The sequence below is a fragment of the Miniopterus natalensis genome, chromosome 22, assembly GCF_054644295.1.
Source record: "Miniopterus natalensis isolate mMinNat1 chromosome 22, mMinNat1.hap1, whole genome shotgun sequence".
In the NCBI taxonomy this organism is placed as follows: Eukaryota; Metazoa; Chordata; class Mammalia; order Chiroptera; family Miniopteridae; genus Miniopterus; species Miniopterus natalensis.
The window spans coordinates 8620472-8691502 of NC_142102.1; the positions used below are offsets into that span (position 1 = coordinate 8620472).

General features: G+C 49.0%; 1 protein-coding gene and 1 pseudogene across 1 annotated transcript; both read left to right on the forward strand.

Annotated features, from left to right (window-relative positions):
* Window positions 1-480: 480 nt before the first annotated feature.
* ABHD17C (abhydrolase domain containing 17C, depalmitoylase) lies at window positions 481-29984 on the forward strand. Its single transcript, XM_016217958.2, has 3 exons — window positions 481-1076; window positions 24341-24520; window positions 28516-29984. The coding sequence occupies exons 1-3, from the start codon at window positions 481-483 to the stop codon at window positions 28733-28735; spliced, it is 996 nt and encodes a 331-aa protein (XP_016073444.2). The 3' UTR covers window positions 28736-29984.
* Window positions 29985-56426: 26442 nt separating this feature from the next.
* On the forward strand, window positions 56427-56564 carry LOC148090717 (U2 spliceosomal RNA; annotated as a pseudogene).
* The last annotated feature ends 14467 nt before the right edge of the window (window positions 56565-71031 follow it).

Genomic DNA, 71031 nt, shown 5'->3' on the forward strand with positions numbered 1-71031 from the left:
ACCCTGCCCGCAGCACGGAGCTTGGCTTTGGGGACGGGAGCCCCGGGGGCAGGCAGCGAGGGGAACTGTCCGAGCCGGGGGCAGCCGGGCCGCTGAGGCGGGCGCCGCGGGACCCACGCGAGGCCCCGGCCGCGGCCCCCGGGCGGGGAGGGCGCTCGCCCCGGAAGTGGCGGCGGGCGGGGGCCGCGGGGCCGGGGCGCCGCAGCCATGGCCGCCGGCTTTGTGCGCCGCGCGCGGGCCCCGGCCGCCCGCGCCTCCCCGGAGCCGCTCGGCCGCCGCTGACCGCCCCGCCCCGCCCCGCCCCGCCCCGCCCCGCCCCGCCCCGCCCCGCCCCGCCCCGCGCCGCCCCGCCCCGCCCCGCGCCGCCCGCCCGCCCGCCCGCCCGCCGGCCCCGCCTCCGCGCGCTCCCGGGCGCCGCGCGCGCTCGCCGCCTCGCTGCCTGCCTGCCTGCCCGGCCGGCGGCGGGCCCAGGCCGCCCCGATGCCCGAGCCCGGCCCCAGGATGAACGGCTTCTCGCTGGGCGAGCTGTGCTGGCTCTTCTGCTGCCCGCCCTGCCCGAGCCGCATCGCCGCCAAGCTGGCCTTCCTGCCGCCCGAGCCCACCTACACGGTGCTGGCGCCCGAGCAGCGCGGCCCGGGCCCCGGCGCGCCCGCCCCGGCCGCCTCGGCCCCCGCCGCGCCGGCGCCCGCGGCCACCCCTGCGCAGGCGGCGCCGGCGGGCGAGGAGGGCGCGGGCCCGGGCGCGTGCAGCCTGCACCTGAGCGAGCGCGCCGACTGGCAGTACTCGCAGCGCGAGCTGGACGCCGTCGAGGTCTTCTTCTCGCGCACGGCCCGCGACAACCGCCTGGGCTGCATGTTCGTGCGCTGCGCGCCCTCCAGCCGCTACACGCTGCTCTTCTCGCACGGCAACGCCGTGGACCTGGGCCAGATGTGCAGCTTCTACATCGGCCTGGGCTCCCGCATCAACTGCAACATCTTCTCCTACGACTACTCGGGCTACGGCGTCAGCTCGGGCAGGCCCTCGGAGAAGAACCTCTACGCCGACATCGACGCCGCCTGGCAGGCGCTGCGCACCCGGTGAGCGCCCGGGCGGCCCGGCCTGCCCCGGGGAGCGGGGGCCTCCTGGGCCGTGGGGTCACCCCCTTCTCGGTCCTGGCCTTCTCCAGCCCCCCGCCCCTCCACAGCCCCACCAGCCCCGAGGGCTTTGCCAGCCGGGGCACAGCTGGGCGCCCCGGCCCGGGCTGGGTCCCTGAGCCTCTGGCCACCCCGAGGGGCAGCGTGGGGTGCCGAAGTACCGCCAGAGAGAGAACTACTTGGTTCGAGTTTAGTTTGTGTGGAGCTGGCAGCCGCAGACTGAAGGTCCCTCGGGCCCCGGTGACCTTGGGCAAGGAACAGGGCGCCCGGGGGACCTCTGTTTCCCTGTCGGATCAGGGGTGAGACGGGGTGACCTCCCGAAGACTGTTCGGTTGTAGGGCGCTCTGCGGGGCGCTCTGCGTGGAGCCGCAGGGCCTGGCGGTGTGAAGTTGGCGCCCTGGGGGGCAGGGTCGCTGTGGGCTGTGCCCGAAGGGTGGCCGCCGTGGCGCCCGCCACAGAGCCTCTGCGGCAGCCCGGGGTGAGCGTGGATTTGACAGCGCCTGGGAATTCTCTTTATCTGGAGTTAGCAATGGCAGAAGGACCGGAAAGTACCCATTGAGGAGGACCATTTTTGGGCCAGCTGCAAATTGAGGGCCATAGTGTTGGGCAAACAGGAAACCTGAGTTTTAGTCTCAACTTAGACAAAATGGGCAAGTCCTACCACCTTGCACCCCATTTTTTGTATCTGTGACTTGCCCACACCCACCTCAGAGCAGTGATGGTGGGAACCCCTGAGACCGTGTCTCTGGGGACATCTTACCTCTTCAGGGGAAAGGGTCCCGGGAGTAAGTCCACGGGCGTTACCTTAGCTGTGGACCCCTACACAGTTTTTCTCTAAAATGTGTCTCCATTCTTGAGCATAAGTAAGCTCCTAAGTCACCCTTTGTTTTTCTGGGAAAATGGCCTGTCCAGCCAGGAAGTACTTGAGATTTAATGCATGCTGGTTTTTTGTGTTCCCCTGAAGCCTTGATCTCCCTGGGATCACAGCTCTTCGAGGCAGTGAGTATGTCCTATGCAGATGCGCTGAGTCAGAACCCACAAGTCAGTAAAAGCCACCTGTTCTGGGAAAGGGTGTCAAAGGTGTTTTACACACACAGCCTGTGGAGTGCCAGAATTTGCTGTTGGTGACGGCATTCGAAGTAAGGGTTGGCATTAGATGTTTTTCAAGCGACACAGTGAAGTTCTGCCTTGAGTAGGTTTTATGATAAAATGTCCATAGAACCCTGTCCCTGTCTGTGCCTGTCTGTATTGAAATGAGCGCCTCTCCGGTACGAGTCCCACCCTTTGGCCTCAATATGCAGGTGTGTCTGCGTTACAACATCTGTGAGGCGCAGCTACTTCCTGGAGACTTGGGTCATGCTTAGTTTAGCCAAGGGCATGGTTTTGGATATTGTTTCATTATGACTTATCTGATGATGTATCCAAGCTGTGCCCATAATTTATTTATTTTATGCCGGAACACCTGTCTACACTGACATACACATCTGTCAAATGGGAGGATCTTAGAAGTTAAAGAAACCTTACACATCCTCTTGTCCCTGTGCTTTTCAAACTTTTTTTTTTTTATTGCATTCATTGGTTGATTTTTGTATTTGCCCTGATGGGAGATAGAACCCACAACCTTGGCATATCCAACGCTCTGACCAACTGAGCTACCCAGCCAGGGCTTCAGACTTTTTTGATTGTGACCCCACAGTAAGAAACACATTTTTAAATCCTGATCAAGCCACACACGCACACCAGTGTCTCTAGATCTGAAGTACATGTTTCACAAACAGTTTTTTTTCCTATAGGCAGTGCACACAGAATATGTTCTGTTTTATTTCATATTTTTAAAAAAATATAAAGAAAACAAATGCTGTTTGGGAACTGCTAACTTTATTGACCAGCTCATTTCTGGACACTGCTCTCGTCTCCTCTCGTCTGACAGAGGCCTGGGAAGATGGTCTCAGGGCCCATCAGCTGCCCTTCTCTTGGCTGTGAGTTTGGTACTTTTTCCACTTCACCACATAGTCCTAGTTATCAGATTTGTGTGTCTTGGTTATCCTGACAACGTACGATTCTGGAGTCACTCAGTCCCTTCAGCGCCTTCCATCGGCTTGTCCCCTCCCCTGTTTTCTGTAGGTCTGCTCTAACTTGGCCTGGAACGTGCCCCTTCTCTTCCATTTCACGCTCCATTGAGACCATTGTCACTCCGAGGAGCCTCCCACCACATGGACCCATTCATCTGTGGCTGGGTCACCCCCTTGTCCACTCCCAACCCCCATGTCTTTGGGGATCTTGCTCTTTTCTGACCTCCTGGTTAACCCACTGCTCATTGGAGGCCTGTCTGTCTGTCAATGTACTTGGAAGGGCCTTAGGTGTGTGTGTGCTGTGTGTCCTCAAGCACCCGCCCCTTACTTCCTCCCTCCCCATACTTCCTATGGCCTTTTGCACCTGCCCTTTTCCGAGGCCGAAACACTCCATCCTACCTGGGGCCAGGTGGGATTTGGAGACCCAGCCAGACCCGAGCAGCTTTAGACTCTGTAGAAGTGAGACCTGATTTGTGATTCCAGAGGGAGTGGGTCAAACTGGTTTGAAAGTATAAACCCAAACAAGCAAATAACCCAGAGAGTGAGGCAGAGAGTATCTCCACTGAAACATTTTAATTTAGAGCAACAAGAGAGATGGGGCATTTGTGATTCCGCTGCCCATTGATAAATAAGAGACTCCTCGTCTAGGTGCAAAAGGCAAATTGTGAAAGACTTTACGTTTCATCCACTCATTCATTCATTCAACCAGCAAGCCATTAACCATTAAATACACATGTATCGATTCTGTGCTTGTCCCAGACACTGTGGTAGGTCCCCCTTGAGTGTCCTGGGTAATCCCAAACTGTTTCTTTTTGTTGTGAAAGGATGGGTTAGGTTTTAGAGGCATTTTGAATAGGTAGCCATGCATTATTACCATGTCACAACTTTTGTGTGATTTCGTAGGATCTGGAGTAGGAAAATCTGCAAATCACGGGAAGGGGGTGGTGGATACCCCCAGGTAGTAGGAGCCTTGAAAGGCACCGTCTGTCTCCTGTGAGTGGTGTTTATAGTTATGACTCTCCCGATGGATTTCTCCCGGGACTAGCAAACAGTGGCTTCCCGGGGTGTGCTGGAGTTAATGACCTAACATCTCTGCGCTCAGTGCTCTCAGAGGGACTAGCTGTGCCATTAAGGGAAGAATACTTGGGGTTCCTACCTGACTTTGACTGAGTAGGGATGACAAAAACAGAATGTGTTATGAATAGTGTTTGACGTAAGGTGAAAACACACTGATCCTTCCAGAAAGAAAATAGAACATCAGCGTGCAGTGCGCGACACCCAGTACAAGAATATCCCATTAGGAAGAATTTAACTTTCTAAGAACAGATGCATGGAAACTGAGGTAGGCGAGGTGTGGGGAAGGGGGGGAGGTTGCTCAGGGTTTTTCCTTTGGTGTCCCTTCTCCCTTCCTCCAGATGTTCTTACTGCCACACCTGGTTCTTCTGGCCCCGTCACTGCCATCAAGCATGTTTCTCTAGCAGGTGCTGAGCTCTTGCCTCCATCCCACCAAAACTTACTTTCCCACAGTTCTGTGTTGAGGGGCCTCACTTTCCAGTCGCAAAAGATCTAACAAGGTGTTTTGTGTTTCTTTGTTCATGAGCAATCACTCCTTGGTGTGTTTTCCCTTCCAAACTTACTTGCTTTTATTTAGGATAATCTTGAAGGCTCAGTCTTACAACTCTCCTGGTGGCAGGGCATATTTGTGGAAGGGGCCTTTTTTCCTTCTTTCCTGAAGGAATCATTTAAATTATACCATCCCCAGGTCACTGAAAGCAGATCCCTGATGTCACTTCCTACCTTCTACTCTGCTTTTGCCCCCACCCCCCCTCCAAATTCTCTACTCTGTTCCGTTTTGATAATCCCACCTAAGACCCCAGAATCCAGCTTTAGCAATTGCAGTGCTCATTTTGGTCACAGATTTATCTTGTCTATTGGATTTTGCTGAAGCTTAATCTTAAAGCTATAAATCTGCTTCACTCCAGGAAGCCTTGTGCACAGGAATCTAAATCTCAACGTGGATACTCTCAGATCATTATTTGGCCATCAGAGTGACTATTTCCCCCTCCCCGTCATGATCACTTTAAATAACATGCTTCTAATTTGTCTGAAAAACTTAATTTACAAAAGTTAAATAAACCAAACCTTTGGAAATAGGAGGTGAGTTCTAGCCCCCGACCATTACCTCACCATGAACAGCTGTCATGTCCTGTGAAAGACCATCATGTCACCGTGAATGGGGGGCACAGCCCACCATTGTTTTTAAATGAGGGGACCCAACCACATCACTTCTGAGATGCCTTCTGAGAGGCTGTGTTTCATGATTTTCAGGGAAAGCACCTCATGTTTTCAAATCTGCCTTTCGTGACTACACCGGGGACCTTGGTGGACTTAGTGTCTACAGAGTGGATCTCAACCCTGGCTGTGTTTAGCATTCCTAGGTAGATTTTGTAAAAGTAAGTGTGTGTGTGCGCGCGCACGTGTGTCCAAATACAAACATATGTATATAGTCACGTGTGTCTTTATGCATATATGTGTAAATAGAGATGTGTATGTGTCTGTAGGTGTACAGTGTGTGGCCGGGATGACACACCCTGTCCGCCGGCACTTGTGGGACTCGGTGAGCCATGCTCCTGCTTCTCCTCTGGTTGTGGAGGGTCACGTGGACTGGTCCCCACTCTCCACCCTGCCCCTGTGTGTGGCAGAGTTCAGTCTGACCACAGAGTGTCGGCGCTGAAGAATGAATGGACCATAGTGACTCCCTTAAACCAGGTCAGTAGAGCACCGAGGTGACTGCCTGTTTGTGGCCACGCGTGTGGGCTCCCAGTCTAGGTCTGGGAATGAGACGCTGGAGAAAAGGGGTCTCCTCTCCTTTTGCCTCTCTTGCCCTCGCATGGAAGGTGGTCTGTGGTGTGGACCTACTTCTGAACAGCCCCTGGGGCAGAGAGAATGCAGGAGACAGAGAGAAGGTGCCCACGGGCTTCCCTGTGACTCGAGTTGGAGCTCCCCAGCTTGGAATGACTTCACAGTTTATTTCTTCTTTTAGGTGATTTACAGCTGTAACCATTTTCTGGCTTGTATGTCAAAGTAACACCAGTGAGATGGTCACAGGGGGAACCTGGAGGGGTGTCTTGTCTTTCGGTCTCCGCTTTCTCTGCTACTTTTATGGTTAAGGGCAGAGATTGTGGAGTCAAACAGACCTGAGCTTAGGTCCTGCCTGGACCTAAGTCACGAGTCAGCTGCTTGACCTCAGGCACGTTTCCTAACCTTGTTGAAACTCCGGTTAAAGTAATTATGATAACGACAGTAATAATAATAATTAATAATAACTACCACTGCCTGGTGATTCGTGCTCTAGCACAGTGCCTTCCACTTAGAGCACAGTGGGCTGCGATCATTGTTCAGCATTATCAGTACAATTATTAGAGCTGTAGTAACCACATGCTCTGATCATGCCGAAGACCAGATGCTTCCATCAGAAGGCATGTTAAAGAAATTGCTTCCTTCCTTCCCCCGCTCTCCATAGATGTAAATAATGGCAGGGCCAGCCCAGCTCGGTGGGTGTGGACGCGGTGGATGTTTGTTTCACTTGCAGCTGAGGGGAAAGAGGTTCTTTGAATGGGCTCTGCACGTCCCGTTTTAGCTTTGGGGCCTGGTATGTGCATTAGTATTTTAAATCGGGTAGCACTTCATCGACCAAGGTGTTTATATCCCCAGAGGAGATCTTAAAAGGAGAGGAAACCTTGCCTGTAATCCAACACCTTGCAATTACTTTGCAGACCGTCTCTCCTTTGCTCCGTCCGCAGTCAGCGGTGTTTCCAGGCTTGGTCCTCAGGAGCTGGTCTGTCTCCTGGCTGGAACCAGACACGTCATCTCTGGGCACAGGGGCAGGGAGGGGAAGGACGTGCAGGCGAAACCCTGTCTCTCTCCACCACTCAGGACATTCTGGTTGCTCTTTACCGATTGGATGACCTTCCATAGATACGGGCATCCTTCCCTTTTCCTGAAGTTCCTGAATCGCATTTGTTCTGTTTTGTTTTAGTTTATTACTTTGAGAGAGAGAGAGAGAGAGAGAGACCAATTTCGTGGTCCCGCGTATGCATTTCATTGGTTGCTTCTTGTATGTGCCCTGATCAGGGATCAGACCCACAGCCATGGGGGTATCGGGACAACGCTCTAACCAACTGAGCTACCCGGCCAGGGCTCCACTTCCCTTTAAAATATAAATGCCCCGCGCTGCCAGCCTGGCACCTCCCGGTCCTGTCGCGCCCTCGCGGCTCCAGTAATGCCGCTCATTGAGAATTTCCACGGTATTGATTGACTTGAGAGTGTTAACGGACCAGGCTCCCCGGGAAACTGGAAACCTCTGTTCCCAGGAAGTGTGGGCCATTCACGGCCAGCGCGGGCGAATCGTTCCCTGCTGCCTGCCCGCGACAGCGCCGTCACCAAGAGGAGCCCTGCCCGGGATGACTTGGTAACAGAAAGGAAACGGAGCGCAGAGAACCTCCAGCGCGCGTTCCCACTCGCCCCTTGGTTTCTGGTTTTATTAAATGGTTAAAGTGAAACCGGGGAGAGGCGTCGGGCGGAAAGTGACGAGCAGGCCTCTATTCAGACCGTGCCCGCGACGAGCGAGGCTGCAGACGTTAACTGTAACTGTGGGGGCTCACCTCTGATATTGTGGCAGGGGGTCCAGTGAGATCCAGCTTCTCCCCAAAGCTCTTTTTAGTGATCGTCATGGGCAGAACCAGACCAAGGGCAGTGTAATTATATTGATGGTAAAGATCTGCGATACCAGATTTTTCTACGCTGGTTTGACTCTATTCAATTTATCCCCATTGTCATTAATAGCTCGAGGATATTTGCAAGTGTGTGCTTGTAGTTGCTGAGTTGTTTAACGATCACTGTTGTTCTTATATCTTGAAACGTTCATACCATTTACACTTTAATATATATATGCTCTGGCTGGGTCGCTCAGTTGGTTAGAGCCGCACCTGATACGCCACTGTTGCGGGTTCGATCTCCAGCGAGGGCACATTCTAGAACCCACGAATGAATGCACCAAGTGGGATGACAAATCAGTGTTTTCCTCTCTCTCTAAAATCAATAAATAAAAGAATAAATATATATATTAGGAAAGGACTGTTCGCATGCTAATAATTTCTAACCACATTTTGTATTATATAATTAAGCTGGATAAAATAATTTTTAAATGAACCTGAAGTCACTTTTAACTGGACTTATTAGTTTTTCCCTCTAAAAACCTCAAGAAAACCTTGGAAAGATAGACTAAGAATACAGTAAGCTAAAGTATAATTGCAAAGGACGGATTAGGAGAGTTTGGGCTGTCATCCCACTGTCTGGGCTTTTCCCCCCATCTCTGAAGGCCCCAAGAGCTCCTGGCCCTGGGGTTCCCGCCCCCCCCCCCCCCCAGCCCTGCCACACCGCGGATTGAACGCCCAGCTCTTCATCGTCTGACCATGAGCCAGCCTCCGTTTACCTGCGTCCATGCTGCCAGTCCCCCCACAGCTGGTCAGCCACACGTTTCTGTTATTTTTCATTTGCAAGTATTCCTTGGGTGGGAAGATCAGAGGCTCCCGGCAGCGACTGGCCTCCCTGGGAGGGTTGGGGAAGGACGGCCCGGCCCATTTGCCCTGTGGCCTCTCTGAGGCACCCCAGGCACCCTGCAGGGAGGCCGCCCCCTCCCTCCTGTCCTGCTTTGCCCCTGAGGCCCCTTATCACTGCATCCTTCCTGACCCCCACTAGACTCTTCTTGAAACCAGTAGGCCCCTTGGCCTAGACCCACACTTCCTGACATGTAAAATCTAATTACTTCTGCAGGATTAAGTATGGGGAAGATTACGGCTTTAACCTGCACGGTTTCTGCTGTCTGTTATTTCCTATCTGAACTGGAGATTGTAGAGTTTCTTGGGGACTCTGGTCGGCATCTGTACCTTCCGAGGTCCATTCTTCTATTATCCGTGACCTATCCTCTCGCCCTCACACTTACTCCAGAACTGCAACGTTGACTCATTAGCGCCCCAAACAGTTGGGGTCTGAGCCTCTGAGGACTTGGTTCTTCCAACAGCAGCTTCTTTTCTGGAGAGTGCTACTTGACATGAAAGACCGCTCGCTGCCTGTGTGTTTGTGAAAGGTGGAGGGGGGAAGCCTTGTTATTTATTATTCTTAATGTTTATTTTTTTGCTTTAAATGTTGTCAACCTGTGAAACCTTCAGACCTGTAGAGAATTGTTGTGAGTTTATTTAAGCCAAACTGTCAACAATTGTTGGGAAGCAAAATCTCAATGTGTTGAGATAATGCTCCAGAGAAGGGCAGTTTTACACCTTATTTTATACTTTGCGGTCAGCAGAGGAGATGCACATGGGTTACATGAAATCCATCGGTGATAGATTGGGGAGGTGGGTGGGAGAAAGCAAGGCGGGGAAACCTCTGGAATTTGATGAAAAGTAAAATGATGGCATATATCTTTTGTATAGGTGGGTACTGGATGGTTAACAGCCAACAATTAACATGATAACAGTAACAATGAAAGGATTTGTGGTCTCTGCCCCGGGCATTGTTTGTGCCCTGAGGGGTCTGGAAAAAAAGGGGAGTTACCCAAAGGAATGTTATCCTAGTTGCAAAAGACTATAGACCGGCCTCCTTAAGCTAAAGATTGACTTTTGTCAGGGAAGATTCTAGCCTAGGACGTGACTACCTGCCATGAAACTGCTTTTAGTTAAAAAGTTACAATTTCAGACCATCCTTTGTGGTTACTTTAGGTCTCTGAGTTTGCAAGGTGGCCACGCAGGCCTTCCCTCAGCTTGTCAGGTTAGCACGTGGCCCCTTTTCCTCCACAAGGTGCATAATATTTTATACACTGTTTGAAAACACTAACATATGTAGATCTGTACCCAGCTACGCACACAGCAGAAGTGCATGCTATCATTTTTATGCAAAAGGATGCGTGATTACAAATTTAGACTCGTCCTGCAGGTTTACGTTGTTACCTAACATTTTTTGGATTTTTTTTTCCCCCTTAGAATTATAGGATCTGAGCATGAGGTGGAATTAAAAATTTTAGACATTTCAATCCTCCCAACAAATCCAGCCACTGATGGACATTGGGTGCTGGGCTAGATGCTTGGTATAGTCTCTCATTGTTTCCAGATCTTCTGTGCTCCAAAAAAAAAAAAAAAAATCTCCAATTTGCATTTGAAAGATGACTTTGAATACCCTTGGAGAGACTTCCCAGCCCCCTCCCCCTATGGAATTCTGTACTTTTGTCTAAGGGTTTTCTGAAGAAAAATGCCTAGTGAACCGTTGGAAATCAACTGAGAGGGAGAAAATAAATTTTCTAGGGAGGTGGCTGCTCAGATTCCTTTCAGCACTTGGGTTGGGCGGTTCTTCGGATTTTGCCCTTTGTGCTGTGGATTCTGATAAGATGCAGATGGCTAAGGACTGACTAGTCAACAGAGCCCTTGATAACCTCAAGTGGGCGCCTGGGGCAGAGGCGAAGAGCTACCTGGGTTTGAATCGTGCCTGTGCTGTTTCTCTGAGCCTCAGTTTCCCCTGCATAAGAAGGGAAAATGATAGTAGTGTTTGCTATGAGTAATAAAGTGAGTAAATGTTCACAAAGTGCCTATATCTGCATTTGAAAAAATGAATTTTGGCTCTGGCCAGGTAGCTCAGTGGGTTAGAGCATCGGCCTGATACACCAAGGTTGTGGGTTCGATCTCCGGTCTAGTCACGTACAAGAATCAACTAAGGATGCATAAATGAGTGGAACAACTAATCAATGTTTCTCTCTCCCTGCTTCCCTCCCTCCCTCTCCCTTTCTCTCTCTCACTTCCCCTCTCTCTAAAATCAATAAATAAATGAAAATAAGGGGAAAAAAAGAATTTAAAAAGCCACTGAAAAGACAGAGGGAAAGAAATGAAAAAGTGAATAGTAAGTAGCCTTTAAAGGTTTGAAAACTAGCAGCCCACTGCGGCCCTGAAGGCTTTTGCAGTCACCAAAGCACTTCGAGGCACACTCGCTCTTTGACCCTAAGACTAGTTCTGAGAAAGTTAGGACCACACTGTTATTTCTGCTGGGGATCCTTTAGCAGAAGGAAACTAGGGGAGAGAGTGGTTTGCACCAGCTCTGTGGCTGTTAGGGAGGGGGGAGGAAGCTTCAGTGTATTTCTTTAGACTTTTAAATTTGCTCAGGGCTGCCTCTCTCAGTTTGTTGCCATTTGTAGTTTGCTTTCTAATGATTTTGTCTAAAACCTTTGTGTGCAGGGGGTCCAGCCACTTCCCTTTCCCTAGCTGACTTTTCTTCTAGCGCTCCTGAGTTTTATTTCTCACTCCCGAAACTGGTTTTTAAAGAACCATGATGACCTATTTTAATTTCTGTGGGACAGTGTTTTACTCCCGTGCATTTAAAATTGGGCCAGTTTCTCCTCCTGAATTGCGGAGTTCTCTTTTTAGATGGGGAGTGAAAATCTTTAAAAATCCACCCTACATGTCCCTGGAGCCTCAGCCACGGCGGCGGGGGGGGGGGGGGGGGGGGGTGCTGCTGACCCTCAGGAGCTTGAGTTATCTTTGCCAGGGGCTCCCTGGAGTCATGCCCACTCCAAGGACATAGGATGTTATCACAGCCAACTGCTCACGAGCCTGGTACTTAGCAGTTCTCAGTGAGGGTTTATCGACCTAATCCCAGGCTGGGCTCTTGACATGCTTCTGCCCTGACGACCATGGGACTGCAAGTAGATATGTCCTATGACCTTGGTGGAAACCTCTCTGCTTCGTGGGTTCTTACCACACTCTAGGTCCCTTACAGCCTCTTGGAGTTGAGATGGTGTCTAACCCTAAGATGAGAGGCTCGTGGTAGAAGTGATGTCATACGTTTCTTGGCAGAATGGATCCCTGGTGTCAGGAACATCATCTGAAATCCCCCCCTCTTTGCCTTCCCCACTAAAGTTTACTCTTCTTGAATTACAGCCAGATACATTATTTATAAAATTTTTAATTGATTTTAGATAGACAGGAAGGGAGAGGGCAGGAGAGAGAGAGAGAGAGAGAGAAACATCGATGTGAGAGAGAAATATGGATCGGTTGTCTCCTGTATGTGCCCCAACTGGGGATTGAACCTGCAACCCGGCTTGTGCCCTAACAGGGATTCAAACCCTTGACCCTTCAGTGCACAAGACCGTGCTCAACCAACTGAGCCACACTGGCCAGAGCTATATAGCCAGACGTATTAAGGGGTACCTGTGGGACCACTTACCACTGCCATCAGAATTTTGTCTCATTTACACCTTTTGATCAGTTTTAAGACCCTCCCTTCAAGCTTGCCCCTTGTTTCCCCCGTGAACTGTTGCCAAATCACGTCTCTCGCTTGTCATGTAATTTGTTTTTAAACCATCTTTGAAGATTATAAATTTCTTCTTGGAATTTTAGGCCCTGTGCTTGGCCCATCGATATCTCCTTGCCACTGACCTTACTAATGTTCAGTCTTGATTTCTAGACCAGATTCTTCAGTGTAATTCCTGCCAATTAGCGTCTGGCACCTTGGAGGACTTCGCTTCAGCCAGAGATGTGGTTGACTTGTGACGGGCGGCGCACAGGGGAGGGTGGGGAGGGCAACTTCACAAATCGGCCCAAATAATCCTTTGTTTATCTTCTTTTTTAAAATTTTGTTTATTGACAGAGAGAGAGAGAGAGAGGTAGATTTGCTGTTCCACTTATTTATGCATTTCTTTGGTTGATTCTCGTATGTGCCCTGCCCAGGGATCGAACCCGCAACCTTGGTGTATCAGTGCGGCGCTCTAACCCACTGAGCTCGCCGGCCAGGGCCCGTTTACCTTCTCATGTGGTTATGACTGGGGAAATACAGGGAGGACGCACCCTCCTAATTATTCTTTAAGAAAAAGTCCCATTGGGGTGTTCATCTAGAATCAGTCTCAGTGAACGCAGTAAGGTGTGTCACTAGGCACCAGGTGTGTCAAGGAAAAACTTAGTAGGGAGAGGTCCCCTGGCCGGTGTGGCTCAGTTGGTTGGACACTGTCCACTGCACCAGAAGGTTCCGGGTTCAATTCCTGGTCAGGGAACATGCCTGGGTTTCAGGCTGGATCCCTGGTAGGGGGCATGCAGGAGACGGCTGATCGATGCGTCACCACTGCATCCATGTCTTTCTCTTCCTCCCTCCCTCTTTTTCTCTAGAAATCAATTTAAAAAAAAAAAAAATCTTTTAAAAAATGATGTGAGCCCAGCCGGGCGTGGCTCAGTGGTTGAGCTTCGACCTAGGATCCAGGAGATCAGGGTTCAATCCCCGGTCAGGGCACAGGCCGGGTTGCGGGCTTGATCAATGACTCGCTCATCATTGATGTTTCTGTCTCTCTCCCTGTCCGTTCCTCTCTCTGAAATCAATACAGGTATATTTAAAAAATAATAATAAAAAAATAAAAATAAAAAATGACAGGAGAGGCGACTCCCGTGTTCATGGCAGCATTTAACATTTCTGCTCAAGTTATACCTGCGCGGGGCAGCAAGTCAGAAGCGACCATGAGGAGCCGCAGCCCCCCCCCTCCTCGCCCCCAGCCCCCGGGAGCAACTTCACACCCTATCTGCTGACTTTCTGCTAAGAAACAGGAGGGGTTTTCTTGGCCGTCCAGCCCCGCTGCCTTCCTTTTGCTATTTTGGGTGCTTGATGGTTATTTTTGGGTCTCCATCGGCAGCGTTTGTGATTTTTTAAGTAATATTCTCGCTTAATCCTGCTGCCTCCACGTTAGCATCTGAACGCTGTTCGCCTCCCTCCCTCTCGCCTCCCACGTGGCCAGCCCCGCATTTACTGCCGCGGGAAGAGGGTCTGTTCCCGCAGCTCTCTCTGCGTGGTGGCTTCTCTCACACCGACCTCCTGGGTTCTCTGTGTCCCTCCCAGTCATGGCCCATCTCTTTGTCTGGTTTGTCTGACGTCCTGGGAAGTCTCTCCGACTTTATTTTCTCCCGTCTGAGTTAAGTTTCTGTTTTGGTCATCAGTTGATCAGTTTTCATCTCTGAGTTCATTCTTACCCTTTGACTTCCCCCTTTGATAGCATCCTGGACTTCAAGGACCCTTCCGAGCCCGATAGACATTTTGAGGTAGTTTAACCTGTCACTGAGCAGTCACAGTATCGGAATGGAGTTGAAGGTTTGACCGCCTGGGACTCTTGGGTCCCATTCACGCCAGAGGCGGGCGAGTGGCCCGAGCATGAGAGGCGGGAGGCCAGGGTCTGGTTCTAGACTCAAAACCACAGTGACCTGGTGTGTATTATTTTATTTTATATTTTATTTTATTTATTTTATATTTTATTTTATTATTTTATTTAATTTTATTATTTTATTTTATTATTATTTAAACACCAAAACTTACAACAGCTTGTGATGAAATATTTCTGAAGTACTTTATGTACTTGTTTTCTACCCACAGCAGCGTGCTCTGTCATGTGATACCTTCAAGCTCTAGGGGTCTGTGGGGTCCCTGGACACCCCTACCCTAAGCTCTCTGGACAGTTTTGCTTTTCCTTTTCATGTTCTTCATATGTAAAAATATATATATTTTTGTTTTGGGTGGGTTTGGGGGGGGGCGGAGATTGGAGAGATATTTCTTTACTGAGCCAATTTTCATTAGCCATCCCATTATTGGTCTTTTGAATCCTGTACCAAGTAGCATTTCCCTGTTAGCTTGGTTATGTAACCAGTTGTTATGCTTTTGGAGAATGACCAGAGTCAACGGTCAGGGGTAAGACACAAAGGGGATGTGCCCCACCAGCCTGGGGCGGCTCCGCAGCTCAGCGCACTTTAGAGATTTGGGGTAGTAAGCCAGGGAGGGCATGGCGTCGCATCTGGTTCCTGGAGGAATCTGAGCTGAGAAATTCAAGCCATCCGGCTGTTGGGCAGGTGTGCCACGGGTGAGGAATGCCCTCCTTGCCCGTCCTTCCTGGAAGGTTCAAATAGCCCACATTCCTTCGAGCCACTCTTGGTACTCTAACGACGTCCTAACATAGCATTCTTTAAATATTAGAACACAATCCCATTCTAAAAAGAGAGACAGTTTTCCTGAGATAGCTGGGAACGTACTGGGCGAGAGAAGGAAGGGAGGGAAGGGAAGAGCACATGAGAACCGAGGTCCAACATGTTTTTCTGGGGTCTCCACGCAGCGGGTCTGAGTGTGCCCAAGGTCCCTGGAGCCAGTGACTGATCTGGTGACGTGTGTGCTTATTTCTGCTGCACCATCTATTGTTGGGCATCCAGTGAGGCCTGGTGCTGCGTCATTTAAAGATGTGAGTGTGGCCCTGGCCGGGGGGCTCAGCTAGTTAGAGCATTATCCTGATACACAAAGTTTGTGGGTTCGATCCATGGTCAGAACACATACAGGAATTGACCTGTGGCCTTGGCCGGGTAGCTTGGTTGATTAGAGCATCGTCCAGATACGCCAACGTTGCAGGTTTGATCCCTGGTCAGGGCACATACCAGAAGCAACGATGAATGCATAAATAAGTGGAACAACAAATCGATCTTTCTCTCTCTCTCCCCCCCTCTCCCTCAAATCAATTGATAAAGATGTGAGTGTGGAGTTAGGAAAAGGGCTGGTGACATCCTTAAGTACATTGGGAAAGGGGTGGGTCGCCAGGCCTCACACACTCCTGACTTCACCTGGTCACCAAGGAACAGCATGGCTGCTGCCACCGGCCCATGGCTATTGGTGGACACGCGGAGAGGAGGGGCTTAGGTTTGGAGGTAGCATCTGACCCGGGTTCAGAGCCTCTGCCACGTACCTGCTCTGTGGCCTTGGGTGACTCACCTAGCTGCCGGGATCTTTAGTTCAAAGGGACTGATGATGGCACCTTGCAGGTGGTTGTTAGGATTAGAGAGAAGGTGTATGGAGGCATTGTCATGGTCACAGGTTGTCCCGCTGTGTGCCAAGCACCTTCTAATGGTGGATAAGAGCAGCCTGGTCACTGTGAGACCCTCCAGTGGTTCCTGGTGTATACAGGGAGCCCTCTAGAGTGGGAGCTTTTATCACAGCAGATGTGCCCTCAACCTCGCCAAGAGGGAACACCTCTGGTCTGGCCTGATGGAGTGTGATTTGTCACCTGGCAGGGCTGAGCCTATAGGGGAAAGGGCCAGTGACTAGACTAGATGAGGGGGGTGCTAGAGGAGCAGACCCAGGCCTAATTCATTCCCCTCACTTGACAGGTCAGAAATCCAAAGGCAGATAAGTCCCCTGGGTGCTTATGCCCCCACCCCCACGGGTTCAGTGCCTCCAGGCATCTTTACGGCTCATTAGGGCTGGAGTAGTGACTTGTGGGCCCAGGCTTCTTGGCCTCCCTTTCTTAGTACATTCAAGTTACAGCCAGTGAAACCAGGTAAACAGCTAAACTCTAGGGCCTCCCTTCTGAATAAAACAGAATTTTCAAGAAGGTAAAATGATATCTCTTCCCAATAATCAAATCTTTATCTAAAAGCACAGATTCTCCACAAGTTTGTATGAGACACCAGCATCGGCCCCGTGAAACAAAAAAGACTATAAGATCAGGCCTTGTGATTTTAGAATAATAGCTGCCTAGACTGTCAGACCATTAGAATATAAGCTCCCATGAGGGCAAAACCAAAATTATCCTTGGGATTCTTGTACGCTCGGTTCCTGACACTGTAGGTGTAGCAGATATTGGGTGACTGAGGAATAAAGTTTCCCAATGGCCCCACAGAGAGAACCAGTCAGTGTGTGTGTGTGTGTGACCAGCAGGCAAAAAAAAAATCAGCTGACATATTTAGTGTGTAATGCTGAATTCGAATATTTACTCTACAAAAACGTATAACCTTGCTCATAAATTTTGCTTGCTTGATTTTAGAGAGAGGAAGAGAGAGAGAGAGAAACATCTATTTTTGTTGTTTTACTTAGTTTTGCATCGCTGGTTGCTTCTCATATGTGCCCTGACCAGGGATTGAACCTGTAATCTTGGCGTGTCGGGGCGATGCTCTAACCGACTGAGCTACCAGGCCAGGGCCTCACGGTGTTTTAAACCCGAGGAATTCTAATAGGCTGTAGAAGAGGAGCTTCGCTGAAAATGCATACGGGCAGAGCTAAAGTGTTGAAAGCATCCGTTAGTACTTTATAGAAGATTTTATATCACTCTGATTTCTTTCAAGTTTCCAGTGGAAAAAACACACGCAATTCTTGGCTGTTTGAAACCATGTAGTAAAAACTCTCGTTTTGCAGATTGCCTTGACTCAATGTGAACTTGCACGCCATGGTATCTTGTCGACAGGGAGCCAGATGGATTGGAACTCATAATCTGGGAACGTCCGGGGCTGAGGGAAAAGACTGGAAAGTCAGCATGGTAAAGTGCCCATTGGCGTCTTGGAAGGAATTTAGGGAGACTGGGGCTGTTTGGGGTCCGGTGGGCTTAGAAAGCTGATTTGGAGCTGAGTGGCCACCGGAATGGTGATGATAGCGGGGACAGGAGAGAATCCAGGTGAGCGCCTCAGAGCAGACGTATGGAGTCAGAGATAAGCCTCGCTTGGAAGAGGGGAACACATTTCTTTTTTTTCTTTTTTTTAATCTTTATTGATTTCAGAGAGAGGAAGGGAGAGGGAGAGAGAAATAGAAACATCAATGATGAGAGAGTCATTGATCGGCTGCAGCCTGCAACCCGGGCATGTGCCCTGACTGGGAATCGAACCCCGATCGCCTGGATCCTAGGTCGACACTCAACCACTGAGCCACGCCCGGCCGGGCGGGAACACATTTCTTAAGCTCAGAAAGGAAGACAGATCCCGCAGCAGGTTCCCGGGCACTGCCCAAGCTAGGGTGCCCCTCACTGTGCCTGACCCTACCTCTCTTCTTTCAAGCCCTTCCTGTGTTTAATTTAGCATTTAATCCCGGGGTCTGCACGTGGGCCCTGAAGTCCCCTGTCCCCATAGCTCATGGAATCTACTTCTGGTGGCCTGGCCTGCTCTGCCCTCTGGGATTCCCATTGGATGGATGGGGAGGCAGGTTGCCACCACCAGCCCCCTTTCCGTGTGTGATCCGTGCCTCTAGATGCTGCTGTGGTCGGGAGCTTCTGCAATGACAAAGTTTCATTTCAGACCAAAAACCCGGGTCTGCCTCTGTCCCTGTTTGACACCTCATTGGCAGGTGAAGTCCCTCAGTTCCAGAAATGATTTTAGTAGGAGACACACAGTATTTTCCATCCTGCCAAAGTAAAGCCACAACCACAACAGGAAAAATGTGAGACACACAGAGGTCGAGAGTGCGGATTGACACGTGGACTTGAGGGGTAAAAAGAGCTTGGGGGTGTCTTGAATTATCTGCAAAAGACACAGAATCTGTTGAAGCCGCTCCGTCCCTGGTGACTGTATTAGCCTCCAAGGGCTGGGTTGTAAGGATACCTCACAGGATACAGTGAAGTGCTCGGAGTGGAAGGTGGCCGGCCGGGTACTTGTGAATTATTGATGCCATGTACACGATGTTCTCAGTGGCCATATAAAGGCTTCCTATTTACGATACATAAGGACATGGCCTTTGCTTTGTATGTTTATAAGCTGCATAGTATCCTAATTAAAATATAACGTTGAAGTTACCTCCGGGCCTTTCTTTTAGACCAACACGGGAAAGGAAATGAAAGCCCCGAGTGGGTAAGACCTCTGAGTCAGGCGGTCGCCGCCTGCTCTTGGGAGGCCGCGGGCCCCAGCCCCACCCCGCCCCCCTACGTCTGTGACAGACGGAGGTGATATTTTAGAATGCAGACGACCTCTCTAACAACTGCCCTTGAGTGCTCAAATATAGAAATTGGAATTCTGTTCTGGTTGCATTCAGATCGCCAGGCACCGTTCAGAGAACTAGGTCTGGGTTTATGCCGCGCACGGGGGTCCCTTTGCGAGGTTCCGGAGGGGACCCTTTGACACCCAGAAGAGAGGGGGGACCGATGGCAGGTTGTCATGTCCTAAGGAGCCGTCTCCTTTGTTTTGTTTAAAAATATATAAAAAATCCGGGTGAGGTGGAGAGATAATGGAAGGGATAGCAGGTCTTGATGACAGGGAGGTCAGAGTGATGTTTAAGTAAAATACAGTCGTCACCGCTTCTCAGAGCCAGGCCGAGAGCAGAATATGCGACCAGATTGGTGAAAGAACACAGTATTCTCCGTGTGCCCGTCTTTAACTTTTTTTTCTTTATGGTCCTGGTAAATTGTAATGGCTTTGGATTTGAGAGAGTTTACAATTTAAAAAAACCCAAACACACCCACACTTTACTGTTTACTATTGTTTTGGTTACCTCTTGCGATGTTTATTGTTAGAGCCAAATCTCCTCTTGAATTCCAGAGAGCTGGAATTTTTCCTCGTACCCACTAATAAGGAAACCGTTCAAGTCAGGCCTAAGGGGCCCGTTCCCTTTTGCCCTTCCCTTTATTGTGATAAGATGTGCATCAGGTCAGTGTTAGCATTTGTAGGTGGTCGGCTCTGTAGTAGGAGGACCTCCCTGGGTTGTGCAGCCACCACCACCATCTGTCCCCGGAACTGTGTCATCCCAACGTGAACTCTGCTCCCGAGAAACGGGATGCCCGCTTTGAAAGCATGGTTTACGTCAAAGATCTCAGGTTGGCGCTGCGGGCGTACCGATTCCAAACTGCTTTGCCTTTGAGTTAAAGGGGGGTGATAACTATCATCCCTGGGCAGCTGCACGCCAGCCTTGTTAGGTAGGCGCCCCATTTTATGCCTGAGAGCCAGGTTGGCAGCACGCCCCACGCTCCCCTGAGACAGAGGCGGGATTTGACAGCTCTGTCTGGTCTGAGCTGCGCTGCGCCCCAGCTCGGGGTGATTCAGGTGACTCGTAACTCTCCCCCCCCAGGTTCATTCACATCCGGGAGCTGTAATATACTCAGAGCAGCTGTCTTGGTAATTGCTAGTCTGAGTTAAGTCCGTAACCTCACTCTGCGCTTTGCTTTCTTTATCTGTAAAGCAAAGTCATCCATCTGTGCGATCTCTAAGGGCCTCTCCATCCCGGTCCTGTGTGGTTCGAGACATTTCCATAATTGAGGCCATGAACTTTCTTATGCTCTTAAGAAGGGTGAAAGGGAAGTAGGGGGTTCTGGAAGCAGAAGGAAGACTGGGGAACACTAGGAAAAGGGGCACAGGCAGGTGCCCGCAAGGAGGGACAAAGCCCTTCCTCGCTGGGTCTGCCCAAGGGGAGTGTTTACTTAAAAGACTTCATCCTGAGTTTCGAAACCCGCCTTTAAGTGGATAAGCAGTGAGCGGCAGGCAGTGCCGAGCCCGAGCTGACGAGTGGGCCAGCCTCCTGGTTTCAGATTTGGGTGTCATCTTGTGTCCAGTGGCCACATCAGATCCCACTGGTGCCACATCTGGAAATGGAAACAGGAAAGCAGCCTAGACGGTGGAGAAGGGACTGTCTGCGGGCTTCACTCGTTACCTCATTTAATTCTCACCGCAGGCCCAGGGGGCAACACTTACTCCCCTTTACGGCCGAGGAACAGAGGTCAGATAAGGGTGCAAGGCAGAGCAGGGACTCAGGCCTTGCATGGTCTGGTTCCAAAGCTTCCTCCTACTCACCTACTTGGCAAATCTCCACCCTCTGTCCGTGTCTCAGACTTCCACACAGTCCGGGCCGCATACTCCGAGTTGCTCCACAAACACTAGTTTTAGCCCGTCTTCAAGAGAGAGCAGTGTACGCTCCACCCAGGTCAGGACTCCAGCAGACCAGGCCTGGGCGTGCGGCCTCCCCTCGGTGCATCAGGACTCAGGCCCACCCCTCTCTCGGCTTTGCTTTCCTCTGTGTAGTAATTCTTAAGGAGACTCGTTCTGTATGTTGATGAGAAATGCTCTCGGTCCCCAGTGTGTGTGGCCATCCTGGAGTTCCCCTTGGGCCTCTCAGAGGGTCAGTGCAGGAACTAAAGCAATTTGTGGTGTGACAGTCACAGATTACAGCCCTTTGCAAGTGAGTGTCGGGCAGGACCACCTAGGGCCTTGTGTGCTGCGGCTGTCGACTGTCTTCTGTTGCAAGAACGCACCATAGAAGGAGATGAGATAATTAGAAATTGGATTCTCAAGTTTCTAGTTCTAAGAAATAACAGCCTTCGCAGTCAAGTGGATAATTAAATTAGATTTTAAAAGTTTTCCCCCATCACAGAGAGTTTATGAGATCCGTATGTTGTTTCTTGGGTGTTAAACAGGGAGATCCGTTAAGGCTGTACTTTGTTGTGTATTTAATTTTATTTATTTAGACACATTGGTTTGTTGCTCCATTTATTCATGCATTCGTTGGTTATTTCTTATGTGTGCTCTGACTGCGGATCAGACCCAGAGCCTTGGCGTGTCGGGATGACTCTCTAACCAGCTGAGATACCCGGCCAGGGCTGAAAGATGACTTTTTAAAAATTAAAATTAAGTCATGCCCTTGTTTATTTATTATGATGATGATGATCATTATTTTAATCCTAACCCTAGGATTTTCCGTTGCTTTTCAGAGAAAGTGGAAGGGGGGGGGGGGGGGGGCAGAAACATTGATGTGAGAGACACTGATTGGTTGCCTCCTGCCTGTGCCCCGACGGACCAGGGATCGAGCCTGCAGCCAGGTATGTGCCCTTGGCCTTAATCGAACCCGGGACCCTTCAGTCCACAGGCCGGTGCTCTAACCACTAAGCAACCCGGCTAGGGCCAGACCTTGTTTATTTTTGCTCTGAGGCGGAGAAAAGATGTTGTAGGCGGAGAGAAAAGTCTGGAAGGACATGAGGAATTACCTTGTTTCAAAGGTGGGTTTGGACCTACCTTCCCTGCGCCACCATTTGGAAGGAAATTTCAAGCGCCTGGGGGGAGGGAAACATGCATGAGGGGGGATGCGGCTTTACAGAAACTGGATAACGTGTGTCTCGATATGTTTTGAAAGGCTGCGGTGACCAGGCCTCCACGTCACCACACCAGGCCTCCTGGCCAGTGCCATTTTCCGAGAACGTCCGTGGTGTTCTCTGGGCTATGCTGTTGGCATAGGAGTCTGTTTAAGAGAAGGACACTGTATCTTTCTGTTTACTGGTTTAAATTTTGATCTGCCCATCTCCCCGGCCATTTGGTCCGCCCCGAGCCTCTGCGTTCCTCCGCAGTCCGGGAGCTCCCGGGCTGGGCCCTTCCCGGCTGCAGCCGCCTTCCAGCTGCGCTCTCTGCGGGTAGGAGGAGCGCCTGTTCTTTCTAGTTTACACAGCGCACAATTCCTGTAACTGACCCTGAGGGCTTTGACTTTCCTGTGCCTTCCTAGGGTGTTCCACAGACACCTGAAAGTCTTCCCCAGCTGAGCTAGCTTAGCTTCCAACAGGACAAACAAAACCCCCACCGCCCTTTATCTCCTTCCCAGCTTCCCTCCTCCTGCCACTCTCCCCAGCGTACGCATCTGATCTGAGCAACTTCAAACACTTCTTATCTAACCATCTTCTTCCTTCCCGTGGCCACAACTTGTCTCCAGTCTGCATCCTCTGGGGATCTGTGGGCAATCCCCAAGGTCCTTCGCTCCCCAGCCTGGCGGGGCTCCCGGTCTGTCCTGGGTGCCTTCCCTCCCCTGGAGCTTGCCTTCCCTCTCCCCGTGTCTCCAGGTCTCCCCTCCTTTGCAGTGGCTTCAAGCTCTCTGCGTGTCCGGACATCCCTGTTCCCATTTTGATCCTTCCCTTCGCTGTAAACTTACCGACCATAATGTTTGCTTTCCCTCCCCTGACCGGGAATCGAACTCGCAACCTTTTGGTGGATGCGATGAATCTCAACCAACTGAGCCACCCGGCCAAGGCCCAAAGGTGTATTTCTCAAAAGCAAAAATGAGCCCATTTCAGGCGATGGATGCTTTTTTTTAATCTTCTTCCTAATTAAACTGTAAGGTACACGTCGGTTAAGCTTTGGCCGCAGAACGGGAAAGATTGGTTTGGCTTTAACGTGCCTGCAGGCAGCTGGGCTCCAGGAGGTGTTTGTGTTCTTTGCCCGTCAGTCCTGTTTACCCACCTGCTGTGTGTCCTCTGACTCCCAGGCTTGGCTCTGAAGTTTGTTAGGGTTTCTCAACCCCCTCGGACCTCACCCTTCAGTTCACATTGACGTGACCTTGTATATTTATCTCTGTCCTATGGCTAAAGGTATCTCCACTAGGAATTGTAGCTCTGAAATATTTAAACTATTGACTTCAAAGTCGGTGGCCCTGTGCCAAGCATGCTTCTTCTGGAGGTAAATGGCAATGCTCCTGGCAGGACGGAGTCACGGCCCGTTCACTTAAACAGGATGCCCTGCGTCCGAGAGGCCCCGCCTGTCCCTGTTTGTAATCGGGACAGAAAGCCTTACGTTGAAGTGAAAACAAAACAGGTTTTTACCTCCTCAGTGACGGGATCATTCCCACAGGACACTGCCTCCCCGGGACATGTCCGCTATGCTGAGTGGGACCCGAGACCTAAATTCTATTATTTTTATTTTGAAAGTACATTTATTAAAGCTGAGGACAGTGAAACAAGGAAGGACCGCCTTCGAAGGGCTCTTAATAACAGCATTACGATTTGCCAACCATGTTATTTTTCATCCTACCCTGAGGACATGATTTTTATTGATTTTAGGGAGGGAGGGAGGGAGGGAGAAACATTGATGTGAGAAAGAAACATCAGTTGGTTGCCTCTCATACGCACCCTGACCAGGGATCGAACCTGCAGCCCAGGCATGTGCCCTGACCGGGAATTAACCGGGAACCTTTCGGTGCTCAGGACGATGCTCCAACCAGCTGAGCCACTGCGGCCGGACCACTGCTGTTTTTATATCAGAACTACACGTAGGATTATCAGAGAAGCTATCGTAAGGATAAAATAGAGAACGAGATGACTGTAAAAAACTGAAACAGAATGTATAATGCATGTATTTCGTTAATTGCCCAGAAAAAAAAAGTCACGTTCGCTATTTTTGTAACATGTTGTAGAAGACAGCATCTTGGTCACTTGTGCTGAGATACATGGTGACATCTGCTTTTGTGACGTTCACACGCACTTCAGGCTGAAGCGTACAAGTGAGATGCTGTGAGCCTCCTGAGCGTAAGCGTCTGTGGTTTTCGTCTCTTTTGTCCATCAGCTAATGGCCCGCAACCTGTTTCCTCCAGGTACGGCGTGAGTCCCGAGAACATTATTCTGTATGGGCAGAGCATCGGGACCGTCCCCACGGTGGACCTGGCCTCCAGGTACGAGTGCGCCGCCGTGATCCTGCACTCGCCCCTGATGTCCGGTCTGCGTGTGGCGTTTCCCGATACCCGGAAAACGTACTGCTTCGATGCGTTCCCCAGGTGAGCTCTCGCCCGCACCCGGGTTCAGGTGGATGCCACCATTAGCTGGGGGCCACTGATAACTATTTACCGAATGCAGCCGACCTTCACACCCGTGCTGGTGCCTTCAGGGACGTGGAGGTGAGTATGACACACACGCCAGCGGAGACTTTGTCCTCTGGGCGTGACTCATCTGTAAAAATCCACCCGATGACGTTTGAGGACCTTGCGGGGACTGAGGTCCAGGCTTAATTGCTTCAGCTGTACGTGCAGGACACAGAGCTCCCAGTTGTCGGGAAGGAACTTGTAGGTCAGTGCTCGTGCATTCGTGTTAACGTGTTGTTGAGCCCCAGACAGCCCCATGCAAAGTGTGCGGCAAGGCAACTAGCGGTGGGCCACACACTCAGATAAACACTGCAGGCATCCACAATTTGCTTTTTTTTTTTTTTTTTTTTTTTAATCTTCACCTGAAGAACATTTCCATTGATTTTTAGAGAAGGGAAGAGAAGCCCTGCCGGGCGTGGCTCAGCGGTTGAGTGTCGACCTAGGATCCAGGCGATCGGGGTTCGATTCCCGGTCAGGGCACATGCCCGGGTTGCGGGCTTGATTAGTGACTCTCTCATCATTGAGGTTTCTGTCTCTCCCTCTCCTTTCCTCTCTCTGAAATCAATAAAGATACATTTTTAAAAAAAAAAAAAAAGAGAAGGGAAGAGAAGAGAGAGAGAAAAACATCCATGTGACACAGAAACATTGATTGGTTGCCTCCCATGTGGCTCCCCAACCTGGGATGGAACCAGCAACATAGCTATGTGCCCTGACCGGGAATCGAACCGGCGACCTTTCAGTGCTCAACCAGCTGAGCCACACTGGCCAGGACATCCACAATTTTGAAACATCTCTTCACTGTTTCAGTACAGCTAAAGGGGAAGGGGAAGTGAGCTACTCCCACACAATAAGGTGCTTGGGAAACTGCCACAGGGACAGGATGGGAATGAGCTTCCTGGGAGCTTTTTGCTTCATCCCCTCTCCCAATTTTGCTGGAAGACCCCAAGCCTGCGAACAGCCTGCCACCCCCTCGGGAGCATGGGACCGAGAGCCCGGGTTCTCTGGTTCCCACTAACGGAGGAAGAACAGTGGATAACTGCCCTACACATGCAGAGCAGCAAGCACAGTGGTTTCCTGAATACCTTTGTCTGAAAACGCTACTTCTTGTTGTTTTAAAAATCTAAGTTGAGGACGTATTTTTAATAAACACTGTTTGCCCCCTAACCTGTCCCCCGGTACTTTGCTGAAGTGGGTTGAGGTGGTTACAGCAGGACTGGCTGGCTCACCGGAGCCTCTCCTAGGAAAGCCTCAGCTGAAATAATATCCAGTCTCAGGATTTTGATTGACCCGTGGAATTGTCGTCATTCTGCTGTTGCGGGGTGGGGGGTGGAGGAAGTTTGGCTACATCAGCGTCCTTTACACAGACTGTCTTGTTTCACAAGAAGAAACCTCCTGTTAACACCTTGGTTGAACTTCAGTTCTGAGCAGTTTGTACCAGGATTCAGTGAAATTCGGTGTCCTGGGAACGTTGAGCGAGCTGGTGTGGCCAGGAATGCTAAGTGGGCTGATGGTGTCTCAACGGTGGCCTGATTTGTGCTGAATTGGGAGTGAGAGGCCAGTTGGTTGAAAGGGAGATACTTAGCGTGCTTGTGGGAAACCATGCGAGGAGTTACCCTGGCAACAGAATGAACGGCTTTTTTAAATGGCTCCTAAATGAGCATATATCTCAAAATACAGCCATGACAACTCATTGCAGCTTGTTAATTAATAGTAAACTAGCAACCGGCCTTTACAGGGTAGGGTGTGTGCTACACTCCAGGCAGCCGGCTAAACATGATCTCAGTCTTCAAAACAGCCTCCAAGAGTCTGGTTACAAGACTCTTTTCACAGATTGGGAAACTGAGGCTCAGAGAGTGAAGTGTTTTTGCTTAATTAAGGTTGGTGAGTGGAGACAGCCAGAAAAGGCTATTCCAGCTGTTCAAACCCATGAAGTATTAATGTGATCGATTCCAAACCATGAACGGTCACCCTGCCTCTCCTCATTGATTTCACTCGGGAAGCGTTTTCTAACCATGTCCATTGCTGCCAAATGCACTTTATACTTGTCTCTGTGTCCTTTAAAGGAGGGTCCCTTCCCGTTTCCTTCTTTTAAACAATTTATTATTGATTTAAGATAGAGAGAGAAACATCTATTTGTTGTTCCACTTAGTTATGCATCATTGGTTGATTCCTGTATGTGCCCTGACCGGGGAACAAACCCCCAACCTTCGCATATCGGGACAGCGCTCTAACCAAATGAGCTACCCGGCCAGGTCCCTTCCCATTTCCTTTTACTAATAAAAAAAAATAAAGAAGTCCTGATCGTTCCTTGGTTTGCAATTTATTTTGTTTTACTCTCTTTACGTTTAGAATCAGACAGTGGCATTTAATTTCAGATACACCTCTGGGCTGCAGAGATTGTTCCAAATTGCTCAGCATGGGGCACAGCCCCTTCCTTGCGCCAGGAAACATCTTTTAAAGAGAATGAAATCGGACTCTCTCATTCTTAGAAGAAGAAGCCCCTTTAACATTAAGCGCAGGGGGAAAGTAAGGTTTATAAACAAGGTTCTTATTCTGTGAGGTTGATTGCTGCCACCGTGGCTCTGATCTTGGCCATGACATGGCCCTGGGCGAGGTTTTGCCATCTTCCTGGACGTCTGGGACAGTTGTTTATAGATCGGAAGAATGTGGAGGAATGTATGAGTGACGTCAGAGCTCCTCGTTATCTCCGCAGCCTTGTGGTTGTTGTTTAACTATCTCTCTGAGTTTCAGGTCCCTCCCTTGTTATACAGAGATGATCTTTCCTCTCTCACGTCCCACTGAAGATGACATGAGGTTTTGTATGCAAAGGACAAAAACCTCCTGGCTGTGGTCAGTGTTTAACCAATGGGAGCTATTTCTTTTAACAGAAAGATCCCTGCAGAGGGTACCCGTTCGCACCCCTTTGTAGCTTTGATCAAAGACAGAAAGAGAAGTCAACTATAAGAGGAACTCTGGCAGGCAGACGGGCTGGGGAGAGGGTACTGCCTTCTCTGGATTTGCTCCCGGATTAAATGACCTCCCTGGGAGCGGTCTCCTACACACCCAGCCCAGCGAGGCTTAAAGTCTTCTGAATTCCTCCTGGGGAAATGCTTTCAGGGCCTGTAGCACGTTCTTTTGAAGATCCTCAAATATTCATCCTTTGGAGGGTAGATTTGATTTTTGTAAACAGCCAGAAATCATTTGGAATCAGGTCTGGGTATTACATTAAGTTTTCGAGCTACGTCGTACAGTTTTTATCAAAAATGAGACATTAGGTTTTATGAAATGCGGTTTGTGAGGATCTTGTTAATCAATTCTGAAGGATAGCTCTCAAAGAAGAGTTCTTAGGACCTGAGGGGCCAGGGATTAAGAGCTCAGCTTTCAAAACAGACACATGTTCAGATATGCCAGTTCTAGCCTGTTTATTATTTTTAAAATCCTCTCAAAAATGCGACTATATCAGAAATATTAGTTACTGGATTGTTAGTCCAACAGCCTTTAGGAGTTCTGTTTTGAATAAATTGCTTTAACAGAAACGCAATGGGTAAATACAGTGTGCTATTCTCAATTATGCCCTGGAACAGAAAAAGACATCAGTGGTAAAACTAATGAAATCCAAATAAATAAGACCCAAGTTTAGTTAATGGTAGTGTACCAATAATGCTTGTATCTTTGGTTTTGACAAATGTACAGTGATATTGTTCAGTGTTAACCTTAGGGAAATGGGTAGGGGTGTATAGGAACTCTTTATTATCTGTGTACGTGTCCTGTAAATCCAAAATTATTCCAAAATGGAAAGTTAATTTAAAAAAAAAAAGGAATGACCGGGGGGGGGGGGTCCATAGTGTGACGTTGTTTGCGAGCATAACTAAAGAGTCCTTTTTCTCCCCCCTCCCCTTTTCTGTTCACAGCATTGACAAGATTTCTAAAGTCACCTCTCCTGTGTTGGTCATTCACGGCACCGAGGATGAAGTCATCGATTTCTCCCACGGCCTGGCCATGTACGAGCGCTGTCCCCGAGCCGTGGAGCCCCTCTGGGTGGAAGGGGCCGGGCATAACGACATAGAGCTTTACGCACAATACCTAGAAAGACTAAAACAGTTCATATCTCACGAACTTCCTAATTCCTGAAGACGACTTGACTTTTACCTCATTTACTGTGAACACAAGGGTCCTCTGTTTTGCACACGCTTTAACTGGGTGGCGGTAACAGCGCGATGACCAGGAGGAAGTGCCCGGCCTGTAGGGTGTTCTCATCAAAGAGCTGGGGACACCTCAGCCTTGTAGCTAGAGAATTTCTACTAATTCACACAACCTCTTACACTGAACTGCTGTGATTTCCAGCTTTGTGACCTTGCGGGGATTGGGAGTGAGGGCTGGAGGCGGGGACGGGTTATCGTGCTATATAAGGCTGCTCCCATCTGTGTCTCTTCCTTACACATCACTTAGGATTCATTTATGCAGGACTCTCCCCTCCCTCCCCTCTGCCACGTCCTCTGCATTCATGGGGTCATCAGCCCATTGGTGAAGCTGTGATAGAGCAACTGGAAAATAGGTGACAAAAATTCCTTTAACTTTTGTTAACATGCTGACCTTTCCCCAAAAAACACATCACTTGAAGGGTAATTTACTAGAACTACCCTGAAACAGCTTCATTCACTGGAACCATAGAAATATAACTGGAATATTCTTAAACAAAGAGAAACTGGGTGTTGTTTTTTTTTCTCTTAAGTGTAAATTTATTACTAATCAACAGAGTTTTCCTATTTTGATTGGTTGGTCTAATGAGAGCCTAGCCGACTTTTCTCCTGGCAAGTCCTCCCTATAGGCTTTTTAAAAAGTCCTGTACATATTTGCAACCACATTGTGCATAGATTCTTAATGGGTAATTGTCCTTTGTCAGGATACAACAATGAACTGCAAATTCCTTGTTTGTAATGTAAATGATTGGATACATTTTGTTAATATGTTTTTATTCCTATGTTTTGCTATTAAAAAATTTTATAATATTTCCAAGACAAAAAAAGAAAATTACCAGTTTATGCTTTGAAGAATTTATGTAATTAAAATTTCACAAAACTAATGTTTTTAGTTTAGCAGGTATTTGGGTTTTGACACTGGAGTTGCATCTTATAAGCATCAGAAATGTAAGATGCTTGTTAAAATTGCTACGCTGCTCGTATTGGTTTGGGGTTTGGGTTTGGAGGGTTTTTGGGGGGTTTTATTTCCTTTTTTTTTTTTCTTTCAAATTTAAAAGCCTTAAATGTACTGTCAGCCTCAGATCATTGTAAAGCTGGATTGCGGCCGATTGCCAGTGTGTGTACTGTCGCTTGGACGCAGCTCAGCGGTTGGTCACGGAATAAAGGATGCATGGATCAGAGCGTGGAGCTTGTGCCGTTTTTCCTCCATCTCTCCCTCAGGGAAAATAATTAAGAAAACAGTGTTTTGTAGCGTTTCAGTTGGAGAGGAAACCCTTGGAGCTCACACACTTTGCCACCTTTCTCAAGGTATAGGCTTTTGTTTGGTAAGAGAACTTAGATGACTTTTGGAAGAAGCGAAGATATAAAACATGTAGCAGGAAAGGGCATGTGGCATCCAAGTAGGATAGGCCGCGGATTCGGGCCGGGGACCAGCTCTGCCAGTGAGGGAACGCTAACACCACCTGCTAAAGTGGGAAAAGCTTCTTGAATGGATGCATGAGCTGGTAAGAAAATAAAGGCTACGCGGGGAAGGGGGGTGCTTTCCAAGTAAAGATGAGAAGGGGGGCAGGTGCTTTGAAACCAGTTTTCTCTTGGAAGGAATGTGCTGAACCAGGTTAACCTGAGCGTTGGTTTCCCATCTGTTGGAGCTCAGGGGACCACAGAGAAAACCTAGAGCTCCCTCCACGGAGGGCAAACTACAGCGGCACCTCGGTTTTCGAACATCTCTGTTGGCAAACATTTCGGTTGACAACCGCTGTAGGCCCGAAGGCAATGCTTCGGTTTTCGAACAGGCCCGTGGCCTCCGCCGAGGGCAGGACCCTGAGGCCCGGCTGTCGCTGTGGATGCCTCGGTTTTCCAACGCTTCGGAACTTGGGTGGGCTTCGGGAAAGGATCCCATTCGAAAACCGAGGGGCCACTGTAGTTGGAAACTGGGGCCTCTTTTAGGGGAAAATGATACGATCATCTTGATAGACATAGAAAAAATATTAGACGGAGTTTCCATGCCCCATTCATGATCAAAAACAACAAAACATCAAACTGGGAACAGAAGGAAACAGATGAAGCAGAGGAAACGAGCGTTGCAGTGAGTGGTTCAACTGGGAGAATTACTCCACTTTAGACGGAGAACTGGCCCGAGTGCCACTTCCCTCGCTTCTGCGCGAAGCGAGACAAGCCCCTCGCCAAGGGCGGTAGAGTGAAAAAGTGGAAAATGCATAAGAGGGGAAAGGGGAATATGTTCTAAAACCGGATTATTGTGGTTGCAAGTGTGCTCCCTCGGGACCAAGGGGAAAGCTGTCATCCAGGTTCCCCAATAAGGTCTATTTCACGTAAAGGAGGTGCCCAGATGGCACAGCCCTGCCTGCTGGGCACTGGCGCTCTGCTTGGCGCGGGCAGGCGTCAGGTGGAAAGCAGGAACCCCTTTACAACCGCTGACTCGGACTCGGACGGCTAAAATCCGCGCACCCCGCGCCGGAAGTGAGCGGTCACGGTGCCGGAAGCACCGGCGCAGCGCGGGAAGCGAGAGGTCGGTCGGCGAGTCTAACAGGTACGGAGACCGCGACAGGCCCGGTCCGCAGAGGGCCGTTGGCTTTTATTATTTATAAAATTTAGGATCTCGGTTGACTACAGGTCACGTCCCTTAAGTGTCTCTCGTCGGGGTCCACGTATCTACAGGTTATTAGATTTAATAACTTAGCCAGGTTGCTCGACACAAAACCAATGCATGAAAGTCTACCTTATTTCTCTGAATCAGTTTTAAAATTAAATACAAAAAAGAAAGATGCCGTTTCCAATAGCGTGAGAAATATTAAGCAGCTGGGAGCCTTCCAACACCACGTACAAGACACGTTCTGGAGAAAATGATAAAGTTCTTTTTTTGAAAGGCGTTCGATGTAAATTAGCGAGAACCATATACCGTGTTTATAAATAAGAAGGGTCGTTATTGTTAATATAAACCGGCAGAATTAGTACGATTTCTGGCCAACCCGCAACAGGTTTTCCTGTGGAACCGGACGAGGGAATCCTCAAATTCCCGTGGGAGGACACGGACAGCCGGGCACCTGGAGGGGGCGGGGCGGAGGGCGGGGCTTCAGCGGACGCAGGGACTCCCGGGTGCGGAAGGAGCCTCTGGACTGGAAGCCTCCGTCCTTCCAGGTTCTAGAGTCGGAAAGGGCCGCCCGGGCCCCAGGCGGGTTAAATGCCCTCCTAAGCTCTGGTCCAGCCCTGTTCTCACCGGAGCGGAGCTGTTATAATTACTGCTTGAAACCCAACGGAATCAATGTCTAGATTTGATTTATTAAAAATGTACAAGTTGCGTAGTAAAAAAAAAAAAGTCTAACCTAGTGACGGACTTGGGGGAACATTCTAAAGCATATGGCAGGTAATGTAAAAATATACTTAGTAATGAAACAATGAGGCATTCTTTCAACGAGCACAGGACACCAAGGGGACTGTTCATAATAGATTATTGTCTGTAATAATGACATGGAAATAGTAAAAAAAATATATCAGATAAGTAGAGATTTAAATAATGAAATTCCATTTTAAATGGTGAAGTTGGTATAAATATTTATTTGAAGAGATTATTGCTCATCATAATCACTTTTGGATTTAAGCAAATGATCTAGTGAATACATATGTCAAATAAGTAGCTTTAAACAATAAAATTCCATTTTAAATTGTTGGTATAAATATTTGAAGCATAATACCCATTGGTGGTAAAGCTTTGGATACATGGGCACTTTAAATGTATACTGCTGGTTTTACATACCAAACTGGTACAAACTTTGTAAAGTATACTTTGTGGCTTCTAGGAATTTCTTCCTAGAAAACACTCAAGAAGACTACAATTAGTAGGAGTGAAAACTTGGCAACAATCTAAGTTTCCAGTGATTGAGATTGTTATACTTAGGTCCATAAAATACATTACTCTGCAACCGTCATAAATATGTTGTAGAATAATATTGAGTGACACGACAAGATTTTTCAAGATAACATTGTTCTGTAAAAACAGGGGCAACCCATTATCACCTGTGATATGAGTCCCCTTTTCACCCTGCTCCTGCACACATCCAAACCTGGACCGAGAGCTGGATATGCAACAAAATGCTAACAAGTGTGTATCTCTGTGGTTGAGGCTTGTCTGGTCAATAAGTCTTTATAAAGAGAAAAGTCAAACCCACCCTTCAGGATTCACGTGAGGTGGTTATAAAACAGTATCAGTGAGATCTTTTGTTACTATACAGATGGTTCTCGATTAGCCATGGTGTGATTTGGGATTTTTCAACTTTCAGATGGTGTGAAAATGATATGCATTCATAGAAAGTGTACTTTGAATTTTGAATTTGCATCTTTTTCCCGGCTAGCAGTATGCGGTTCGATAATCTCTTGTGATGCTGGACAGCAGTATCGAGCCACGGCTCCCAGTCAGCCACATGATCATGAGGGTCAACAAAGGATACTCCACAGCAAACTCATTATGTGAGAGAATTCTGCTCACTGTGGGCTCATACGCATGTGAGGTAGGCTGGGCTAAGCTATGATGGTTGGTAGGTAAGGTGTATTAAATGCATTTTCAAGTATTTTCACCATACGACAGGTTTATCAGACATAATCCCATTATAAATAGAAGAGTATCTGTCATTTGTTCTGGAACTCCATTGGATGGCAGTATCTAACTTCCCCAGAAAATGCTGCTTTTGCTGGACAGGACAGGTCATCCTGGGTAGAGTTCATTCCCTTGTGGGTGAGGGTTACTAATCCGGTAGATGAAGTTCATATCAATATCACATTCCATACCCTGCAGATCTGATGCCACTTCCTTTCAGGCTTGCCCACCAGGATTTCCCACAGAAGGCTCAGCCCTTCCTGTAGGATTGGGCACAGGGCTTGCTTAGCTGGGTGGGTTCCAGCGCAGAGGGCCCCAGAGGTGGCCTTGGAACTAGGAGGCCTGGCCTGGCCTTGTCCCTATGCTTCCCTAGACAGAGGAAAATACATATAACATGAAATTTGCCTTTTTAACCAATTTTAGGTGTACAGTTCAGTGGCATTAAGTACATTCACACTGTTGTGCAACCATCACCACCATCCATCTCCAGAATTTTTTATTTTTTTTAAAATATATCTTTATTGATTTCAGAGAGAGGAAGGGAGAGGGAGATACAGAGATAGAAACATCAATGATGAGAGAGTCATTGATCGAGCTGCAACCTGGGCATGTACCCTGACCGGGAATCGAACCCCGATGGCCTGGATCCTAGGTCGACGCTCAACCGCTGAGCCACGCCCAGCCGGGAATCTCCAGAATTTTTTCATCTTCCCAAACTGAAACTCTGTCCCCATTAAATACTAACTCCCCTCCTCCCCCTCCATCCCAGGGCCTAGACCCACTATCTACTTTCTGTCTCTATGAACTTGACTATTCTAAATATCTCATCTAAATGGAACCATACAGTATTTGTCCTTTTGTGACTGACTTATTTCACTTAGCATAATGTCATCAAGGTTCATCCATGTTGTAACATTTAATTCCTTTTTAAAGCTGAATAACTTTCTATTGTATGGGTATCCTACATTTTGTTTATCCATCTGTGGGTAGATATTTGGGTTGTTTCTACCTTTTGGCTACTTGAATAATGCTGCTATAAATATGGGAATGCAAATATCTGGTGACTACCCTGATTTCAGTCATACCCAAAAGTGGAATTGCTGAATCACACAGTAAAGCCATTTTTTAATTTTTGGAGGAAACACCACGCTTCATCTGTGATTCTTAATGGGAGTCATGGGGGCCATGACCATGTCATACTTAGGATGTCTGTGCCTATGGGCATTTTGCTGGGGAGAAGTTCCACAGTTTCAACAAATTCTTAGAAGTGTTGGTGATTCCGACACTTTAAAAACAACTGGATAGTCTCTACAGGTTCTTTTAAAGCCAGTATTTTCGGATTCTGAGACTTGTGAGTATAGATTTTGGATTAAGGAGCTGTATTTATCCTGCTGGCAAGCCCGGTGAGGGGCATGGGTGGTGAGAACCCTGAATGAGGAGTTGAGCTCAGAAGCCTTTACAGGTCCAGGAGGGGGTGAGAGTTAGAGAGCCCTGGGCCTGGAGACAGCAGGCCTGGCTGTGAGTTTTGTGCCATGGCAACCATGTGACCTTGGGCAAATCTTTTCACTGCTCTTAACTTGTTCCTCATTTCTAAAATGGTAGTAATACCTACCACCCAGTCACGGGAGGATCAGATGCAATTCTGCAGGTAGAAATGCTTTGCAAAGGTAATAGGGGCTTGGACCCGTTCATTGAATGGACAGCCGAGGTCTGGTTTAGAACGAAACAGAAAGCATTTTGTAAACTCTAGGTGAAGACTGTCTACCCTGTGAGTGCCCTCACTATGGTGTTAATCATTACTCCGCTGCTAAATGATTTTCCTTGTGGCTGGTCCCAGCTTGTTCACACCTGTCCCTGTCTGGCTCTGGTTGGATGTGGGTGAAGGCAGGTCCAGGGGCTTCCAGACAGATAGTCTCCTGTCTGAATCCTGCCCAGGTCTCCTGTCTCTGCTTCCAGGTGCCCCTTAAATGGGCCTATGAGGGCCCAGACATCACTCCTGAACTCATCCAGAAGTTTCCAAGAGGGGACCTAGTGTGGGTCAGAATCTTAGTAATAAAAGAGACCCAGGTGAGTGGAGAGGAACTTATACAAAAGGTGCCCTTGTAAAATATTTTTTAAATGCCTAAAATTTTATCTGGAACAGTGGATAAAACATATTTTTACAGTTTAAGGGGGAAAAAGAACACCCATATTCCTAGTATTGAACCTAAGAAATAGAATATTCCCAGGACATTAGAAGCTCACATTCTCCCCCATTTTCTTCCAGTGGCATGCCTTTTCCTTCACACCCCACAGAGTAACCCCCATCCTGCATTTCCTGCTACTCTCTTTGTGGTAAGAGTGTGTGTGAGAGCTGTTGGTAGACATTTAGGGTATCTTCCAGATTTTTGCTATATGAAAGATACTTTTGTGCTTCTCATAATATGTGAGATTTCTGGTTGCTGCTTTTAACCTTGGTTACATGCTGGAATGGCCTGAGAATCGTTTAAAAATGCTGGTGTCCAGGTCTCACTCTCAGAGATTCCAATTTAACCCATGTTAGGTGTTGCCCGCCATCTGGACTTTTTATTTTTATTTTTTATTTTATATGTTTTTTTTATTGATTTTTAGAGAGAGAGGAAGGGAGAGGGATAGAGAGATAGAAACATTGATGAGAAAGAAACATCACCGATTGACTGCCTCCTACACACCCCCTACTGGGGATTGAGCCCACATCCCTGGCATATGCCCTGACTGGGATTCAAACCAGCAACCTCCTGGTTCATGGGTGGATGCTCAACCACTGAGCCACATTGGCCGGGAGCATCTGAAACTTTTAAAGCTCACCAGGGATTTCCAGTGCGCATCTAAATGCAGACTTGCGCTGTACAGAATTCTATGTTCTTAACCAGCAAGTAAGTAAATATAAATCCCACAATGCTAGAGCAGTAGTTGTCAAAGTGTGGTCCCTGGGCCAGCAACACCAGTGTCCCCTGGGAACTCCTGAGAGTACAGGGTCCTGGAGCCCATCCCAGGCCCACAAACAGCCACTCTGGAGGGGTAGTGCCCAGGAGTCTGTTTTTACCAAGCCTTCCAGGTGATGGTATGTGATTCATGCTAAAGTTTGAAAATCTCTGACCTAGATTATTTGACATTTGCATAAGAAGGGGATCCTACTGAGAATAGCTTCCTTACCTTCCGTCCCCCTTCAAGAAAAGACTCTCTTCCTACTGTGACAAGTAACCAGGAGAACAGGTTTTCAAACTGTCCCACTCCAGTGACATGCTTCTGAAGCCCAGTCAATCAGCAACAGCCTTGCTCCAGTGACCAGGCTTTCTTTGCTAAAGGTTATTTCATGCCTAAACTCTCCCCAGTACCCAAGCCCCACACTTCCTGAACTCTCGATAGGAGGTCAGCAGGTGGCTGTGGTTAGTGCCTAGGGAGCCATGAATCCAGCATTTTGCTTCCGTTGTGTAGGAGAAAATGAAGTCATTCAGTACAGAGAGATGCAATGGAGACTGAACTTTGGGAAGAGGAGACGGACCTGTCTCTGAGTGAGATTTTTGAGCAGAAACTTTGAGTTGGGAAAGGGGTCCTGCAGGTGTCTGCGGAGGGGCTGGGTTTAAAAAGGGCATTCCAGACATAGGGACAGCAGGCACCAAGGGCCTCCTGCTGGGACGTATTTGGTATGTTAAGGACACGAAAGGCAAGGGAGGCTGAGTTGAGTGAGCCAGGCGGTAAATGACTGCGGTTGAATGGCAATGGGGCCCCATCATGTCTCTGGATTTTGCTTTGAGTGGTAAGTAAATTGGAGAGTTTTGAGTAGAAAATCATGTCCTGACAACTGTTTTGGAAGGAAAAGTCTAGCCATAATTTCTTTGTAATGCCTCCTTTTTTTTCTTTTTGAAATTGTGCTGCAATACACATAGCATAAAATTTACCGTCTTGGGATTTTAAAGTGTGCAGTTCAGTAGCGTTGACTGTATTCGCATTATTGTGCAGTCTCCGGATTGGTTTTCATCCTGCAGAACTAAAACTCTATAGCCATTAAACAACAGCTCCCCGTTCCCCCTCCCCACAGTCCCTGGCAACCACCATTCCACCTTCTATTCTATGAATTTGACCACTCTAGGTACCTCATATAAGTGGAATCATACAGTACTTGTCTTTTTGTGACTGACTTATTTCACGTGGCATAATCCTCGTGTTTCACCCATGTCGTAGCAGGTGTCAGGATTTCTGTTATTTTTGAGACTGCATAATAGTCCATTGAATGCATATACCGATGTTAACCCATTCAGCTGTTGATAGACACAGGTTGCTTCTACCTTTTGACTACTGTGAATAATGCTGCTGTGGACATGAGTGTACAGATATCTCTTTAATATCTTGCTTTCAATTTCTTTGGATATGTACCCAGAAGTGGGATTGGTGGGTCATATGGTAGTTCCATTTTAAATTTTTTTAATTTTTTGAAGAATGCCAAATTATTTTACACTCTTACCCATGGGGGGCACAATGATTCCACATCCTTTCCAACACTTAATGTTATTTTTAAAAAATTTTTTAACCCTCACCCGAGTATATGTTTATTGATTTTAGAGAGATGAAGGGAGAGAGAAAGAGGGAGGGAGAGAGAGAAACATCAATGTGAGAGAGAAACATTGATTGTTTGCCTCCTGTACACTCCCTGATCAGGGATCAAACCTACAACCTTTTGGTGTATGGGCCGGCACTCCAACTAACTGAGCCACCTGATCAGGGCTAGATTATTTCTTATGTATCTATAAGTAAAATATATATCTTTTTTCTTTTCCCTTTTGGACAAATGGTAGCTTGCTATATACATTCCTTTACACTTATAATTTTTCATTTTAGTATATACATTTATCATTATCCTTTTTAAAAAAATAGCTGCATAGTATTCCGTTGCATGGATATAACATAATTAGCCCTACTACTAGGCATTTAGGCTGTTTCCATTTTTCTGTATTACAAATAGGGCTGCACTGTATAACATTGTCATTTCACACATTTTGCAAATATATCTATAGGATAAATTACTGGAAGTGGAATTAGTGAATCCAACATTATATATATTTCCATAAATCTTGGCAAACTGCCCTCAGAGGTTGTACCAATTTACACTTTTATCAGTGATGTATAAGGCAGGGATCTGTTCTCCGGCACACTGCCCCCCCCCCCCCCGCCACACACAGCCCCCAACAAAGGTGGTATCTTCAAACTTTTGGATTTTTTGCCAGTCGGATGAGTATTTCAGTATAGTATTAATTTGCATTTCTTACACCCCCATGAATTCCAGGTGTAAGTATGTTATTTTAACTATAAACGCTCATTCCTGTGCTCACTCATTCACAGTGTAAGTACCTCTTACACACCAGCTCTGTGTTGGACACAGTCAGGAGCTCCTGTAGGTGAAGGAGTGAGCTGGAGTGCCTGGGCCTCTCCTCTCCCAGATGTGCAGTTTGGGGAGAAGCATTTTTAGCTAAACATTCAACTACTTGTGAAAAACTTACATACATGTATCTATCTGTGCATCTATATAGCATGTAACTTATACACGGAACCATACTTGCCTTATATACTGACAATAACAGAAATGATCTTTGATTAGAATTTTTTTCTCTTTTCTGTATTTTCCAAGCTTTTACATTATGTTTGCAATTAGGTGATTTCTCCTTTGTTTATTATCTGAATTTGCAAGGAACATGTATAATTTTTGCATTTAGAAAAAAGAGTTTGTGACATAAAAACATCATGCATAGGTTAGCATGTATTTTAGATATATTTTAAAAAAAACACAGGAGAAGAATGTTCTTTCTCTTTGGTGATGATGAGTTTGAACAGGAAGAGATAGAAATCCATTTTCAGAGCTCCTAGTGTGGTTGGCCAGTGTTCTAGGACTTCCCGTCCCAAATTCCAGCACCGACCTCTACTCACCAGAAAAACTGAGGGACTTGTCTCCTTGGCTGAGCAATCTCATCTGCATCCAACAAAACAGGAACTGAGCAGTTTATTAGTCCTGGAAACCTGGCCCCAGTGCTGAGGCTGGGAAGTACCCTTTTTAGTAGCCAGCTTCAGGCTCAGTGTGCAAGAGTGACCCCTGTTGGTGGAATTAAAAAATGCCTATGATTGGTGAAACTCAAGATTGCTCTGCCTGAGACTGTATGTTTTTACCGAGTCTCCTGGCTCCTTACCCCAGCTGCATGCTGCTCCCTGCCTCTCTATGCCCCATGTTTCTGAGGGCTTGCCTGGTGTTTTCCTGGGAAAACCAGACCTGGAGGCTTGGAGGATGAAGCCACAGGTGTCACCAGCTATTCAAACTTAGCAGGCAGGCTGCTGTAGGGCAGGGAGCTGGCTTTGCTGGTCAGCAGGCAGAGTGTGGTGACTTTCGAGCTAAGGGACAGACTTGGATCTGGGAATGGACAGCTTGTGGGAGCCCTAAGCAGGCAGCCATTCTGCTGGACAAGGGCGTGGAGGAGGGGGCTGCACCCTACTTGAGGAAGGATGACTGGAAGGAATGCCTAGGGAGGAAGGGCAGGCTTTCTGGGTGATGTCACACCTGTAAGAGCATTTCCTCTCTACCTGGACAATCTCCGCTGGGGATTCTGACAAGACTGACCAGCTCCTGGATCTGCACATATAAGAGCAAGACCTTGGATGGAAGGAAGTTTGGGTTGTCATTTGGCCAGAGTAATGTCAGCATTCATCCATAAAGTAATTACCCGGCACACCCCGTCCATCACTGGGTGCTGAGTGGGAGTGCCGTGTGGAGCTCGGGCTGAAGAATCTCGCTTTAGACACGTGGAGCCTGTCTGTAATTCATCAGCATTGCTCTTTTCCCTGGGGCACTGGTCTAAGATAAAGAAAGCTGGATGCCAGAGGAATGTGCCAGGCATTCTGTGCTTTGAGAAAATATGACAAAGCACTTTTCAGAGCTCATCACCACACTGAAGTCCTTTGTGACTGTATCATCTCTCAGATGCCTGTAGAGCAGGCCTTTCTCCAGAGCCCTCAGGCCCTGCAGGCCTCAAACCTGCTCTCCTTTGATGGGAGAGGGGCAGCCCACGTGTGGATCTCACTGCGCCAAGTGAGGCTGGTTCAGGGGTTACCCTCTTCCACTGGGGCTCAGCATCCCCCATGTTTGTGGGTTCTGGTGTCTGGAGGCTCCTGCTAAAGAAAGGAAAGGATCCAGGAGTTCTGGTACAAGGACGGGGCACTTGGTCCAAGAAGGACTAAGAATCCTGGTAACTGATCCTCGTGAGTTTTCCAGGCAAGGCCTGGAGGGGAATGCAGCCTGTCCTGGTTGTACCTGATGATCAAAGCTCTGCCCCAGCCAAGAAGACATGGACACAGACCCCAGCAGGCAGCTTCTGTCTGACTGTGGTTTGGCCCCCCAAGCCCAGATGTAAAGCCATAGAGCTGGTGTGTGCTTCCCAGAACGTGAACCTTCCTGCAGGGTTGGTTTTCACCGGACATTGGCTGGAAGGAAGGGAGAAAGGTATATTCTAGGGGGACTCTGGTTAACCAGGTGAAGGGGCCAAGCTGTAAGATGCAAAAAAGGATGAATGGAGAACTGGTATCAAAGCCCTCATTTTACAGACGACAAATAGAGGCCAAGAGAGGGCTAGTAGGTGGCCCTGGGTCACATAGCAAGTTAGTGGCAGAGTTGAAAGGGAACTTCAGGTGCCCTGGGGACCTGTTAGGGGCTCTTGCTAGTAGTCCTGTTTCCTCTGCAAGGACTGTCTAGAGCAGTCATACCTCCTTTGGTCCTTGAGGATCTTGATCTGTCTACATATAGGAAGGATTCTAACTTACTGAGCACCTACTATGTGCTAGGTACCCTTACTATCCCAACCTCTTAAATCCATTTTTCAGTCCTGCCTGGAAGCATCATAGAACCCACTTTCCTGAGGAGGAAACTGAGGCCCAGAGAGGTTAATAAGACCCTTGTCCACAGTCACATAACTGGCATGTCTGACCCCCATTTCAATCGAAGGTCTCTGAAAGCCAACCACTTGCTTCTCGAGGGACTGCTAGGTTCCTACACCAGGGTCTCTAAGGCCACTCTTTCATGATAATTTAAAGAAAAAAATTGAGACTTAAGAGCCCTAAATCCCATCTCACGGCGATCCCCTGGCAAACGGGGCTTGCTTCTCTCTCCTCAGTGGCCTCCTTTGGGAAGCCGCCAGCGCGCGTGGGACTTCATGCCTGTGCCCGGCAACCCTCACCCTGGAGCCCCGGAGACGCGCTCTGGGCGCCGTGGCCGCTGCTCCGAGTCCCGGGTCTCCAGCGCCCTCACCCGGCGGCTGCCGCGCCTTCTCGGCCCTCCCGGCTCCGTCCGGGGCGCGGGCCCCCGCCCCACTCGGGGCGGGTTGGTGGCTGGGCTTCTGCGACCCGGGGAGGAGCCAGCGGCGCTGCTGCCAGAGCGGCAGCTATAAAGCCGCGGCGCTGGCGGGCGGCAGGGAGCGAGAGCGGAGCGCAGCGCGGGGAGGTCGAGCCCGGTCTGGCGAGCCCAGCGTCTTGGGGAACACGGCAAGGCCTGAACCCCGCTTCCTCAGACCAACTACAGCTCTGCCTGCCCACGCCCGGGAGCTCGCGGCCGGGTGGTTTGCTGCTGGACGGGCCGGCCCCTGCGCTCCGGCCGAGGAGGCGTGGCACCGCCTGGGCTGGGACCCGGAGGTAAGGGGGCCGCCGGCGCTCGGGCTGCGCGACTGCCCAGCCTCGGAGGGGAGGGAAGAGTGGGAGTCCGGCGGCTCCGCCCGTCGCAGGGAAAACGTCAGCCAGGATCGGCTTCTGTTTGTCCACTCTGTGCTGTGCAGCCCGTCTCTGTCTGTCTGTCTGTCCATGCGTCTGTCACTGCACACGCCCCTGTCACTGTCCTCTGTGAGATCTCTCTGCGATCCTGTGATCCTTTGCAAGCGACAGGTGCCCGGGGCGCCAGTGTCCCCGGAGCGCGTCCAGCGGAGGGGCAGACCCCTGCTTTCCTAGAGTCCACCTTCTGAAGGGCTCGCAGGGCTTGCGCCCAGGACAGTCCCCCGCCGAGGGACTGCTCGCAGGGTCAGGTTGCAGTCCAGCCGACAGAGCCGCTCGCGCCGTGCACAGTGGGTGTGCGCCTGGAAACAGGTCTGCGCTTCACTGCTGGGTCTCCGCACCTTCTTCTCTCTGGTTCCCCCTCCTCCCCCCGGACCGCACTGGGCACCCACCCAGCGCGGCGCTGGCACGGACCGGGTGGAGGCAACTGAACGTTAGATGACGTGAGGGCTCCTGCGATGTTTAGACTGAGATTCCAAATCTGGCATCTCTGGAAGAGGGTTCAGTGGTCCCTGACAAGGGACCTCGACTCCAAGAAAGGTCAAATTAGGTTAGAAGGAAAGGCAGGGACCTGGCAGAGCACAGGCCAGGGCCATGGCCAGGTCTCCAGCTCGCCACTCTGGGAACGAGGGCCAGAGACATTCTGGAACGGACCGGTGGGACGCATGTGCTCTTGAGAAAGGAGCTCAGGGCGCCGAGGTCCTCAGCCGCAGTCTCGCTCTCAGCGCCCTCGGCGACCAAGGGTCCAGCACTGCACGCTGCCAGCAGCCGGATTTGAGGTCCTGAGTCCTGCTCCCTGCAGCCAACGTTGCCCACAGGTGAGAACTCCCTTTGAACTAACCTTTTGATGTGTGAGCCAGAGCCTGGCTGCAGCTCCATCCCGGAGATGGTAAGCCTGGAGCGAGTCTCCATTCCCGCGGTCTGGAGAGAGAGCCGGAGCGCACCCAGGGGGTGGGGAGCCCAAGGCTGGGCATGCCCAGGCGCTGCGCCACCATGGACAGCTCCCAGCCGCTTCCTCCTTGCTGGGTCCGTGGCCCTGGGTCTCCGGGAAGTCGCGTGCTTCCCCCTCCCCCCAGGCTCAGGACGTTAGGGCGCAGGGCAAAAGAAGAGGGACGGCTAGTCTGCTGGAGACCCACTAGGGTGAGCCACTCAGGAGAAAGAGAGCTTGTGGTTTATGACCGGTCCTCGATCAGCCTGCAGCTGGCTCTGTACAGGACCCCCGGTGTGGTGTCACCGCAGGGCCCCTAGAGCATCCAGTAGGCAGTGAGATAAAGGCAGACCTAAGGCGGCCGGGCTCAAACCAATTTCTGTGTGTGTCCAAGGTCGTATTCCGTTTTATTACATTATTTCGTGGATAAGATATTGGGAGCATATGTTAGTTTCACAGTTGCAGTGACAGAACGGAGAAGAGTCAAACAGGAGTGTGGGTGCATTTGCAAAGGCAACTATGCTGCTTCCTGATCCTGTTTTCTCCAAGGTGCTTAGCACTCTTAAAGAAGCTTCCAGTGTTTCTGCTTTAGCCCAGCATTTGATTTTCCTAGTTGGTTGCTTGGAAACGTGGGGGAACCTGTAGGGGTTAATTTGCAAATGAAACATGTCCCTCTCTGGATAAGAATGACCTTGGCTGGGGCTCTTCTTTTTTGGCATCTCCATGTATATAGAAGTGTGAATCTTCCTCCATTTAAAAAATGTAAAATTCAGGTCAGCTTCTGTTTGTGATTGATGAGGGCCCATGGAGAGTAAAAACAATCGAGCTTCCTTTTTTTGGAGACGGTATGTGTGAGTTTCCTAAAGTCACTTAAGCTCTGTGCCTCTGTGCCTGCTTCCTCATCGCTAAGCTGGAGACAACACTATCTAGCTTGCTGAGTTGCTCATGAGAATTAAGTAGCACAATTAAAACTCTAGGCCCAGTGCTGAGCACAGAGAAAAAAAGCTCTTAAAATGGTTGTGATTACAGGTGTATTTTAAAGACAGCTGAGCATTTCTTTTGACTTACGTTCACCAGCCCTCTGCTCTCTCCTAACCTAGTAACTATTTCATAGGGACTCCATCTCCAGTTTATTTTCACGTTCGAGAACTTGATGGAACCGATGAAGGTGCTGGAGTTGATCACAATGCAAAAAAAAAAAAAAATCTATTTCAAAGATAAATGGAAGAATTTTGTGAGATGAGTCAGCTGCCTGTTTTCCCCACCCGTACCACCTGGAGGCAAGATAAAGTAAGTCATTTTCAAACTGTCCCCACAGCCCTCTGGCCCCATTGATCTGTTCTTTGTGATCCTTCTCAAAGAATGCAGGACCTTCCAGGGGCCTCCTTGTTCCCATGCGGGTGAAGTCCTCTTGGATATTGATGGGGAATGACCCCATGGCCCCACTTCTAGGGAAGTGGGAGTTCGCTGCACTGGGCAACCCCGAGGCTAGGAACACCCTTCCCCCCCCAACCCATAGACATTCCCATGCGGGAAGCACACCTGTTCCTTTGGTGTGAGCCTGGCTTAGCTGTGAGATCCTGACCAAGACGCTTGCTGTGCCCAGGACGGGCCACAGGCATAGGCCCCAGCTAGATTTCCTTCTGGCTCCCCATTTGGGTAGAAACCACCAGTATGTGATGCACCACAGAAGTTTGGGTAATGGAGTTGTAATGGGCCCAATCTTACACTTGCATTTATTTTCCCCCCCTAAAGTGTATGTGGTATGTGTATGTTTCTGCAAGTTTCACATTCTCATGCTAAATTTTTTATCTTTTTTTTTTTCTTTTCGTTAGAAGGCCAGAAGCAATTTCAGCTCCCTCCACCTGAAGGCAGTGGAGGTACAGGACCATGCAGCCCACAGATGCTGGGAGTCTTCTTGTGACTGTCACCACCCAGCAGCGTGAATGGAGCAGGAGGGCACACACAGGCCCTGGCTGACCTTGAAGACCTGGCTGTCTTCTCAGGACTCTCATCCAGCTCCATTTCTGGTAGGACAACTGTTGAACTGTAGAGCACTCTTGCCTTGCAGGGTTGTGAGGGATAGAAAGAGGCTCCCCATGGGTCCTCTGGCATTCTGTCTTTAGCAGCAGTGTCCCAGTCCCTGGGACAGACAGATGGAATAGCAGGAGTGGAGTTTAGTAGGGAAGGCCAGCGGGATGCATGGGGTGAATCAGTCATTCTCAGGCTCCCTTGAAGCACCCACTTAAGTTACCCTTCCAGTGCCTTTGGTGATATCGGCAAAGCAGCACAATTTTATTTTGCATTTTGCATCGATAGTTACAGCTCAAAAGAGAAATGCAAGCAAGCATGTGGGTTGGGTTCCTAAAAGGGACAATATTATGTTTATGGGTTGCAGCCAGAAGATCCATTTCCATGAACAACGCAGGCTTCATCTCTCTTTCCATGTGATGGCAAATGCCCAGATGTGTGATCTCGTCAGTCATGGAAAGTTAGCGCCTTTGCTCGGCTTTTACCATCATGTGGAGGCAACTTGCTTTCCTCTGAACAGCAAATAGGCAGGGATCACATCCTTACTCCTGTCTCCGGTTAGGTTAGGAGGTTAGGAGTGGATGTGCTATAGAGGGAGACTTCTCGGTGCTGAGTTCCTTTTCACTGTTTTGCCAGATGTTCCGCTGGGCCCTGAGCTTCTTTCCCGAGAACCTGGCCCATGGGAACTTTGTTAAACTGGGTAAAACTATGGTGGTTACCATAGTGACTTTTATTAATATCCGCGCCTCTTTGCCACAGCACAGTCTTTCCAGGGGCCATCCTAGCTTCTCTGTAGATCTCCCATCCTTTCTTTTCCTCTCTCTGCTCTGGTGCCAGGCTGTGTTCAAACCTGGCTCTTCAGAGGGGGAGCTGCATGCAGAGAAATGTCATCATATATGCATTTGCTTTCTGCTTGGTTCCCTGGGTGCCAGGAAACAACCCCCCACACTCCCCAAGTGAGAGGAACTGCCACTTCTCTGCCCTGTTATTCTCCAGGGCCATCTCTGTTGTGCTCAGCTTGGCTCCAGGAATGCAAGTGCCCCCTTCCCTTCCAGGTGAGTGAGTCCTGGGGGCACAGGCAGGCCGCCTTCCCCAGGCTCACTCAGAGCAGATTTCCTCTCCAGCTCCGGACAGTCTGGCTCCTTGCACTGGGAAATTGCTGAGGCATTATCTCTGAATCTCCTGCAAGGGCAGCCATGTGATAGGTTTAGATATAACTTGGGTTTAAAGTGCTTTAACCAGACAACTGCTTTTGAAAACCCCGTGTGTTTCTTTCTCTCAGCTGTCTGTAGGAGAGCTTAGCCACCAGGCATTTTCTGTCTCGGAAGGCACATCGAGGAGCTGGTCCTCTGGCATGTGAAGAATCTGTGCCAGGACACTGCCTCTGCTGTTGGTAGAAATCTCAGGGGGCAAGAGGCCAGAGGCTTCCCCAGGCTGCACCATTTGGCTCTCCTGGGGTCACAAGGGAACTCTTTAAAATGCACTTCCTGATTGGGCAGATCTGGGGGACAGGACCTGAGCACCTACATTTCTAACAAGGTCCCAGGTGATGCTGCTGGTCTACAGAGCTGCCTACATTGTTGCTCACTTTCTGTGATTCTAAGTCAACTCTTTGGTATAGCTTCTTATGTCCAAGTAGATGGGGCCCAGCTGGCCCATGTCCTCCTAATGACCTTATAAAGACCCTTCAGATTCTTGGAGATAATTATTTGTCGATCTTAAGCTGTCTTATCAGTACACTAAATATCTGGGACCCCTTTGAGTTCCTCTTTTCCCCGTCATAATAAATTTTCCAGAGCTCTCTGGACCTGGTTACTTTTAAGTGCATGACCATTGTGCAAATGGCAATTTATCTTTGCCTGGCAGAGGCACTCGAATGGGTATTAAGAGATCACTTGGGGATTTCAGCCCACTCTGCTTCTAGACACCAAGAATGCATGTTTACATTTAAACAACTTTACTTGACTCTAAAGATCACAACTTTTTTTTTTTAAACCTGAAAATGAAATTGAAAGCTCATTTATCTTCCTCCTTCCCCTCCCTGTGGCATTCCTGTGTTCGTCACAGATCACAGATGCCTTCTGGTGAGCCCAAGGGGCAGGTGTGCGGTTGCATAGTGTCAGAGAGAAATTGACTACAGTGTTTTGATCATGTTCTGTGTTAGGCATTGGTGGGGGCAGAATTGGATGAGCGATGCCTGCCCTCCAGAGCAAACTGTCTAGTGGAGGGGACAGATGTCTAAGTCAGAAGTTGTTGTGCTGCATGATGGGGGTCAGGACAGGTGGCTCAGGAGTAATGGCTGGCAGGGGGCGGGCCAGGGAAGGGGAAGCCAGAGGACATCCCAGAGAACTTCCCTGAGAAGGGGGTGAAGTGACCTGGAAGGATCAGCAGCTTATAGGGATTTTCTGGTGAGACACAGGTAGAATGTGGAGAGTGCAGTTCAGAAGGCCTTTCACACAGAGGCAGGGCTATGGGGAAAGATCCAGAAGTACAGACAGACCTAAACCTCTCATTTCCTGCAAACTCTCAGGTGTATGAAGCTCCTTACCTGCCTCAGGTGCATAAGCTCCCTTACCTGCCTGGACCTTGACCTTGGGCTACACCTCTCAGAAGAGAGAGTCCTTCTGAGCAGCTATAGGTCTCTGGGCCCTTTAATCTCTTAGACTTGTAGTTTAAGATTACTTTAACCATAAACTGTTGTTTTTTTTCCTAACAAACTCTACTAAATCCAATTTATAGACCCAATAAAAGTGGCTGGACTGGGAGTAGGGCCTCGATTTTTGTCTTGAGGCCCCTCGAGGGAGTGCACAGAGCTCTGTGTGTTCCAAGGAACACAGTTTGAAAACTTTTCTCTGTCCAGGATCATTTCATTTTATTCTTGGCAGTTAGATTAATTTTGTTACCTTAGTTTTATTGTAGTTCGTCTCACTGTGTCTTCTTCATATTCTGGTATGTTGTTGGTTTTGTGAAAACTATATTCAGTAACATGAAATCAGACTTAACCCGTGTGTGACACCCTAACAAATATGGGGCCGTGGGTGGCCAGTGGGAAAGTACATGGGACAGGTGATCCTGGTTCCCTCTATCTGCAGACCGGCCTGGGAGGTGGACAATGGTGAGCCCAAGCTGCCCACTGTATCTGCTCCCATGCAGCATGCCCGCCTTCTTTCCACTCTCCGGGTGGGTCAGTGGTGTCTGTAGATGCGTGATGAGGACACGGATGCTCACAGGTACAGAACTGGTGAAGGATGGCACCTTGGGTGTCTGTCTAGTCCCTAGTCTAGTACAGTCACTCACCTGCCTTTTTTCCAGGCTCTTGTCCTTGCTTTGTGCTGGGAACAGTTATTCCCAGCTTGGTCTCCTCGAGACACCACCCCCCCCCCCCCCCCCCCCCCCCACCCCCCCGTGTCCTGGGTCCCCAGACCCTCCCAGGCTGACAGTGGGAGTATCCTAAGCTGTCTCCTAGCTGTAAAGAAAAACGGGAATGAACCTCACAAGGAGTGAGTAGGGGAGTCGATTTGGGCAAACCATTAAAAAAATTTTAAAAACAAACTGGCGTTTTATGACAAGCCTATTTCAAAGCTGTGTTAACAGTCTCTGAGTAATCCGCTCGTGTGCTAATTTTCCAAAGGTTTGGGTTCAGGAAAACCTCAAACATCGTGGCTAAGTACTTTTCCTTTCCTTTAAAAATTATGTTTATTTTCGGAGGAATTCAATCCATATGTTTCAGATCCATTTCCGTGTTACTCAGCAAAAGGTTGTTTTCCTCCAACGTTGCTGAACTGTTGCTGTGCCTCTCTCCTTTCTCTCCTCCTCCCACAGCCGGCCCCAAGCTTTGCCCACCTGGAGCTCACAGCTGAGCCCCTGCTCACGGCTGAGCAGCTCCACAGTTTTTTATGAGACCCAGTAAATGTAGCCACCAGAGGCCAAAGGAAAAGTCAGCAATACTGATCCTGTCTTTATTCAAAATTTTGGTATGTGGTTCACTATGGATTTTTTGCATGAATTCCGAATTTCAAATGTTGCATTGCAATATTACTTATTTGATGGCTGAGTTTTTTCATGCTCTCACCTCATCCTGATCCCCACCCTGGTGAGCACCCCCTCCAGGGCTCCTTCTGGTTGGAATGAGCTGGTTCCCTTATTGTTGGTGCTGGTTCTGCTGCATCTTTTCCAGTGCAGAGATCCATCCTGCCAGAGATGGGCAAACCACTTTTGGGGATGCTAAAGGCACCTTGGGCTCTTAATCTAGCTGTGGACTTGAACTGGGGGGTAGGACAGACACGAGCTCGAATTCTGTGCTCTGCAGCCGGTCTCTCCCCTCCTCCCTGGCTTCCCTCTCTTTGTGGGGAGAGAAGAAATTGTGGTTTTTCATAGTAGAATGTTTTGCTAATTCTGCTGGGCTGATGTGTCACTCTGTCTGTGACTTCTTAAGAAAACCCTGAGTTCACCAGATTTCTCAACTCACTTCCTGGCATCGAAAGAGCAAGCAGTGGTAGGATTTTGCCTTTGGCATGTCCATGTGTACCAGTTGCTTCACACTTAAATGATTGTTGTAAAAACACAAAGGCACAGCCATCTCAGTGGTGTCTGCTTGGTTTACAGCTTTGAAGAGGCTTGGAGACTCCTCCGACCACATAATTGTGGGTTGTGCATATGCATAAGCCTTCCAGGTGGCTGAGAAAGAGCTTGAATCTGTTTTAAATTTTAAAATCATTGGGTAATGTTGTTACAAATGGTAACATATAAACATATCCTGGGATTTTCTGAGAATGACCGTGCAGTGAAGTTCATTTTTGCTTTAAACATCCCCATATGCAGTTACTTTAAATAAGCAGCTATTTTAAACATGCAAAAAAAAAGAAAAAAAGATGCTTTGATTCTATATTGCTTAATAAGTCTTAACTTGAGCTTCTGCTCTGCTGAGGTTGTGTGAGGACATCACCTCTCCAAGCTCAGGGGAACACAGAGTGGGAAGTCACACTTTGAATTGATTATGTGTATCTGGGGGAGTTTTCAAACTCTGGGAAACTATGGGCAGCAGCCACTACCCCAGTGAGGTGGAGAGACACACTGAGGACACCAAGGGACATGGCCAAGCAAGAAACTGCATCTTCTCAACAGGGCCCATTGCTCTGTAAGTCCGTTCCCTTGGAGTGCTATGGAGTGTGCAGCAATTATCTGTAGAACCCAAGACAGGGTCCTAAATGACTTCTCTTCCACTTTGCAAGTTATTATTGCAATTACAGACAGACTGTACCAGGAAGGATTTCCATAACGGGTGCCTTTTTCCACAACACTTTTTGAACAACATTTATGCAGACCTAGCAAGTGTTTTCCACAGAGGTTTGGGTCAGCTTCTCTCTACTGGTTATGCTCAGAGCTGCAGAGTGCTTTGTAAGTGGATAGGGCTGCAGCAGCATGCAGGGCCACTGATGTACACTTTTCATCCTGGGCAGCCCAGGCGGGGACCTTGAAACCCAAAACGTACTCAAAAGGAGGCTGCCAGGAAACAAAGGAGCAGACCAGAGGTATCCTGGGTGAGCGGCTCTCATCACAGGACTCTGGGTGCGTGCTCTGGGTCCTACTGCCGTGTCTGATAAGCCACCCGCCCACTTATCGGCCTGACCTGTTTACTGAGAAAGATACAGGGGCTAGAAGCTTCGAGTCAGTGCCAGGTGAATCAATAAAACCACAGGTACTGTGTTTGCTTAGCTAGTTTGTCCAGCAGACACTTGTTAACCAACCTCTCTGCACCAGACACGGAGCCTGCATAACTCATGCTCCTACTGTACAATTCAAGGTGTGGTGTGGTCATGGGAATGAATAAGAATACTGAGAGGGGGGTCAGAAAAGTGAGAGAACCCCGTTATTCCAGCAGAACTTAATAATTGATTTGAACACTACAAAACAGAGGTAGAATTTGTCTGTTGATTGGAGAAGGGCTGTTTGGAGGAAAGCAGATCAGACAACCTGGTACGTTGAAGGGTTTGGTGTGGCCGGGATTGGGGACAAAGTCAAATGTGGTATGAGATGAAGCTTTGGAGAGAGGGTTGCCCAGAGAAGTCTTACGAGAGCAGCCTTACAAGAGTCCCTGGCTCCTAATGCGCTCAGCATGATGAAAATGGCCAGAGCTGCCCAGGGTGTAGTGGGCAGCAGCCTGTGGTCGTCACAGGTGGAGAAGTCAAGATATAACTTGGCCTTGCACATAAGCATGTTAAAGCCTTTGCCTCCGTTTTCAACATCATCATTTTATTTCCTGTGAAAAGACATCCAATTCATTTGTAAAATTTTACTAAAAATTTTTAAGTGACCATTTTACGTATATGTTTTTCCCAAATTTTCAGTCATTTCCATAGGAAAGATTGCTGAGGCTGAAATTATGTGGGCCAAGGTATATGGACACTTTCATGGTTCTTTATCCATATAGTGGCCTCTAAAGTTTTATTTAAATCAACACTACCACAGACTGCACAGCAGCACTATTTTCACAGCATTAGGTAACTCTTAAAGTTTAAAAAAATCATTTCAGGAGGTGAAAAATCATGCCTGATTACTTAAGTTTGTGTCTCCTTGATGACTAGTAAAGCCAAAGACTATCTCATCTGTTTGCTTAACTAGTTATTTTTTTCTCTTAAGAATTGTCCCTTCATATCATCAGGCCTGTTTGTGGAGAATCCACGTACTTCTCGTCAGCATACCTGGTGTCTGTACGCATCTGTCCAGTTCTCTCTTCCCCTTTTCCTTTTCAGTCATTTAGTAACTCATGAGCAATATTTACACGTAGTCCAGTCTGTTGGTCATCTACTTCTTGATCTTGACCATCCACATGCAGTTCTGGAGTCTTCGGGTGGTCGCGCAGATTGATTCCCAAGCCCTTTGACCCATCTGGAATTTATTTCTGTTCATGCTGCAGAGAGAGATTCTAACTCTGTTTTCCCTTCAATTTACTAGCCTGTTATCCAAGCACAGTTTTGGGGAACAATCTTTCCTTTCTCCATGGACTTGTGCTTCCTCTAAAAGCTTATTTGATCCAGTTACCTGTGTGGAAGATGTCAGGAATGCGATAAGGGTAGCATGGCAGGAATTCAGCCAGACATTTGATCTGACCATCTGGGCGGACCGCACAGATTCCATCCCAGTGGACCAGGACTGGCTGTGTCTCCCAGGCCAGCTCTGTTGGCTGCTCTGCTTGCAGAATTGAGCCAAATGAGGATCAGTCTGGTGGCACAGGGGGCTGCTGGCTGCCTATGAGCTACAGATTGGGCTGACCCCGTTGGGGAGAGAAGCTAGACAGCGCTTCCCTGCAGAAAGCTTATCTACGTGTCCCTCAGTGAGTCACAGCCTGACAGAGACCACCCAGTGGGGCTCCTACACATAGCCCAGACTAGTGAAGGCCTGGCCCAGAGGGACATCACAATTCTGAGCATCATGTGCAGTCCCCCACCCCCAAAATGGGAGTTTGTGCAAGGTTTTAGTCACAAGTAGCGTAAGGAAATTTGTTCATAGCTTATGTCAAAGTGGTAGCTGAAGTCATCTACCCGACCTCGGGGTTCCCAGAAGACCTCTGTTAATACAGACCACGTGAGGTATCTGGTGTGGCATGGTCATGTGTCCTTTCTCCCCTCTGCCTAGGGGTGCTGGGAGAGGTGAGCTCGTGTTTATTTATTTATACAGCCTCAGCACCTATTGAGGATCTGACAGAGTCAATGCCTGCTGCCTTTATGGAATCAGAGAATGGATGGATGGATGGATGGATGGATGGATGGATGGATGGATGGATGGATGGATGGATGGATGGATGGATGGATGGATGGACGGACAGATGGATGACTGGATGGATGGATGGACGGATGGATGGATGGACGGACGGACGGACGGACGGACGGACGGACGGACGGACGGACGGACGGACGGATGGATGGATGGATGGATGGATGGATGACTGGATGGATGGATGGATGGATGGATGGATGGATGGATGGATGGATGGATGGATGGATGAGTGGATGGATGGATGGATGGATGGATGGATGGATGGATGGATGGATGGATGAGTGAATGATCACTGATGGAATGTGGCTGGCTTTTCCACATCGTCCCACAGCTGGGATACTTAAGGTTGATTGTGGCAACTCCTTTTATTTTTATTTTATTATTATTATTTTTTAATCCTCAGCCAAGGATATTTTTTCCATTGCTTTTCAGAGAGAGTGGAAAGGGGAGAGAGAAAGAGAGACACATCGATTGGTTGCCTCCCACACGTGCCCCAACCAGGACCAGGGGTTGTGCCTGCAACCGAGGTGCATGCCCTTGACCAGAATCGAACCCAGGACCCTTCGGTCCATGGGCCAATGCTCTAACCACTGAGCAAAACTGGCTAGGGTGTGGCAACTCCTTTTAAACTACTGGTCTTTTTCTTTAATAAAATCCTGGAAACCTTGATTTAATATTCTACTTTAGTACTTCCTAATTCCAGGCTTTAGTTTTCATCAAATGCGTGTTTACCATTGCACTCTTGAAGAGTCTTTACAAACCATCTTTTCAAAAACCTTAGTTGATGTCAGAGTGGGAGAAGAAATTCATTCTAAAGAGATTTGCAGAGTAATTGATGTTTCCACTGTTTCTGGTTATACTTGAAATATTTCAATTCTTGGTATCCGGGCAAAGATGTTGAGTTTATCCTTCCCTTTAACTTTCTAAAACCTGTGATAAAGTGAAGCTGCTGGCCCAGGTTTGGAGACCACTGGGAAACAGCCCCGCCTGGCGCCCGGGGCTCTCCAGCTTCCTATCCAGTTGCTCTCTTCATCTCAGACTCTGACGGGTTATGGTCCTGCTGACACAATGCTGCTTTTCACTGTCTTGCTGCTGCAGGTACTGTTTTGTCTGCCCAGACACCCAGCCAAGGACTGCTTATCCTCCCTAACCTGGCCCAGGCATCGTCTTCTCTGGGGAGAGGCCCCTAAGCCTCCCTCTCCACTGTGTCAGGAAGCCAGTGCTGTGTAACAAAGCACCCCCAAGCCCGGGGCTTAAAACAGCAACTGTATTTTCACTGTTCTTTGTGTCAGCCAGCTCCGCTGGTCATGACTCCTGCCTGTGTCTGCAGGCAGGCTGGCCGGCCTAGGGTGTCCTCACCCACGTTTGGCATTGCTTGCTTTCTACCGAGGGGATGAGGGTGACTCTACCACGTATCCCATCACCCAGCAGGCCAGCCTGGGTGTGTTCTCAAGGCCAGGGCACATTGCAGAGGACATGGGTCTGGGAAGAGGAGGGAAGGGTGAGGGGAACGGGCCGTATTTATGATCAGTCCGCCTTTGATAGAACTGCCTGCTCTGTGGTATTGTTGCATTTGGATGTATTTACATGGTGACACTTTAACTTGTGAATCCCAAAACTGCAAATGTGTCCTGGGCCTTGCCTTAATCTCAGCTGGCATCAGAGTTATCAGTCAGTTTGCTTGAGATGTGTTGACTGTCTATGCTCCAAGTGCAGTGACAAGGACAGGTTGGTACTTGAGAGTGGGGGTTACCCAGAAGGGATGTCTTGACTGTCTGTGTTCCAAGTGCAGTGGAGAGTGGGGGGAGCGGGAGTTCAGGAGGGGACATGCCACACAGAATCTCAGGTGGGTGTCCTGAAGGCAGGTGCCAGCCGTCAGCTGCTACAAGGCTGGTCCCAGACCCGGAGGAAGCCCCATTGCCCCTTTCACCCTTCCCAATGCCCTTGCCTTCAGCTGGGCGTGGGAGGTCTCACCAGCCGTTACCCACAGTGTCAGCAATGCAGTCCCAGAGGACTGCTCCCGCCCTGCCCACACACCCGGATGTTGACAGGGGCATGGCTCCAGCGCCAGCTTGAATGATGGTCTCATCACTTTTAATATATGACCGTGGAGCATGGGCAGGCCAGGGTGGTGACATCACTCTGTTGCAATCCTGGGTCAGTCTTGCCGCCTTTCTGTGCATCTCTGAACAACTGAAATGAGTCTCCTCGTTGGATGCCTGTCTGGGAGTCTCCAGGGTGCTCAAATGCCCATCCTGTGACGTGGCCAGGAGAACCATGGCATGGAAGCCAGAGATCTTGGGTTCAAGATTCCACCCCGGCTTTGCTGTGTGATCGTGGACCAGCAGCTTCAGTTGTCCAGGCCTGAGTTTTCTTATTTGTGTGATGGTGGGGCAGCCGCTGAGGCTGTAACGGGATGGTGAGGATGACCTGGGATCTTCTCTTGGAGCTGCCAGAGTTTGTAACCTGCACAAAGGTGCTAGGACAAGGGATCGTGAGAGCTGAAATTCCCCCCTCACTGTCATCAAGCTTGGTGCCCTGGCAGGGGCTGTGGCTGCTTCAGGGAAGGGAAACCTTTCTCTTGGCCTAAGAGGGGGCACCTTTTCCAGGTGCTCAGAAAGGTGCCTGTGAAGCCGTCTGGTCCTGTGCTTTCTCAAGATGGACCTGGCTCACTGCCAGCAGGCAAAGCTTTTCCCCCTTAGAATAATTGTGACTTTGAGTTTGTCACTGTTGTAGCAGATCTTTAAATCTTCAATCTGTAAATGGTAGGAGAACGTCATCCTTGGGTCACAGAGTACGATGATGGAGACGTGTTTGAGTGTTTACTTCCCTCCCACCTGATTTTACCTTGGAGAATACCTGTGGGTAGGGAGTTCTGTCTTCTCAATTATGAGACTTTGTTGAGTTTCTCTACCCTTCTGTGGAGAGCCAGCAGGCCAATAACCCCTGAGGCCCACCCACATGGTCCTGGCAACTGCACACCTTCCCCTGCAGAGGCCTCAGCACTGTTGCTCTGCCCAGCTGTTCCCTGGAACTCCTCATGAGAGGGCCATTCTGAGCTCAGTCATGAACTGTCCCCACCTGAGTGCCTATCTATCTCCGCACATGAGGACATCAGCAGTTCCTACCTCGCATTTCTTGCCCAATGCAGAGGTGGGATAGTCCCAAGAGACAGTGGGTATCAACCACACTTCACACCGCGGGGGGTGACCCCAGCATGGACAGAACCTCCCTTGGGGCCAGGGCATGGCTGGATTCTGTCCACCCATGTACAAGGAGGTCATTGGGCAGCATCCCTCCCTGGAATGAGTGTGCACCAATGACATCACACAGCATCGGGTGACCAGGCAGGAACACCGTCCTCTGGATAGGCGTGTGCAGAGGGTTCAGTTCAGCTTTGACCTAAATTTTTAGGCACCAGATTAGGAAATGCCAAACCAAGCAAGTTTCATTTTAGGATTTATTATCGCTTCTCGGCCTTTTGGCTAAGATCAAGTGTAGCATTTTAGGATTTATGTTAAAGAAAAAGAAAGCAAAAGTGAAAAGAATCTTTTAAGAATCAAAATGTTTTCCCAGAAATTCCTCTGGACTAGGAGACAAGCAGTGAAGGTGACAATGACAGCATTTATAGTGTTTTGAATGTCTACTATCTCTACTATCTCCCAGGCTCCATGACCAGCATTTGCCTTCACTGTCTCACTTAGCTCTCCCAACAGCTGCGAGGATTTTTTATCTCATTTGGATGAGATAAAAGAGACCTGAAGAAGTTAAGCAACTGGGCCAAGGACACATAGCTGCTCCACGTGTGTGTGTGTGTGTGTGTGTGTGTGTGTGTGTGTGTGTGTGTGTGTGTGTGTGTGTGTGTGTGAGTGATGGGGGAGGTCTGGTGTTTGATCTCAGGTCTCTGCTTTGCCTCTGACTCATTGTCTGTTGTGGGTAAGTGACTCTCCTTGGACCTCTAGGATCCCCTCTGGAGAATGAATCAGTTGGACTCCAAGATCTCTTTTTAGCTCTAAAGTACTCTGATCCCTATGGCTTGCATCTTGCTGAAGAAAACGGTGCCTTTTTGGTGCCATTTTTGTAGATGATGTTGCTGCCCAGCCACAGCACGTGTGCTGAGGGCTGGAAGACTCTTTTTAAGACATAATTGTCATTGGGTGGAAAGAGCTCTAGAACAGGGGACGGGAGCCCTAAGGGTTTTTTTCCAGCTTTGACACCAGGTAGCTGTGTGACCTCAAGCAGGTTGGTTCTTCTGAGCCTCAGTGTCCCCACTGTGAAATTAGGTTGGACTGGGTTGTCTCCAGGCCCCTTCGAGCCCTGACCCCCTGAGGAGGCTATTGGTCCTTTCACCGGTTGCTGCAGACATCTGAGGGCAGAGTCCCAGGCAGGATTAGACTCGCTCAAAGCACCTGTGTCTTTTTCCTAGTGGATTCCTTCACATCAGGTGAACATTTTAAAACTTCGGGAAAGACTGACATCTGAGCAAATGTATAAAACTAAGATCTTCCCTCCTTGGCCGATAGCAAACTGAGACGTAGTTCTTGTTGTAGGACCTAAACCAGGTGATGTGCAAAAGAGCCCATAGGAGAGGTTGTGATGTTGCTTTTGTTGGTGGTGTTGGTGTAAGAAACATTCAAATTCTCCTGTAGAGAATTCGTAGGGAATTTTTATAAGAGTTTATTTCAGCCAAACTGATAACAGTTGCCAGGGAGCAAGGTCTCAAATGCTCTGAAGAATAATAGTTTTGCAGTTTCTTTTATGCATTTTTTTTTTTTTTTGGTGCAAAATTAAGGAAGATTCCATGGTGATGGGAGAAAGCAAGACTGGGATTGGATTACAGGATAGTTAACAAAAATACGTGCTCTCTTCAGGGTGGGTATGCTTATTTCAAAGGTTGTGTTAACCTAGATGCACAGAAACAATGGACAGGGCTTGCATGAGGCAAAGATAAACCTTTTCCTAAAAAACTTATGTGCCCGGGACGTGACCACCCACTATGACCTGCCCAATTAGGAATTTATGATCAGATCACCCTGTGAGGTTACTTTTTGTCACTGAACTTATCAGTTTTATTACAGAATCCCTTTTCATTCACATTGGAAAGGTTTTAGCTCATCCCTGGCATGCGAGGTAGCCCAGGCCTGAATTTCCAAGAGAAAATGCTAGGGCCGGGTCCTATGGCTAAGGACACAGCCGTCATTGCTGTCCTGAATACTTAAGTTTTTCCCTTTGTGCGTTCAGCCAGCATGGGGCCCCCATTTCTGTGTCCACACCCCCCTCCCCCCCCCCCCCTCCCAGCTCCAGCAAGCACTTGAAAACAGCTCAGAGAGCAAGCCTTGTGCACCAATAAAATCAGCAGAGGCTTAGAGATCCTATTGGCCTAGGAGAAACTGGTCTGCTTCTTTACCCAGCGAGGTCGAGAAAGGCTGTTTGCATTCTGTGAGTCTGGTCCAGAGCAAAAGGGATACACAGAAGAAGACCATTACGGTGTTTTTAAAACCAACCCCTTCCTGCCCAGCCCGGGACAATATTTACAAAGCAGACATGCAAACAAGCAGACCTTCTTTTCAGGTTTAAATGGCCTCAAGAGCCAGGCTTACTGGTGCCCAGTCCTTGCCCAGCACCAGTTAGGTGTTTAAAGAGTGCATTTGCCAGCCCGCGGAGCCAGCCCGCCCGCCCCCAGTGGTTACCGTGTGGTCAGTGGGTCCGGAGCAGTGTTGTTCTTCCTTGAAGAAGGCACAGACCCTTTTTACAGGAAAACAGTCTTGAGGATGTCCAGTGTTGACTCAAATTACCTTTATTATTATGTTATTTAAATATGTACAAACATAAAACCAGGTACAAATTCCTTCAGCTTGGCATTCGTCTACAACCATAAATCTAAAACAAATTTACAAATGATGCGCAAACAAAACTCCAACATGAATGAAATTCAGCTTGCCAGCGTTAACTCAGCATCCCTCATCTAAATCTCTGCTGTTGGGCTTCGTGGGAAAAAGCTTTATCTCTACGTTTTGGATTTCACATGTTAGTGCCTTGATTTACTTGATTTTGTGTAGGCAGGACGCTGTTTGAGCTCTCATGTATCATTGCTTCCCACTTTGGAACACTGGACTCATTTTGAACCATGAAGCCATCGTTTTATTAATAAGCCAGTTGCTGTAGAAGGAAGAAGGGGTCTTAATATCTCACACTAAAAAAAGGCCAAATGCTGGTTAATGGACTATTCTTGATTATTTCCTGCTGATGAGGTCTGTATAATTCATCTACAAACAGAATATCCTACAAAACATTTTTGCGGGGAGGTCGGCATGTCCATTTCAGCATGTGCCATGTGATGACTTGGTATTTCTACCACTTACACTTATTACTGTGAAACTTTGTAGAGGACACCTAGATATTATTATTTCATCTTGACTTGGCGCAAAGTGTTCGTTAGAGCATTGCTTTGTTAGAAGGTGCTCTTCCAGGTGACTCGGAATAGCCCATAGTACAGAGACCCTGAGGCCAGGTCCAGAGGGAGGAGGCCTCCCGCAATGTGGATGACCCAAGGGAACAAATTTCTTGCAGGGGCTGGGAAACAGCAACAGGGACCGAGTTGATCCATTGGAGGACTTACTCAGTACGTATCTATGGAATTCCATAGGTTCGTCCACCTCCCGTGGCGGGAGGGAAGGGCGGTGGTGCAGTTAGGGAGACCTGCCTCCTTGGACAGCAGCTTGGGTGACCTTGGAAGGCTCTGCAGAATTGCTTTCTGAGTGAGAGTCTAAGCCCAGGAGAGGGTGAATGTCCTTTTGCACAGTGGTGTACTTTCCACCTTTCTTTTTAAGTGATCTCTGGCCATTTGCAGGAATCAAATCCTAAGAAGGGTAAGAATTTGCCACTTTTGAGAATAGTGGAGAAAACATGCTACTGGCTTGGGAGGCCACTCCCTCAAGAATGACACTGGAGTAAGTCCCAGGTCCCCTGTGGGATCATAACCATCTGGATGTCTAAGTCTGGGTGTGTTTGTCTAAAACAGAAGAGCCTCAGTTTACAACACAAGAAACAGATGCGAAAGTGAGTTGGTGACCAGTGCCAAGTGAACCTCAGAAACACAAAGCACTGTGAGTTCTGGTGTGAGAGTTCGTCTCAGGTTGGGCTTGATGTCCTCACACCCACTCTCTTGGAGGTGCACGAGGTGAGGTCCGGCCACAGGTGTCTCGGACCCTCCGTCGATGACCAGCTAATGCACCGCTCTGATATCCCTCTCGTTGAGTTCGAGGGGCTCTTACAGTGAGATCACAGTAGCAGTGCACTTGTTTGGAACAGCAGCCCCCTCCGGCCCCCTGTAAGGGAAAAGCGCCATCTGTGGCTTATGTGTAGCACAGTTGAAAATACACCGGCTGAATGTTGGGAGGACTGGGTTCTTGCCCAGCTGTACTGCTCAAGAACTTCATGGCTATGGGCAAGCCCCTTAGCGGCTCTGCAAAATCTGGTTCTTCGATTGAAAAATGGGTGTTACGTGGCTGCCTGGCCCAACTCCCCGCACTTCACATCTGTGGGGAAGAGCAGGTGAGCCGAGGGTGGGACAGAGCTGTTCACTTCGCTCCGTGTAGGCCGTCTACCCCTGGACTCGTGGGAGCTGGGAGTGGGGCAGAGGCGAAATCTAGAAGCCGGCCAAGACTCCGTGTACCAAGCCTTACAGACTCATGGGTGCGCCAGACTTCAGAGCGTGGGGGTCGCTTCAGGTTCTCACTCTGTCCCATCATCTAGTTGTCTCACATAGAAACAGTCATTTAATGACTGTGCCTCACATTCTTTAGTCGTGAAAACAAGGCCACAGATCTTTCCCACTGTGTTTGGCTACGAGGATTCAATGAGGCACATGCAGAAAAGTCACAGCTCGTGCCTGGGATTCTGTAAGAACACAACTTCTTTGCTTCCCTCATTTCTCTCCTCCTGCCTTCTCCTTTCTTTCTGAGTTATAAAAGTGAGGCATTAGAATGAATATCCTCTAATTAAAGAGGCTGAGTCTGTGCCTTTTAAAAAAATAAAAGGCCATGTTTTATTAGAGGGATATGACTTGGAAACCTCAAGAAATATGATTTTTTTCCAAGTAGGAGGAAAAGATTCAGATCTCTCCTGCTGTGGGAGCTCTAGGAGTTAAAGGCAAGATGATAAACATGTCAGAATGACTCCTTTATTTCTATTTATACTCTCGCCATACTGCTCGGTGGATGGTGAGGTGCTTTTTCCAGCGCAGAAACTTTCCTTGGCCGAGGAAAGGCAAGAATAAATACTTTTCCTGGGATGAGTCCATTACCGGTGCCCTCTTTCCAATATTCTTCCAGATTGAAAGTTATGTTTGAAAATCTGAGCGAGTTAGAGACGGTGACTTTCCAAAGCAAAGCCGTTGCAATGCAGTGAGAAGTCAGGGCTGTTCTTTTTGAAAAGATGTGTGGACTTGGATACAGTGTGTGTTTGGTAATCCCGAAGCATATATCTAGTCTAGATAACAGGAGGGAGAGGACAGAAGTGTCCCTCCATACTTGCCCCTCTCAGCAGGACCCCTCACCCTAAGTGCTTCCTTCTCCATGTCACCATTCGGTGGTGCTGAGGCAAGCCAGACCAGGGAGGGGCCACTCGGACACCCCAGAAACAGGCAGAAGAGTTGTTTGGCTATTTTTTCCGGCCCCTTTCTGCCTCCTCAGGCTGATGTCTGTGCCCACCAGAGGGGTCCTGTCACCTCCCTCCTAACCTTGTTTCTACTTCTCCTGGTCCAGCCCTCCTGTGGCCCCACAAACAAGCCACATTCCTGGCCCAGCTAGAGCTGCAGCTCCTCTGGGCAGCTTTCCCTGCTCACTCCAGATCTCACCACTCCTTCCCTGGAATCCTTCAGAGCCTGCACTGAGACCAACTCTGTGACCTCCTCCTGTGCTCTCCCTGGCGCAGCAGCTGGATTTTGTTTGTGTGAAGAGGGCTCAGGGCAGGGCATTAGGACGGAAGACGGGCTGTCCTCTACCTGCCCAGCCTCAAGTACAGTATGGCAGGACCAGGTGACCGACTAATACCTGTGATTGGGAACCTGCCACACACCCTGACTCTAGGGAAGGAACTAAGCAAAGTATAGGGATGGCTCTCTCCATGACTTCACTAGACAGATACTGTTTAAAGGCCTGAAGGAGAAATCTATTATTATATTTTTCTTTGTCATATATACTCTGCCTACTTCCAGAAAGAATGGAGTTGGCTGACAGTAAAGGCTTTACAATAAGCCTATTTATGTAGAAAAATAAACTAACAGCCTTCTAGAAGGAGGTAAAATTATGATGCATCAGTTAATATAATTATTATGATTATAGGCAACTTGGAACTGGGATGTGGAAGGCCTGGGGCATGCTGCCCTGGACGTGTAGTACCTCTCGTTGGAGAGAGGAGTGGAGAGAAGGTGATTTAAATAATTGCATATTGGTTACAGGAGAATACAATTTTCATAAGTAATATGTGATCAGAGGTGGAGAACATTATAAAAAGAATCAGCGGTGGGGTGTGGCCAGATATGAGTTGCTGGGTGCTCATGGCAAAGATGAGCGAGGTCCTTAATTTAGGAGGTTGTGGTGGTAAATTCTGGCTTTGTTCTTCAATGGTTGTGTTTGATCATCTCGGAGATCACTTTGGTGTTTCTGGGTCAATTTTTAGATAATATTGAACAGAGGAACATTTGTGGAGTGGCAACTAGTATTTCTTGTACATTACATCATTGATCCTTACCGCAATCCTTGAGATGCAGGTCTCAGTCACCTTATTTTGTGGGTGAGGAAACTGAGGCTCATTCAAGCTGACTGACTTGCTCACTCACCACATTAGGGCCGAGTCAGGATTCAGAGGCAAGTCTGGACCCCTTGGACTTCTCCATGTGGCCTCAGAACTGGGTTGAAGGAGTCCCAACCTGCCCAGCATGGGGAGGTGGGAGAGGGAAGCCTTTCTCTTGCTCATTAATCCTTCATTCTCATCTAGAGCCACAGTTTCTGCTGAGGACCTTTCCAGAGTTCTGTGGAGCTGGGTAAACACATGCCACCTTTTTTCTCCCTGATTGATTTTCCCTTATTTAATCTGGAATTCTGTTGCACAGTGGTATTCCATGGTAGTGCTGTTACCCAGACTGGTCAGAGGAAAGTGGGCAGCCTGTTCCTTATAAATACCACGAGTCACATGTCTTCCCAGCTGCCAAAAATATTCATGCAGAGCCCAAGTCCTTCTTCCCTTGGCCTGCATAAATTTCCAAGGACTGGTGCAACAGTGCGTCTTTGTGTTCAGCCAGTCTCCTGCTCTCGTGGGGGCTTCCTATCTTAGGAACCTGGTTCTTGATGAGTCACGATTTTTGCCTCAACCCACGCGAACCACAGTTCTGATCATCAGACACAGGTGGTGGACCAAGGGGCATGGAGTCAGGAGGGCTGGCGAGGCCACTTACCAGCTGTGTGATCCTCAACAACTCCCTACATTTTCTGGGCCTCAGTTTCCACATCTGTAAAATGGGGTGATGATAGTTGCTGTCAGCATAGGCTATGGAAAGCTGATGTGTCTGGATTTATTCCCAGGGACTGGAGAACTTGGTAACTTTGGGCAAGTTCCTCACCTTTTTGCAAATGTAGTTTTCTTACCAATAGAATGGAGTTACAGTAGTAATTAATCCATTGGGTTGTTGTGCACAGTAAATGAATTAAAACATGGGAACACGTAGGATAATTTTTGGGCATATAATAAATGCTCAATAAATGTTGGGTATTTCCATTGTTTTGTTATTGTTATCTGGCTTACAAGGTTGCCATGGGGTTCAAATAGACTAATGATGTGAAAGTGTCTGATAAGGACTTTGGAATATAACAGGTGCTTCACAATAGTTAAATTTGGTCTTCATTGTAAGGATGTAAAATCTTATTATTATTATTTTTTTAAATGTACCTTTATTGATTTCAGAGAGAGGAAAGGTGAGGGAGAGAGAGATAGAAACTTCAATGATGAGAGAGTCACTGACCAGCTGCCTAGCCCGCAACCTGGGCATGTGCCCTGACTGGGAATCGAACCCCAATTGCCTGGATCCTAGGTCAATGCTCAACCGCTGAGCCATGCCCGGCCGGGCAGGATGTAAAATCTTTGAGATGGCACCCATCCCCTGGCCCCTTGGAGCACCCATCCCCTGGCTCCTTGGAGCAACGTATCTCACAGGGAAACAGCCACTGACTGTACGATGTGAGGATGGAGATGACTTAGGGTGATGGGGGAGCACAGAGCATGGAACACTGTATGCTTCTGGCTTATTGCAGTCAGAAAGTTTGATTTCTATTTTATTCCTGGTGGTTTTATTTACTAGTGCTGTGAGTGAAAAGAAAGGTGAGCAGAAGCCCAGGTATAAAGGGTCACCCTAAGGAGTCATGACCCATAAGGAACTGAGAGCCATGGAAAGAGTTGGGGGGGGAGGGGGAGTGAGCACATTTGCATCTTTGAAAGATGCCTCTGGCAGCCTCAAGGGTTGGGTAGAAGAAGGTAGATAAGGGCTGGGAGACCCACTTGGAGGTTTTTCCTGTCAACTAGGTGAAAATAGCAGGGACCCAATAAGGGGACAGATTCCAGAGGTCTGTAAGAGGTAAAGTAGGTGGTTTCATCCAAGAAGACAGGCTGGCAGAGCTGCCACTTAATTGGGGTGTGGTGTGGGAAGGTGGGAGTGAGGGCACGTGAGACCTTCTGGGGAAAGAAGGGCACCTACATCCCTTTGGGTCTCCTTCTTCTCTGTGGAATTTCCTCTCATGGGCTACCTTGGACCTGCCATGGCTCATGGGCAAGTGTTGGGGCTAAGAGGAGATGGTGAGCTCACTCAGGGTTCAGCTGTGGGTGGCAAATCCCTGAGGGGACTCTGCGGGAAGTTCCCCAGGTGGGCCTTTCTGATGGCACCTTGGGATTAGAAGGGATGCAAGTCAGGAGCTCTTGGGGGATGTTCTCGACGTTCTAGAGACCACATGTCGGAAGCCACTGTTTGCCACGGGGCACAGGAAGAGTGACTGGTCCAGTTCCCTTTACTTCTTCGTTGTTGCATCCTGAGACTCTGGTCTAATAACCAGATCGTGTCTCATCCCCAAGTTGAGAATATGTACATGAAAGTGTGCCAACTTGTCCACATCTCACCTGTCTTTGATATTTGGTGCATCTGATGGTCCCTGAAAGAAGGCTTGACATTGACAGATGCTCTTAGGCAGGGCTGAAACCTCGACACTCCTGTGACAGCTGCCTGGCTCTGAGGAGATCCTTGATACATGTGTCCCATCATTCAGTCCCAGCGCTGAGCCCAGGGCCCGGCACCTTGGAAAAACAAGTGTGGTTGCTGGATGAATGCATGCGCCTGCCTGCTGCCTGCCCCTGCCCACCCCGGAGAACTTGCAGGAAGCAAGGGTGATTGATGTTGACGGTCTTCGCATGTGTGCAGTCACAGCTCCATCCCTTTCCAAGCCAAACCCAGCCTGTGCCAGGCATCAGGTCTCTGAGACAGGAGCCAGGTTCCCCTTGGCGTGGGGAGGGAGAGCCTCTCTTGAAGCTCCTGCTGGCTGGTTCTCTCTGAGACTGTTTGCACAAGCCCCTGTGTCCCTTCTCGATCTTCCATGGGAAGGACAAAAGGGGTTGTGGACAAGCCCGCAGCAGAAAGCTCTGACCCGACTGTACTGAGCAGCATCAACACCACATTGGAAGCAGTTGCTTGCTCAGTGATGATGAACGTTATAAGGGGCTTGGTTTTTGTAGAAGCAATTACAGCTGCTTGGCTAACCGTCAGGTTTTATTTCCTCCTTTCTTGTTGCTTGTGGGACAAAATGAGGACATTGCCAGTTTGAGAGTATCCCCCCCCCCCATGCCATTTGGTTTCTACGCCTTGATTGACTTCCATCTGCCACCACACAGGGCATCTCAGTCTTCAGCTTCTCAGACAGATGGTCAGCCACGGGAGCCAAGTGTGGGAAGTCGTCAGACACAGTGAGAACATGGTGCTGAGAGTCAGGGGCCAGACTGCAGCCTGGGCTGATCTCCTGAAGGGTTGTGGATCCCAGGACAATTGTTACCCCCGCCTGGCCTCAGTGGTCTTGCAGGTTAAAACAGCAGCAAGCCAGGAGCCTTTCTTGCATGGAGTTGAATGAGAGAGGGCAGGGTTCCGGGAAGAGACTGCAGAAAGCAGTGCGAGTTCCCCGTTGAAGTGTTGAAGCGAGAGCATGCTTGTGTGGTTTTCCAGATGTTTGTGTGTGTTGACTCCTGTTAAGTACAAGTCATTCCATTCATGGTGGACAGCTTCAGACACGCTTGGAATCCCCAGAGGGTGGGCCAGGAGCAAAGCATCTACCTGCGTGAGGGCCTTGGAAGATGAGAGCATCGCCCTGGTGATCTGGCCTGGCACCCCAGGGCTGGAACCACTCAGCGTCCCATTGGCATCCCTCGACTACTACTCATGTGCCCCTGAAGGACTGACTCTCCAGGAGGCCTCCTTCCTCCCTGGCGCCCTGGAGATCCACCACCCTCTCCTCTTCCCCACCCTCACACACCCACGCCGTCGTCCCCGGGCTCTCCTGTTCTGAGACTGGACGTGGGAAGGTGCTCTTTTGCCATCTCAGCTCTCATGAACGGTGCTGCCAAGCCATGTCTGAGTAAACCTTAGCAGGCTGAATAATTTTTAAGAGAGAGAGGGAGATGATAAGAATGTTCAGTGAGCTGCATGTTTGGACTGAGGTCAAAGTGAGGGGCCTCCAGAGGGTGAAATGATGGACATAAGACCCCTTACCCTTCCTGAGTATCCTCCACGTGCAAAGCCAGCAGGCCAGGTGCGGGATGCTCATGTTCATCGCAAGATGCCCGGGTCTCACAGGCAGGGACAGCTGCTGAAGGCAGAGCGGAAATGTAACCCCAGTGACCTGGAGGCTCCCTCCCGCAGGGTCTTTCTTATGGGCCTGGGGCAGCAGGTGAGTTTCATCTTGCTTATCAACTTGCAGAAGGGTTGTGGTGGCTCATCTGCCGTCCCTGAGAAGGAAAGTAGAGGATGTTGGCTCTACCCATGGCTGACTCTGCCCTCTCATCCCAGCCTCCCTGGCTCACACAGCCCTCCCGCTGTGGTTTCTCCATTAGCTCCCCTTCACCTGCTCTTGGTCTTTTCCTGTTAGGGCCTCAGATCCCATCTCTTAGGCCTCTGGTTGAAACTGCCCTTCAGGTATTTCACCTCTGTCAGCGTCTCAGCTGCCATCCCTGGGTCCATCCTCAAGAATTCGGTCCTTTCCTCCTGTGACCCAAGTGGGCCTTGCCCTGCCCCGTGGGTGCTTGTGGCTGTCTGTGTCCCCAGCCACTTCACTGTGACCTGACACATCTAGAATTTCTAGTTCCACCTTTGTTGGGGGCAGTAGAGGTGTCTGCACCAGCCTCCCCTCTGCCCCATGCCGTCAGCGGCCTGGCCCAGCTTCCGTCTCATCCTGTCTCATTTCACTGATTTGTATTCATTAAGACTTTGAAAGGCCATTACTACATAGGAAGGACCCGCCGTCTTTTATCTTTGATTCTTCTGACCTCTTTGAGTAGGGGAGGTGGGTGTTAGACATGTGCAGTAAGTAGACCAGTTGGAGCAGATTCAATCAGCCTCATTCAAAGAGTGACCGACCTTCTTGGACCTGTGGAGAGAGTAGGCTGGTTTACCTGTGGGCCCAGCTCTCAGCAAGTCGGGGTGGAACAAACGATGCTCTGGGACATTCTCTGACTAGCTGTTACCAGACAGCCTGAGTACAGTGGGTGTTTTGATATCCGCTTGGGTTTGCGCGAATCCCCCATTAGCCAGAGGAGGAGGGAGGAGGGGCAGTCATCCCCCTCAGACTACCCCCATTTCACCTTACAGGCCATCACAGCAAACGCATGATGTAGGCGTGAGAGGCCTGGGTACCCCGTTTATAGATGAAGACAATTACTACGTGCCTACTGTGTACTGGGTGGGCACGGTGTCACTGTACTGTGTGTGTGTGTGTGGTCTCATCTAATAACTCTCACAGCAAACCTGTGCGGGCATTCCCTTCAGTTTACAAATGAGGAAACTGAGGCTCGAGAGGTTCAAGGATGTGTCTAAGGACTCCCCCCCCCGGGTGTTAGCAGAAACCAGGATTAACATGTCAAATTCCCAACTCCTAGGCTGGAGCCCCCTCCCTCACCCTCGAGAAGCAGGCGTTATTTTCTCCTCTTATTTTTGGAAATGTTAATAAGAAGTTCCAGGACGGGGCAGGGCCGGGGTGGCCTCTGTCTGACCTGCTCTTTAAACCACTCCAGTGCTGAGAGGTGGCCAAGCCGCAGCGTCCAGGGCCAGGGTACTGACAAGCAAACCAGGCCATTGTGCCTCTCAGCGTCTGAAGAGAGGACAAGAGCAAGATGATCGGTCTCCACCGGCCACTTCACCCTGGGGCCACGTCGCTGGCACACAGCTGGCCCAGCCTCAGGTGTCAGTCTGGTCAGAGGAGTGGCTGGATGCCAGATGACTGCTGCTTTAAGAGTGCTTCCCTTTCCCCCCAGTTAAGAGCCTGCAGACAGCCCCCCATGAAGCTTCCCCTTGGTTCTCAGGTACATTCATTTGGGCCCAATATTGTCCAGGCAGCTGAAACTATGAGAGAAAAAGACCATTGCAGCCTGAGCCTCCTGCCCGCTTGTATGACACGCAGAGGCTCACCTCTTAGACTCTCCTGCCCACACTGCCTGCGTTGGGACTTGGGAACTTCACCCTCTGCATGTCTTTCCTTTTCCCAGCAACGTCTTCCAGTCGCTGTCATTCAAGACACACACGATCCTGCATTCCAAGACCTTGTATTCCACACAATAGTGCATTCTCTGCACCTGCTACAAATTTTGCTCTATTTACAAATTTCGTTTGCTCTCAAGTTACAATTGTGCCCGTTTGCTGTCTCCTTGGGGCTATCTCTGCGTGTGGCTCTTTGCTCCTGCTGCCTCCATTCTTTCTGGTGTATTGTTACTGTTCGTGGCCCTGGATTCTGGGTGCTTCCAGGTCTTGCTTCAGCATGAGCAGAAGGCTGCTGAGCACCACAAATGTCACTGAACACTTCATGGTGATCATGAGGGTATTCCCAGGTTGTCAGTGTATAAACTGAGTGGTTGCTTTATGTCACAGCTCATTGCTTGCTCAGGGTGAGATTGGCAGAGAGCAGAGGCCTGACCTTGAGCTGTGGTCTCTTGGCTTCTAAATTATGCAGGCCTCAAACCACAGAGCACCTACCTTTAGTTGATCTTACTACAGACTATAGTATGTGCCAGTCGTAGGTACAATTTAGACAACAGAAGTAATGCATGTGGCCTTTGTTGGTAGAATTGGAATCTCTTTTAAGTGTGGTTGTCGATCCCCAGGTGCTCCCCAGTTGGCCACAGTCTCCACAACTCCGTATCGCCTCTTCCCCAGTTTGTCTTTTCATTTCTTACCTACCTGATCCTACACAGGCTTGAGTTTCCACCTCCTGCTTAACATGCATTCTCATGTAATCCTTATAATAACTTGATGAAGACTGTCTTGTAGATGAGGAAACCGAGGTGCACCTGGAGGCCATGTAACTTGTCCAAAGTCCCACAGTGAGAAGCAGGACTGAAGGGGGGTGCTAGTCTTTCCAGTGCCACAGCCTCTCTTCCACTCCACTATGGGGCTCCCAATATGTGCATGCACCTGTTAGACACATTGTTACTCTGCGCTGTCCTGGCCAGGTCTGACCTGGGCATGGGGAGAGGGAAAGAATGGCCCCAGTGATGACTGTTAGTGTCTGTGTGTGTGTTTCTGGTATGTGCATCTATGTGTGTCTGTGTATCCGTATGCACATCTATGTGTGCTTCTGCATGTCTCTGTGTGTGTCTGTATCTGTGCATCTGTGTGTCTCTGTGTATGTTGGTGTGTGTGTATCTTTGTGAATGGGCACCTCCTTCCACTGGGCAACCAGACCCCTGAGGTTCAAGCCACTCCTGACCTGTGGAGTGGGCAGTGTTCCCAGGGGATCTGGGCAGCTCTGCACAGAAGATTCTTTGTGTTATAGCCCTACAAGGGCCAGGTTTTCTGGTTTGGGCTTATGTCTGGCCACTGTTGCACATGCCCATAAACTTTCTTTGTTCAACATTCCTATTTGCCACTTACTCCGCGTTTTGTAATTTAGTTTCTTTTATAGTCATCTGCTGGCAACAAATCCCACTTCTTCTTCCTGCCATAATTTCTGTAATGAGCGATCACAGCCCCTGTAATAGCCCGTACTCAGTTTTTGTCTCTCGCAGTGTTGGACGGAGCCCAGTCAGGAGTAGGAGCCAGGACTGGGACGTCCCTGGGGTGTCCTCCTGGTGCTGGAACTGTGACTTCTCTGACCTCCCTGTTCTGCCCGTGTCCAAGGCAGTCCCGGGTCCTTTGGAGTTACCTTATGGATGTCTTCAGTTTCTTTCAAGGGATTCCCTAGAATTTACTTCTTTCATCTTTGGAGGTCTGTGTTAACTGGAAACAAACCATTTTTATTTTTTGTTTTGTTATCTAATCAGGACCCTGTGGGCCGAGTAATGTTACTACATAGCAAGGAGTGATGGATCCAGGTCACCTGTTTCGAGCCGTGGTCATGTGACTAGACTCCTCTGTTACCTTCTCTGAGGCTTAGTTTCCTCACCTGTAGAATAGGGGCACTATATCCACCTTGTATTCATTGAGTCATTCGACATGTGTGAGTGTGTTATGCATTTTTGTGGGAGACCCAGGACCGGCCCCCTAGGAAGTTCATGTCCGTGGGAAAGTAAGTCAAGAGGTAGTTACAACACAGGGAGACTGTGTTAGATTTGAGAATATCAGGTCTAGAGGACAGTGACCCCACCTTCAAACCCAGAGGAATGGCACATGTGGCAAACACGTGGCCTCAGGAGGCTAACGGGGACTCTACGTGCTGGTCCAGGTGGGAGGTGGAAGGAGCCTTCCATGAAGGTGTTGAGGTTTAGGCAAGGTTGTGAATTGTGGAGTGCAGCTCCAGCAGAAACCATGGGGACAGAGAGGCTGAGAAAGAGCAGT

Excerpts from the sequence above, each read along its gene's own strand:
- ABHD17C (XM_016217958.2), top strand. The coding sequence starts at position 481 with ATGCCCGAGCCCGGCCCCAGGATGAACGGCTTCTCGCTGGGCGAGCTG. Across the intron at positions 1,077-24,340 it reads TGGCAGGCGCTGCGCACCCG|GTACGGCGTGAGTCCCGAGA; the intron begins GTGAGCGCCCGG and ends TGTTTCCTCCAG. Across the intron at positions 24,521-28,515 it reads TGCTTCGATGCGTTCCCCAG|CATTGACAAGATTTCTAAAG; the intron begins GTGAGCTCTCGC and ends TTCTGTTCACAG.